The sequence below is a fragment of the Ruditapes philippinarum genome, unplaced genomic scaffold, assembly GCF_026571515.1.
Source record: "Ruditapes philippinarum isolate M1 unplaced genomic scaffold, ASM2657151v2 ctg5327_1_1_1_1, whole genome shotgun sequence".
Lineage (NCBI taxonomy): Eukaryota > Metazoa > Mollusca > Bivalvia > Venerida > Veneridae > Ruditapes > Ruditapes philippinarum.
This window is the reverse complement of record NW_026853808.1, coordinates 1-59528: the sequence shown is the minus strand read 5'-3', so window position 1 is coordinate 59528 and position 59528 is coordinate 1. Positions and strand designations below refer to the sequence as shown.

The window sequence follows — 59528 nt, the reverse complement described above, 5'->3', positions numbered from 1 at the left end:
AAAACCACGAAATTTCATGCCCACGAATAATAAGTGAATTTGCAGTATTGTCATTTTTACCTTGTACTGTGGGGCAAACATGGCAGAGTTGTTAAGGTCATTGACTTCAAATTACTTTCCCTTCATTGCTATGGGATTGAATAGGGTTTGAAATCCCAACAGGGACTTTGGATTCTTTCATGTGAGGAAGCTATCCAGCTGAAACACTGGATGTTGTTGGTTGTATTTAGGTGTGTGCACATTCTTGAAATAATGTACAGAGGGGCACCTGAGGTCTTCTTAAGACTCCACCAGTAAAAGCTGGAAAGTCACCATATGACCTATACTGTTGTTTGTGCAACATAAAACCCAACCAAAAAAAAATTTGTACTGTATAGTGTTGGGGAAATAAGGACAATTTAGAAAATGTTGTTTCATTTATTTAGTTTGGCTTGAAGCAGACAGACAAAGATTCCTTGCTAAATACAAAACATTCTTACATGCATTTGATCTCTGCAGGTTATTGCATGTAGTGTTACATGTGGTCTACTATTTTTTGTCAGGCCAAGCCCAATAAAAAAATCTTTGTTTCTGGTTCAACAGATATTTGGCATGATGCAGAAATATCATTTTAAATCTGTATTCTAATGTTCCGCCTCAGCAATATTTGTGTTGTCAATCCAAAAAGTTTTTTTGACCATGAAAGATTACTTCTGTAAAATGCAGAGAAAAGGGATACCAAAAAAAAAAATTAATTGAATATTTTACTGGCATTATTTCTGAAGCCTGCAAGGAAGAGCAGGAAACTGACTGCGAAAGTGCCATTGAATGAAGTTGTTACTTACTTACAATGCTGTGGGATAAGTAGTCGGTCATTTGGTAGAGAAATTGGTAACTACTAGTTAGTTATCCAGGAAAACCTGGTTGGGTTAGGTAGGTGTAATGACGAAGAAGAAATGATCAAGAAAATGTGTTGAAATTGGCATAAATATACCAGACAAACAAACTTAGCAATACTCACCTACTGACTCCATTTTATTATAAGAAAAAGAAATGACCTGATGCAGAACTTTTTTCATTTTGGAGTTGGGAATGTACACTACTACTACTGACTCCTTTCCTTTATTAATAGCTATCACTAGATACAGAGTACTCTTTTTATGATGATTCATCAAGCTGAAAAGCATGAATTCAGAATTATGAATTTTATTGTTTCTTTTTTCCTCACTTCATTTTTCATTTAAACATATATCGTGCCATGTTACAGTTCTTGTTCCAAGTTGTTATCTAAACACATACAACTTTGGCAGCTTTAATTTATAAAAAGCTTGTTTTCATTTTCAGCAGTCTATAAATAAGTTATAAAAGGATTTTTTTTAATATCTAAAAGATTTTTAGGTCATGCATTTGAGCTGAGAAATTTTCTCTGAAACTTCAGAAATACTTGTTTTAAATATTAAATACATGTATTGTTATAGAATTAAGTGTATGATGAATTGTTATATAATATTAAATGCTGAGTGATTTGCCAAAGTTTTGTCCCTTACCAAACTTGAGACATGGATGAAAGTTTTTAATTTATCTTGTCTTATAGTGATAGTTCTGTCTAGGTATGAACTATTACCAGTAGTAATTGTGGAAAGTAAACACTGTTGGTCCTTTTGTCTCTGACAACTTTGCCAATTTATCTTGACTATGATATAAAAAAAAAGTTAGAACAAACAAGAAATTTGGTTTGTTTTAGGTTAAATGTCTGATTGTAATAGTATTTCATTCATATACCGTGAGTTGTTAAAGGGATTCCTAAATTTTTTCGGAAGGCGGGTAAATTTCCTTTTGTGGGAAACCCAAATAACTTTTTGTGTGCGTAATCTTTTGTACCCTTTTTTTGAATAATCTTTTAATTGTGTAAAAGCCCCCAACAATTCATAAAAAGACAAAAATATGATTTTTTTTGAAAATTTTTAACAAAAATTTGTTATCATTCTGTTTAAAACCCATTATTTAAAAGTCCCTTTAATTTTTATTGTTTTGGGCCATAACCCCTTTAACAAGATTTTTTGTTTTTTTATTTTTTTAAAAAGTAATTACAATTTCTTCTCAAGAACAAAAAATTTTTAAGCAAAATTATTTTTCCTCCAAACTTTTAAATTCTGACAAAAAATGTAACGTAAAAATTTACACACATTTAAATGTGTTGGCCTAACAGAAAACATGTTCCTAAGTTATATGAGAGGTAAATAGACTTCATTTTAAGCCAGACATTGTGAAAAAATTACCCCTGTAAGACTAGAAATACTAGCTTCTTTGAAATCGGTAATATATTTAATGCCGTAATAGATTTACCATTTCCAGCACAATTTTTACGAGCCTCTCCAAGCATCTCTGTGTGGAGATATTATATTTTTGATGTTTATTGCTCATCATTTTATGCTGCATATTTTTATTGCTGCTCTTGATAGATGCAGTCTTTGTATCGTGCCTGTGCAGCGCAACTTTCTGTAGAGGTGAAACTTTCTGTAGAATTAACATGGCGGAGAAAACTTGAGAAATGGGGTTTTATTGGTCGATACTGTTCCTTTTTGGTTTTCTTTTGTAATAATTATGATATAATCACAAGTGAATAGGAATGTTCGTGCATCTGTGCCGCAGTCTAGTCTTTTTTTACATGTTCCGGATAGAAAAACATCTATGATGTATTCGATAGATGTTAGTTTATGTATGGTCAAGCAAGTGCTTTTGGTGTAGTTCTTAAGGAATTTTGAAAGAAAAATTAAATGAAGTTGTAACTTATTAATTGTACTCCATTTCAGCTTGAATGATAATACTATGTCTTTGGGGTTCTTTCTTGGTCAAGTTTGCCTTGAATCACCCTCCTGATCAAAATTTAAAGCTGGGTGTAAACACAATTTGCTCCGAATTATAAAATTTTAATTGATTTTAAGAAATACGCCAGAGTCCCTTGCAAAATTTTTTACCCTCACCGTCAAAAAGTAAAGGGGTAAAGCTTTTGTGATCGTTTTTTCGTCCAGCGTACGGGCCTTTTCCCGTCGCCCAAATTTTTTGGTTTAAAAAGGACACCCCTTCATAAACCAAAAAAACCAATTTCATCCAAACTTCACAGGAATGTTCCTTTGGTGGTCACCTTTAAAAATTGTTCAAAGAATTTAATTCCATGCAGAACTCTGGTTGCACCCTTGCAGAAAGATATACTGGTATTTAAAAAGTCCCAGTATTTCCCAGTTATTATCCGAGAAAATTCCAGAATGTTAAAACCAGTCTTGGCTATTCTAGTAATGCCTAAGAAATACCAGTTACTGAGAACTAGGCATTTCTAATAATTTTTAAACAACTCATCAATTTCAAAGTTATACTAGGAATTGTAATTTATTTTCTGAGATTTCTAAGACTTAAGATTTTGCAAAATTCCTAGTCTTTAGGAATTACTTAGAATTTATCTTGTAGAACAAAATCCTTAACATCTGTGCTAAATTCCTTGAATCTTACATAAATTCCTAAAGACTAGGAATTCTCTTTGTTGAAAGTAAACAAGTAAATAAAGAAGGAAGACAATAAAATTGAAAATAAAAATGTTTTCTTTCTTTTTTTAAATAAAACAACATACTGATCTAGATCTATTTAATAATATTTTTCTAGGATTACTTTTATTATTATTATTTAATTGAAAATTTAATAATCAATTGACCTTAATGGTCAACCTGCATTATGACAATTTTATCATTGGCCATTTAATTAATAGATATTAAATAGGAATATATAACCCAAAAAGAAATAACAAATGTTCAGGCATTCCAAGTAAATCAAAGATGTATTATAAACCTTAAGAAAATAATCAATAATTGACATCTGAAGTATGTAATTTTTATCAGTTGTGTAGAGCTATTTTTAGCGCTGTCAAATTGCATCCACTGATGTCATGCTTCAGTGCACAGGCTGTGTGTATAAACCACTTTATGCACGGCTTATACTGCCTGTTGACATTTTTATTGATTGTGATTTGAACATATGTAGATCTAATTAGGGGTGGATTTAAGGTGATTATTATTGCATAGTTGAAAATCCCATGTGGCAAATAGACTCTTGTGCAGATTTTTTCACGTGTCAAATTTGTGCATTTCCAAATTTTCACGAGTCAAAATGAATTAAAGTAGGCCTATATGTGGCAGGTCATATTTATGCTGACGGAAATTAACGATGATAACTTAGTCTTTACTTAACCAGCGAACCTTTACGATTATACTCGAGCAATTTTCCGTATATTTACGCTAACCGAGACAAGCATAATTTCATGACGTATTTAATACGTATACTGATGACGTAGCAACACAATTGTTTTGGAAACTACTGTAGCTTTGTATGAAATTCAAGCGCTTGTTGGGCTTAAAATAATAGATTTGTGAAATAAAATTCAACGATATAATTGAAATTATTCAGTCATTGTATTGACGGCAAAAACAACGGAACTACACGAAATTTTGCGAATCAAGCACATGTTACTGACGTAGTACACAGGTTTATTACGTAGAACACAGGTTTATTGTGCGCGCAATATTCAAAGACGGCGGACACTTCGTCTCATCGACAGTGAACTGATATCGTCTCCCCAATAAAGACATACAACGAGGAAGGTGAAATAGCCCAAGCAAATTATCAGAAGAATACCTTCAAAGCTGCAATCGGTGAAATTCACTGTGAGTATTATCATAAATGCACTGTTTTTTTCCCAAACAGAGACGGCGTGTTTATGACCTCTAGAAAAAATGAAGAGTCTAGAGATTATTTTAATGACCTTTCTTCACTTCTAAAAGCATTATTTTGTAACAATTTGCCGACTGTAACAATAGAAATAATAATTGTATTTCCAGCTTATTCCTAGTTACAGTTAAGATACTTAAACCTTACTGGAAAAATGCGTAAACGGACATTTGACACATATTTTCGCGACCTGTTTTCATTTATTTCTTTGTTGAACAGGAAAGATATAATAATAATAAATAAAAAACAAAGCATCGTTAAATATGGCTGTGCTTCCCTGCAGGAAATTATTTGCTTATGCCCTTTAAAAATATTGAAATTTAAAATATTGTTTTGAAAAATGCATGGCTAGAAAGTTTTTTTACACCCAGACAGTGCAATACCCTAGTATGCAGACAGTTCACTACCTTAGCAATTTTGAACTTGTATTAGAAAAAAAAGTTTTTCATAAAGAAACCATATTTTTATATGACCATTAATTTATGTAGATCTAGTTATATATTTAGAACAAGGTCAACAAGAAAAGATGATGTTCAATAAGCCTACATCATGTCTGTATTTTAAAATAACACATTACTGACAGACTGTATTTTTTAAATCACAATAAGATACCTCCAAAAATTTATTTGAAACAGAAATCATGTTTTCTGTTTGTTTTTGATTTATGTGTGTGTTTGTGTGTGATTTAATCTCTACATTTCTGTGCATGTATAGGAATTATTGGACCACTAAAAAGTTGTCTAGGCCACCAAAATTTATCGGTCAGTTCAGTGGTCCAGTGACAGCCTAGCTAAAATGGTTTGTCTTTGACACTGTCTAAGCCTATACTAGAGAATCTGAATACTGGTCCATTAAAATAAATCCCACATGATGATTTGCAAAGAACAAAAATAGCACAAACAGTGTCATACTTTAAGCACTAACCTGAATACATTGCCTCTCAGTCATTGAATTTAAGATTTTTGAATATACTCGTCCGAATTCCAGTTTTGAATTTATTCTACTATATATTTAGCTCTTAAAATTTACACTGGTCATGGGCCACCGGGCCAGTGCTAAATTCGATGACTGTAATCTGTTATTGTATTAGGGGGCAGGACATGAAGTGGTTGAACACGCTTGAACAAGATATCTTTGTGGCCCCACTTTAGTGGCGGGCATTTAGATTTACCCTTGTCCGTCCGTTCTCTTTTGTGTCGGATGTAACTCAAAAAGTATTTGACCTAGAGTCATGAAACTTTACAGGAATGTTGATCAGCATGTGTAGTTGTGCACCTTGGTATTTTTGTCTGGATTTATATAGTATTTTTAGAGTTATTGTCCTTGACTTAGTAAAATTTTGCAATTTTCAACTTGTGTCGCATGTAACTCAAAATGGGTTTGACATAGAGTCATGAAACTTTGCAGGAATGTTGATCAGCATGTGAAGTTGTGCATTGGATATTTTCGTGTGGATTTATTTTATTTTTTTAGAGTTATTGACCTTGACTTAGAAAATTTTTGCAATTTTCAACTTGTTGCATGTAAATCAAAAAGGATTTGACATAGAGTCATTAAACCTTAAGGGAAGGTCGGTCAGCATATGTAGTTGTGCAACCTTGGGTTCCGCTTGTGGATTTATCCCGTATTTGTAGAGTTATTTCCCTTGACTTCGTAAAAACCGTTTCATTATGTTATGTTATTTGTTCCTTCAGTGCTTGAGTTAGAATCAACCAACTTTACAGAAATAATGATCAACATCACTAAATTACAGGAATAACAATGATAATAAATAATAATAAAAAAAATGCACAGTATATTTTCATTAGTTTGCTTTTTTTGGTGAACTTCAAAACTTACCTATGTGAATAAATGAGCATAAAAACCGCCCTGGATTTTCACTTATCAAATTTCAAAATATGTACATGACCAGTTTATAACTTCAATAGCTTTATTTAACCAAAAGCTACAAATCTGAGGCCCAGAACAGAGTGTGTCATAAACACGTCCTTCATGAATGGCCATTTAAAAAGAAATCAAATAACATGCAAACCCATGCACTTACCTGAAAAAATATGTGAGTTTTGTAAATATTTAAGACACAGAAACCATTTTGTCAAGTTTGCAATGATTTTACTTGCTTGAACCAAGTGTGCATCCACTTCACGTCCTGCCAAGTGATTTGTATTTATTTCGTTTTCAAATATCTTGGTATATTTCCATATGTAGAGAAATGTATTTGTTTGATTTCAGATAAGAATTGGTACCACAAGGCCACAAAGGGAGGAGTTCAACTAATTTGTGGATGATGTCATACATGTGACAAATGAAATGGGCCAAATCTGGATTTTCAGCTGGATTTTGAGGCTCAAAACTGGATTTTTTATCGACTTGAATTTCAGTGCGTGTTTGGCACATTTGGTTCAAAGAATCTATATTACCCTCAAAATCATTAAATGATAATACTTTTTATGATGTTTTTGTTGATCAATATTAATTTATTTCACAAAAAAAAAAAAAATAAATAGATAAATAAATAAGTGTAGTCATACTGGCTATTTCTAAAACAGTCACACTTTCACATTTCATTATTTTCAGTTTGAAGAATTATAATGTCTTTTCAGTCATTCAATAATTAAACACAAGCTATTTGAAAACGTGCAACAACTATTCATAAACATAAGACTATGACAGTTAAATAACATAACAAAAGTAACAAAAGTAAAAGACTCCAAATAAATGCAAGAATTGTTCTGTTATTAAATCCACATTTTTGCCTCGATGATTGCGTAATTCCTAAACAAAACAAAAAATTACCCACTCACTAAAAATAGATTAATTAGACATCTCAAACAGGTTTTGAATGATTCTGCTCCCCTTTTATCTTTATCAGTGCGGCACTAATCAAAGATCAAAGTGCTGCAGCACTGAATGCGACGGACATGCAACTGGGGAGACATTTTGGGTTTTTTTAGAAAAAAAAATAAAACACAAAATATATAACAGAGAAAATTTGTTCCATACAAGGAGCAATATATTTTGTGTCCCAATCTGATATAATCCAGATTTTCTACTTTCAAGCAGAATGAAATATATGCCTAAAACCCTGGTCAAACTTGTAAATCAGTGTCATTATCGATTTATTCCAAGAAATGATATGTAAATGGAAAAAAAACTTTCAACGACATATTTCTAAAATAAAACCATGCAAATAGACTTCAAGCATAATACATTATACCACGGATAAATCCGTGATTATACATGTGAGAATGTTATTTAGAATTGCTTCGTGTTTTAACATAGTGGGCATATAGACAATAAAATATAAGTCATTTGTATTTTTATTTCTTTTGGATATGTACGTCTCATTAAAAATATTTTTGGTTAAAATCATCAGCAATTAATAGTCACCGTATTTTTTAGATTTTTTTTATTTGCAAGGGCCAGAGCACATCGTTTTTATTTTAATCTAAATGTCACAATTTTTTTAAAAGCACTATAGTGTTTAGTTGTCCTTTTCATTTTCACATTAAATTACATTTTCAACTTGTTTGCTTCTTACAATTGTATAGAATATCTAAAAGTATTGCATGTGAACAAAGTAAGTATCCGCTGGTTTATAACATGTATAATGTGTACTCCCTACTGTCCGAAAATCAGCACAGGTAAAGCAGAATCTATTTTTAGAATAGCGAAGGTTAACTCATATCGTGACCTAGAAAATGTATCTAATTTATTAATAACTGCTGAATATTCAGCTAAACCCGCGGTATGAGTCACGAAAATAGTTCTTCTTTTATTAATGCGCGAGTTATTCTAGAGTCCAAAAAACTTTTGATTTGTTAATAATAATGTTTTGTATAATGTAGAAATATTTATTTCCTACTAATAATTTCTTGGAACTCAGAGCTTACACCTTTATTATAGTATAATTTGCTGTCCTACTTTTTCGACAGCGGTAAATCGTTTCGGCAGTAATTTGCATAATTGCGCAATAATACTACGGGACTACAACGTTTTTATCAATCATATACGTCCATATTTTAACTTGGATAACTTAATTTGAAATTGAAAAGGCTAAATATGGAAGATTTTAAGATATCCCGACATAGTATGGGAGTTTTAAAGGATCAAATTCATGTACTTTTTCTTGGGCTGTTAATCGGTTGAGGACACTTTGCGCGAGTGTAGCAGACGAAATCCCATGTAGATGACTTAGCTCTGAACGCGCCTGAGGGCGCGTCCGTCGCAAAAATCAAAGGTTGAGCCGAATTCATACATGTGAATTTACAGGGTAGTTTTGATGACGTAGCGTGTAATACCTACTGCCAAATTACAAAAGAGGTCAATTGACTGACACACGACACGTGATAAGTTAAACATGTGAGAATAACTTTGGGTATTGGAACTGTTTATTACGTCACCTTGCTGTCAATTCGCGACTCAACATTTAATCCGCTATAATTTAGGATACGGACAGATAACAATCAATGCCCGGAGGCATGGTTTACATTTTAGATACAGGTGCTGTGTTTGATTTTTTTTATGTTGATTTTTTTTTTAAATATCGGGAATTCAAGCTGTAATATCGGGAATCGGGATCAGTGTTGAAATATCGGGATTTTTTAAAATCCCGCCGGGATGTCACATGTATGTGATGTTCAAAGCTGAGGAGAGTGAGAGCTTAAATCTATAAAACAGGTCAAAAACGTTTGATAAAGAAACTGTCATAAATTCTTCAGGTAATTGAAAGAGGGCAAGTTGTACAAAATGCCATGGAGCTAAATAAACATGGAGAAGAAACTGTGATGTCACACAGTTAAATTCAGTATTGGCAGAATTGTGTTCTTATAAGTTATCATATGTTGCGGGATTTTCAGAGATTTGATGCATCCTGGGTAAAAATAGCCAAAACACCGTCATATTGGATTCCCGGAGGAAGATGAAACATTTTTTTGCTTAAATAGAAAGCAATAGTTATTTATTGTAAAAGGTACTATACACACTTTCTATACAAATATTTCTCTGATGAAAATCTATGTCGGGGTATGTAAACAATAATTCATGGATATCGTCCAAGTTTAACGAGAGTGCGAAAATTGGAGACTATCGAGAAAACCCAATTATCACCAAAGCCTGCAAAGGATTGTGGGTCTAAATCTGACTATTATCTATTTTTAGAGCTTCCTATCTGTTGTATATATATATATATCTGTGAAAATGCAAAGAAGTCGTTGGATTACCAAAGATCAACATTTCATTTGATTACCAGAGATCATCAATTCAGTGGATTACTGCGATTCTCAGTATGAAAGATTTGATGACAAGAAAATTATTAAACCGGCAAAAATTGGATCTTACAGCAAGGATTTACTCATTTCAGAAGACAGCAATAGAAAATGTAGGAGTTGCATGTAATACTGGAGGTTTCTTTCGTCATGTTTTGTACTGTTTAAGTGACGTTTCTTAGACTGTTTAAGTGATGTCCCTCATTCAATCAGTTAAGAAAATGATGAAAGCAAATTAAAATCTAGGAGTGACCTAGTCAAGTATTATAATGTTTTAACTTTTAGTGCTAAATTCAAAGAGGTGTCACATGTTACACTGTTTTAAAAAAAGGAATCTTAAGTCAAGTGTTATTGCCAAAGCTCATTGCATTCCAGTAACTACAATGATATATATCTAAAGAAGTGTGTCTTAACAATACAAAAACAATTAAACTGTAAGGAAAATACTTTGTTTCATATGCAATCATGCTTTTTATTAAATTTAATAGTTTGATTATGACTGATGTTGAACTGCTTGTCATTTAACTGGATTTAAAAGTGCACATTTTAGTTCACATCAGTACAATGTGCTTATGTGAAGTAATGTGATTGCCCTGTGTCCAATGGCATCTTGTATTGTCAGCAATTTCTTGTAATGATATCTTCTACAAAACTGATTATTTGATTTTAATCGTAATGATCCTTTGGGGGCCCTAGTAACAGTAATTCAGCTGTGGTCCAGTCATACCCAGTTGCTAGAAATTTCAGTACAATGCAATCCTAGGCTATTCCAGCCATTCCTTAGATCATGGAAATACCAGGAACGTCTGGGATATCCAAGTTCTTTGAAATGCCAAGGAATTACTAGAAAAAATGTTCCAAATACCGTGGGCAGGTCATTCTCAGTCATTCCTAAGATTGTAAAAATACCAGGAGTTACTGGTATTATCATAGGTCTTTGAAGTGCCTTGAAATGCCTGGGATTGACTAGAAAAATGTTCCAAATACCGTGGGCAGGTCATTCTCAGTAATTAGGATTTTCCAGTACAATTCGATCTAAGGCATTCCTGGTTTCAAATTTTTTTTCTAGTAATTACCAGTAGTTTTCAGTCGTTCCAATTACCGCCAGCCAGTAACTGGAAATTCCTCAGATTTCCTTGCATTTCCTAGGAATTATCCCTGTAAATATTCCTGGGATTTCCCACTAAAATCCTAGTAAAATCCTGGTAAATTACCAGTAATTTCTGCAAGGGAGCCATGGCAACCGAAAGACAAAACTTTAAATATCTTCTTTTAAAGAACCCAAAGATCTAGAGCTTAGATATTTGGCATGAAACATCTTCTAATGAGTGTCTACCAAGTTTGTTCAAATAAAAGCCCTGGGTTCAAAATTGGCCCTGCCCCGGGGGTCATTGATTTTCTTTATATGTGTATAGCAAAAACTTAAAAAATCTTCTTTGAAAAAACCCAAATAGCTATAGTTTAGATATTAAGCATGAAACATCTTCTAGTGAGTGTCTACAAAGTTTGTTCAAATAAAAGCCCTGGGGTCAAAATTGGCCCCGCCCCGGGGGTCATTGATTTTCCTTATATATGTATAGCAAAAACTTAAAAAACCTTCTTTGAAAAAATCACAAATAGCTAGAGTTTAGATATTAAGCATGAAACATCTTCTACTGAGTGTCTACAAAGTTTGTTCAAATTAAAATCCTGGGGTCAAAATTGGCCCCGCCCCGGGGGTCATTGATTTCCTTATATGTGTATAGCAAAAACTTAAAAAATCTTCTTTGAAAAAACCCAAATAGCTAGAGTTTAGATATTAAGCATGAAACATCTTCTAATAAGTGTCTACAAAGTTTGTTTAAATAAAAGCCCTGGGGTCAAAACTGGCCCCACCCCAGGGGTGTCATTGTTTTTAACTATATGTGTATAGTAAAAACTTAAAAAAATCTTCTTTTAAAAAACCCAATGAGCTAGAGCTTAGATGTTTAGCATGAAACATCTTTTTATGGGTGTCTACCAAGTTTGTTCAAATAAAAGCCCTTGGGTTAAAATTAACTCTGCCGGGGGGGGGGGGGGGTCATTGTTTTCTCATACATGTGTATAGCAAAAACTTAACATCATGAAACATCTTCTAATGGGTGTCTTAATTCCAAGTTTGTTCAAATAAAAGCCCTGGGGTTTAAACTGGCCCCGCTTCGGGGGGCCTATATACAGGTGAGCGACCTCAGGGCCATCATGGCCCTCTTGTTATTATATTTCATCATTGAAGAAAAACCATAACAGTTTTGGTGTGACTTAAAAAATAAACATAGGAAACAAAGATTAGGTGAGGTTTCTCTTTAGCATGTAAAAATTGACGGCTTTTCTCGCAGAATTTTTTCTAGACATTGAATTATCTGAATTATCTGTTTTATTTATAATGAATATTCTTGGGAAGTAGCATTAGATTAGCAATGAGTGATAAAATTAGTAACATACAACATTGCTGTACATAAAGTTAATTGTTTCTCGCAGGTAGGTAATAAAAAACACCTACAAAATGATGCACTTTCCACCCCTTGTCCCAGTTAGTTTACACTGAAGCTCACAAAAACTGTAGGAAATAGTAACCAAAAATATCTTGGTATAAAACTCTCCTTAATTTAATTGTGCTGCAAGAAATATGTGGAAAAAATCTATTATTTCCACACAAAAAAACAATACGAACAAATAAATATGAAATAAAAGTAGTAGTAACATAATTCTATCAACATGGAAAATGTAACAAGCATTTGCATAATTGAGAAACAAAGAAAAAATAAAAATATAAATATACTTTTTACTATTATTATTTTTTATTAATGTTTGTTTATTGTTAACACAAGTAACCCCAGGATTGCCTTAATTGAAAACAGGAGTAAGAATATTACATAACAATCAAGACTTTTGCCATTTCTGCAAAAATAGAACAATATGTTCTTGATTTTTTTTGTGTGTATATTGTAAGCTGAGTCAAATTCTTTGAACATGCAAATTTGATTACACATAAACTTTGTTGTCATAATAAATGTTTGTTTGATATTATTAACAGTGATATAAACACACTAAGTCATATCTAGACAGTCAGGTTCACCTAACCGGCTTTACTGGGTAACTAACCAGTAATTACAAATTTCTCCACAAGTGACCGACAGACTACATATCCCCAATGATTTGTTTGTTATAATGTAATTTCATTGAACTTCAAGTACAGGTTTCTTATAAATAGATCAAGATTGCAGTCATTATTGTATATTTTTACAGATGTACAAAACAAGACTCGTGTAAGGCAGGAAGTGTAACCCCTTCTTGGTTGCCGTCCAGAAATGGTGTGTGTGCAGGCATGAAGGATGTGTTCCCGAACATGTTGTCTATACCAGCACTGAAACAGGAAGACAAAGTAAGTTTGGTTTCATTTGACCTTTAACCTGCTGGAACACAGCAAGTGGTTAGTGTTTGCCATCAGTATTAGACCCCAGGCCAGCCTATACTTCTGTGTATGTTAGTATTAAAATCCCAGAAGCTTAGAACAGACTGTTTCAGAGTCAGAGCAGGGGAAATTCATTATATAAAGTTAGAAGAATACAAAAACAAAAAAACAAACAGCAACATTAAAATGTTATATCAGTTCTGATAAAACGTAATTTCAACTAAGTAGTGTGAGAAAGTCTTAACCCTTTACCTCATATATACGCGAAACAACGCACTTTCGACCCCCCCCCCCCCTTTTTAGGCCTGAAATAGTGAAAAAATGTCCTATTTGGGCCCCCAACACATGTTTTCGTTTGAGAAATGTTGCTAAAAAAAGTGAGCACATATTATTATGCCCCCACTTCAAAGAAGAGGGGGTATATTGCTTTGCATTTGTCAGTCCGTCTGTCCGTAGACCAAATGGTTTCCGAGTGATAACTAAAGAACCCTTAGGCCTAGGAACTTCAAACTTGGTATGGTGATTGGTCATGACCAGTAAATGACCCCTATTGATTTTGGGGTCAAGGGGTCAAAGGTCAAGGTCACATTGACCTTGTAGGTAAAAACGGTTTCCGATCAATAACTAAAGAACGCTTAGGCCTAGGAACTTCAAACTTGGTATGGTGATTGGTCATGACCAGTAGATGACCCCTATTGATTTTGGGGTCAAGGGGTCAAAGGTCAAGGTCACATTGACCTTGTAGGTAAAAACGGTTTCCGATCAATAACTAAAGAACGCTTAGGCCTAGGAACTTCAAACTTGGTGTGGTGATTGGTCATGACCAGTAGATGACCCCTATTGATTTTGGGGTCAAGGGGTCAAAGGTCAAGGTCACATTGACCTTGTAGGTAAAAACGGTTTCCGATCAATAACTAAAGAACGCTTAGGCCTAGGAACTTCAAACTTGGTGTGGTGATTGGTCATGACCAGTAGATGACCCCTATTGATTTTTGGGTCAAGGGGTCAAAGGTCAAGGTCACATTGACCTTGTAGGTAAAAACGGTTTCCGATCAATAACTTAAGAACGCTTAGGCCTAGGAACTTCAAACTTGGTATGGTGATTGGTCCGGACCAGTAGATGACCCTTAATTGATTTTGGGGTCAAGGGGTCAAAGATGAAGGTCACATTGACCTTGTAGGTAAAAACGGTTTCGGATCAATAACTTAAGAACGCTTAGGCCTAGGAACTTCAAACTTGGTATGGTGATTGGTCATGACCAGGAGATGACCCCTATTGATTTTAGGGTCAAGGGTTCAAGGTCAAGGTCACATTGACCTTGTAGGTAAAAATGGTTTCCGATCAATAACTAGAGAACGCATAGGGCTAGGAACTTTAAACTTGGTATGGTGATTGGTCATGACCAGAAGATGACCCCTATTGATTTTGGGGTCAAAGGTCAAGGTCACATTGACCTTGTAAGTAAAAACGGTTTCCGATCAATAACTAAAGAATGCTTAGGTCTAGGAACTTCAAACTTTATATGATGATTGGTCATGACCAGTAGATGACCCCTATTGATTTCTGGGTCAAAAGTCAAGGTCACATTGACCTTGTAAGTAAAAACGGTTTCGATCAATAACTAAAGAACACTTAGGTCTAGGAACTTCAAACTTTATATGATGATTGGTCATGACCAGTAGATGACCCCTATTGATTTTGGGGTCAAGGGGTCAGTGTCAAATTGATCTTGTACTTTAAGATGGTTTCTGACCAATAACTCAACAACTCAAGTTGCCTTGGTTTATATTTTTATATTAAACTAAAAATGCTTTTGGTATACACATTTGAAGGTCTTATGTAATATAACAACTTGGCTGTCATTAATGAGGCCTACATAGGCATACATGTTTTACAAACATATCTTGTTTTTTGTAGAATTTCATAAAATTTTATAAACTTCTAGTCTGAGGATAATATATTTTGAAAATTTTTTTTTAGAATGTAAGACACTACTCTATAGCCAAACTTCATTTACTTTGTGGCACCTGTAAAACTCATTTATGTAAAATAAAGCCTAGAAGAATTTGATTAGCCAAGTTATTCTTCAAAACTTTTAACTAAAACCATGTGTTAAAATGAAGAGCTTCATGCTAGGATCACATAAAGAATGCTCCGTTACAGTGTAGCTGATACTTCCTTATAGCTTGTAGTCTTTGTCACCAGGAAAATGTTTCGTCTGCTGCACATTTGACCAACATTTCTTCTACTTTTTTGCTGCCATTTTTTTGGTATTTTTATCTTGAAATCACTGAACTCACAAAAAAAACAATCCCTGTTTGAAGTTACAAAAAAGACAATGTCAAATTTATAACAGGGCAAGTTATTTTACACAAAAATCTAAGACAAAATGGGTTAAAACAAGAAAGTTCATTAGCCTGGAACATTCTTTCAGAAAGCACTATGTTGAGTAAACCACAAATAATTTGAATTACATACTTTATATATTAAAATAGAGGAAATCAGAAACTGGCATATAATTAGTGACTTGGCTCACTGGGGTTTTCTTTTAATGTATTGATTGTTCAGTTCTTTGATTTCATAACCGCCTTCGTTGTCGAGGGGTTAGAGTCGATGACTTCTAATCCAGTTACCTCTTTGGCGTGGGTTCGATCCCCGGGAGATGTTTTTGGTCGTTTAGCGCGGAGGAAGGTAGTCTAGTACTGGCGTAACTCTCCAGGAACGATGGTTAGGAAACTACCTGCCTATATGACTGAAATACTATTGGAAAAAGGCGTAAAATGAAACAAACAAAAACTTTGATTTCATGACATTGTAAGAAGTAATCAGTTTTGTATTATTATTTCAGATCAGTTTCAAACTGGACAAGATAACTCTTGCTGATGCCAGTGACCTTGATATTCACTGTAGTTTCGTTGTCATGGATACAAAACATAAAACCATGGCAACAGTTTCTGGCGATAGAATTGTGTGCCCACTACCAAAGAGAACCAATCTTCCATCTTTACCTGTCGGAAGAGGTATGTTATTATTATAATTTTATTCAAATTGAAATTCAGGGCATATTTATTTAGATTTATAAGGCATGAATAATCTGCTTCATTCTGGATTGAAATTATTTCAGGTTGAAGACAAGTTAATTTGTTTTGCACATTGTCATAAATAATCATGTTATTTAGAATATTCAAAACTGCAAATTTTTTTTTGTTTTTTTGTTTTGTTTAGCTCACGTGTCACAAAGTGACAGGGTGAGCTTTTGTGATCGCTTTTCGTCCGGCGTCCGTCCGTCCGTCTGTCGTCCGTTTGTAAACTTTTACTTTAAATGACATCTCCTCATAAACCACTAAGCCAATTTCATCCAAACTTCACAGGAATGTTCCTTTGGTGGTCACCTTTAAAAATTGTGCAAAGAATTTAATTCCATGCAGAACTCTTGTTGCCATGGCAACCGAAAGAAAAAACTTTAAATATCTTCTTTTAAAAAACCATAAGAGCTAGAGCTTAGATATTTGGCATGAGACATCTTCTAGTGAGTGTCTACCAAGGTTGTTCAAATAAAAGCCCTGGGGTCAAAATTGGCCCCGCCCCAGGAGGTCATTGATTTTCCCTATATGCATATAGTAAAAACTTAAAAAATCTTCTTTTAAAGAACCCAAAGAGCTAGAGCTAAGATATTTAGCATGAAACATGTTCTAATGGGTGTCTACCAAGTTTGTTCAAATAAAAGCCCTGGGGTCAAAATTGGCCCCGCCCCGGGGGTCATTGATTTTCCCTATATGCATATAGTAAAAACTTAAAAAATCTTCTTTTAAAGAACTCAAAGAGCTATGGCTAAGATATTGAGCATCAAACATGTTCTAATAGGTGTCTACCAAGTTTGTTCAAATAAAAGCCCTGGGGTCAAATTGGCCCCGCCCCAGGGGGTCATTGATTTTCCCTATATGCATATAGTAAAAACTTAAAAAATCTTCTTTTAAAGAACCCAAAGAGTTAGAGCTAAGATATTTAGCATGAAACATGTTCTAATAAGTGTCTACCAAGATTGTTCAAATAAAAGCCCTGGGGTCAAAATTGGCCCTGCCCCGGGGGGTCATTGATTTTCCCTATATGCATATAGTAAAAACTTAAAAAATCTTCTTTTAAAGAACTCAAAGAGCTATGGCTAAGATATTTAGCATCAAACATGTTCTAATAGGTGTCTACCAAGTTTTTCAAATAAAAGCCCTGGGGTCAAAATTGGCACCGCCCCGGGGGTCATTGATTTTCCTTATATGTGTAAAGCAAAAACTTAAAAAATCTTCTTTGAAAAAAAACCAAATAGCTAGAGTTAAGATATTAAGCATGAAACATCTTTTAGTGAGTGTCTACAAAGTTTGTTTAAATAAAAGCCCTGGGGTCAAAACCGGCCCCAGGGGTGTCATTGTTTTTAACTATATGTGTATAGTAAAAACTTTAAAAAAATCTTCTTTTAAAAAGCCCAATGAGCTAGAGCTTAGATGTTTAGCATGAAACATCTTCTTATGGGTGTCTACCAAGTTTGTGCAAATAAAAGCCCTTGGGTTAAAATTGGCCCTGCAACGTTGGGGGGTGGGGGGCCTATATACAGGTGAGCGACCTCAGGGCCATCATGGCCCTCTTTGTGTATATATATATATATATATATATATATATATATATATATATATATATATATATATATATATATATATAATATATATATATATATATAAATTTGCAAAATGAGTCAGAACATGAAACTCATGTCTGAGAAAGTCACGTAAGTTTGCATATAGCTGGCAGAAGATAAATGATTTTACCAAAATACTAGTTTGTGACTGAAATTATGAGTGGAAAAATGTTTCCTGGTACCAGTAATAGCTGGAAAATGTCCTTAATAGTGTTAGTGTCTACCCCTTTGTTTGACTGGAAATCTGACATGCCAAAAAAATATTTAGAGATTATTTTTGCTCTCATATTAGAGATAATTTTAATTTTTGCCCTCGTATTTTTTGCCCTCATAATTTTTATCAATGATTATTGCCACTTATATTTGCCCTATTTATTTAGAGATAATTTTAAATTTTGCCCTCATAATTTTTATCAATAATTATTGCCCACTCATATATGCCCGCATAATTGGAGATTATTTTTTGCCCTCATATTAAGAGACTATTTTTTTTTTTTTTCCCCCCCCTCATATTTAGAGATTATTTTCTAATTTCAGTGCGTCTTGGAGGAGGTAACTATCCTGATATTGTAGCACAGAGCTTTATTTCTTTACCTCGTTTCATTTCTCTTTCTTCACTAGGTTTATGGGTTCCTCCAGTCTTCTTTTCGATGTTTATTTGCATTTTGTCTCCTCAGCACGAGGCTATTGAATCTGCTTCTTATTGATATATATAATGTAGAAATAGCCTCATGTTGATTGAGCGATTTATGTTAGTTTTAATGCTCATATTTTCAAACATGCAAAAAACATTTTATATCCTTTCTTGCAAAATTAAAAGTGGATTCAGCAATAAATTGATGATATGTACTTTAGACTGATTAAGATCGTTATTGGATAGCATTTTCTCCACATTCATGATTAAAGTAATTACGTTTTTTACGATTTACATGAATTGATCAGGATTTATAGGAACTGATCACGAAAATGGGAAAATTATACAGTCAGAGATGTGAATTGTACTCGTGAAAATATGAAAATTATGCTTGCTTTCTAGTATAATTGTTCCCTATGACAATTTTCCTCTTCTAAATTTTCTAGAACTTTTTTCTCTTTAACTATCTATAAGTTTTTTTTGTTTGTTTATAACTTTGTTTGTTATTTGATTAACACAAGTTCTAAATGTTGTTTATGAAAAGTTTGTCTGTTTCAAAATTATTTTTTTATATTTTTTTTTTTTTGTTGTCATAAGGAGCAGCAATGTTACTTCTTTGTAGAAATATCAACATAAAGCTGACATATATAAAACAGTGACATCTTTATAGACTTCAATTCCTCAAATAAAAAGTTTTGTTGATTTAAAATTACTTACCAATTACAACTTTGTTTTGAACGAGTAAGCTTGCATATTTAATGTTCCTAATTTAACCTCTTCTATTAAAGTACCTGAACTTATGCAGAGCATTTTTTTTTCATTTAAAAACCTTGAAAGGAACCAACAGTTTTGTTTTGCCTTAAATTCCAATTTTAATTAATTCCTTTATGACTTGTTCAGAAGGGGCGAGAGAATACCATTGCTAGTTTGATCAAAGATTTAGCAGTCTTGTGACACCATATGATTTAAAGAATAAAGAGCACAACTGACACCTGTTTTTATGTCAGCTTTATTAGGATATATCTGGTTTAAAATTGTTCATATATACATGGTCTGCTTTTAATTATCAAATATTTTTGGTCACTGCTAAGCTTACAATGTAATTTTATGAAAGGAAAGGTGCAATTGATATTATCCAGAACTCAGCAATTGTGGATTTTTTCCAAACTAATCCCTCACACATACAAACAAACAAACTTTTACTGTTATAGCTACACTTAGCACAAATGTTCACAATAGATTAGTTGACCTGTTGTGCATATAGCTTTGTAACTGTAAAAGTTTGTTTTAACCCCTTTGTCAGATGTAATCATGTGAAAACTTTTTTCTGTTAACATTATACATATAAACACTATTAAATGATTATATTCTGTCAGTAATTGAGATTTCAATAGTGACCTTTTACTTTGAATTTGTTGTTAAAATAATTTAAGACCATGAATATACATGTACATAATTATAGTATTGTTATAAAAAGCTAGTTTGACACATTCATTTCCTAACTAAACCAATAATAACATATCTATTGTTTGGTTTTATTAACCTGTCAATTACATACTGATTACACGGTCGATGCACACAGTATATTAATCTTCGGTAGATATTCGGTAAGTTCCGTGAGATGTACGCTGTACTTAATTTGTATTTTCTGTAAACTAAGTGTACTCAGCGTTATAGCGCAATAGGGTAAATCACGAGTTTATTATCTAAGTGCCACACATGCTTTATGTTCGAGGCCGAGTTGGTCCATGTTTTTTTTCTTATTAATACATTATTGAATCTATATATGATTATTTTATGTTGTTCGTTTTTAGCTCGACTTTTCTATGAAAAGGGGAGCTATCCTACTCGCCCCGGCGTCGGCGTCGGCGTCACACCTTGGTTAAGTTTTTCGTACCACCCCACTTTATTTCAGAAGTATTACAAGTATGGCTTTGAAACTTACCATACTTGTTCACCATCATAACCTCCATCTACAGACAAGAGTACATAACTCTGTCAAGGTTTTTGACAGAATTATGGCCCTTTTTTGACTTAGAAAGTGTATTGAGCTTGGTTAAGTTTTTTGTACCACCTCACTTTATTTCAAAACCATTGGAGGTATTGCTTTGAAACTGACCATACTTGTTTACCATCACGACCTTCATCAACAGACAAGAGGACATAACTCTGTCAAGGTTTTTGACAGAATTATGCCACTTTTTGACTTAGAAAATACATTGAATATGGGTAAAATCCACTTATTGCCTTAACCCTTTGAGATATTGCTTTGAAACTTTTAATGCTATTTCACATCATTACCCCCATCTGTACGCAAGAGAAGGTAACTCTGTCAAGGATTTGTTTTAAAAATTAAGGCCTTTTATCGACTTAGAATCTTGGTTAAGTTTTTAGTACCAGTCCACTTTTTGACTGAACTGTTTGAGATATTAATTTGAAAGTTGGAATACTTGTTTACAATCATGATTCCCAAAACATGTCCAGGAGAAGGTAATTCTGTCAAAGATTTTATTTGAATTATGGCCCTTAACTGTCAATGTTTTGTATTATAGGCAAGCACTAAAAAACTTAAAAAATCTAAAAAAATTCATTCCTATCCACTTGTTCACTTTACCATAAATTATGTCATATAAACATTGCTGTAAGGGTATCACACAATTCAGTAAAATAATTCTTCACTAAATATCTTAATGCTCATGGCCATTGTTCACTTTAAAAATACAGAGATTCTTGTATTGCCTTTTACTGCAAAAACTTTTTTTATTGGCAAGCAATAAAAAAGTCGAGCGCGCTGTCTTACGGACAGCTCTTGTTTATTATGTTTTACTTAATTTTGTTATGTATATACTCTTTTTAAATAACATGTTTTTTTACGAATTCATGTTTAAAATTAAAACGGATTAAAATCAATAAATGTCTTTTCAATGCCGTAAAACACACTACAAATCTCTTTCAATAAGATATACTGCAAAAATAAAGAAAGAATACTAAAACAATGGCAACAGTGAGGATCGAACCACAGACCTCTCAATTATCAGGCATTCTCTTTACCGACTGTCCTATTGTGAATTAACAAAAACCTTCACATTAAGCTGGCGTGACTTTCAATACATGACTAATATACTCCACATTAATTCTCGTAAACTACACGGACCAAACCGAAGTCGGATCGAATATTTAAATGAGTCCTATAATGTATTCATAATTGACAGGTCAATAAAATCAGACTATACATATTAATTGAATATAGAAAACAATAAGTACATATACTTGTCAAGTTTTTAGGTCCTATGTTTTGCATTTACTTTTCAGATACTTGATTAGAATGTTTTGTCGTGGTAATATTCAGGTTAAGCATAGATATTGCTCATCTTTGGTAAAAAAAGTAGGTCAGTAGGTCAAATAAAAGGGAAAAAAGGATAGGGTCAAGGTTAGGGGTTTCGGGTTGCTAGTATATAGGGGTTAGGGGGTTCAGGTTTATAGGGTCAATGTCAGAGTTTTGTTAAGGTCAGGGGTTTCAGGTTAATAAGGTCAAGGTAATAAGTTTTAAATTGATAGAGTCAAGATTAAGGGTTTCAGATTGATAGGGTCAAGGTTAGAGGTTTTAGATTGATAGGGTCAAGGTAAGGGCTTTCAGGTTGATAGGGCCATGGTCAGGGTGTTCAGGTTGATAGGGTAAAGGTAGGGGGTTTCAGCTTGCTATTGACAATGTCAGGGGTTTAGGTTTGACATGGTTAAGGTCAGGGGTTTCAGGTTTATAGGGTCAAGGTCACTGAGGATAAAAAATTATTTTCTTACTTTTTCTTCTGATGAAATCATATTGTTAGCTTTGTGAAAGCAGCAGGTAGGAAAGTTCATTTGTGTTACCAATATTCTGCTAAAGTATGAGCTTTCCCATAATGGTTATATAAACTGTATCTCGTATTTCATAAAATATTCTGTAGCGTGTATACTGTAAATAATTAAAACAAAGTGTAATAGATGGTTGTCTGTGGAATTTATGAGGGAAGCTCATAATTGGTTATTGATGTAGATTTTATCATCTGTATTTTATATTTTATTATCAATGATCAAGTATTGTTATGTAAGTTGCCTAGCTTCTCTGTTTATAGTATATGGTTAGTCGGTATTCTTGATTTTTGTTGGGAGTCTTAATTGTCATTTATGATTTTCTGCTCTCTTTTTTTCCTATTTTATTTTTTTGTTGCCGTTTTTTTTTTGTTGCCATTTTTTTGTGTGTTTTTTTCCGGTCATTTTAAGGCTCAAATTGTGAGGATTATTTTGATGAAAAGTTTTGTAAAGTCAATACAAGATTCATATTAAATTGATCTGCTGTAAACTGTTTTAGAATTTGTTAAGAACAGCTCTGACTGACAAGTCTAAGTTTATTTCTGCATTGTCTTGAAATTCTTTTAAGTGATGCATATAGCAGTAATTAATTGCTTACCTCCCTTTAAATTCTGAAAAGCCTGTACCCTCAGTATAGAGTCAAGCAAGCCTGTGAATCAGGCATTCTACTTCTGGGTACACAGTCATAGTATTTAGATATTGAAATGCATTGAACTTATTCCATATATAAAGCAGCTCAAGGGGTGTCATGGATATAAAAAATATGTTAACGGTTTAAACTGTGACATAATAACTTTGTTAAATGTTATACCGACCATAGTAATAAAATCCTTAGATTTTCAACATTAACTTTGTTATTTATTACAAGATATGACATTTTTTTTGTATTATGCTAAAATGATAACAATACATATATCTAAATAAGGAGTAACTATTTCCTGTTAGGGCCATACCATGCCAAAAAAGTACATTGTTGAGTACAACTAAAAACAAATAAATTGTCTCATCTTGTTATATTAAAATTAAGGTTATATTTAGAATCATTTGCCTCTTTGTCATATGCTTACCTTTGTTAGCGGTTATTGAATATTCTAACTTTTTTTTGTTTTGTTTTATTTCCATACCCATTTTAATTGATAAACGTGAAACCCCTTAGATCAAGTCAGTTAAGCAAGGTTAGGGTTAGAAAACATTTTTAATTATCACTAGTAGACTAAAGTTACTTAATGATTCTATTTGCATGAAAATATATTGTGTATTTAATTTCATTGTGTACATATAATTTGAAAAAAAAAATACACCATAAAACATGTTTATCATTATTGTTTAAACATTTCATTTTTATAAGTGACTATGTTTAATATTTCTATAGATCATGGGGTATTGGAGGTGGAGTTTCAAGTGGAGGGAAAGACGGTCGTGAAACGAGATCTATCCTTGTATAACTGTCAATTAAATCAGAAGTAAGAGTTACTATTTGTCACAATAATTAGATTATATTATCAAAATATGTCTTATAGATCAAGTCCAGAATTTTAATTTTCGAAAAAAGAAAACGGTTCTTTTTTATTCCAACTATTATAGCACATTAAGATGTGAGAAATACAGGCTGACATTACATATAATAATTGCTTATTCTAGGTGAAGTGCTTTGACGCTAACCACATTAAATATCAAAAATGAACTTTTATCCATGTTTCAATGTAGTCATAACTATTCATTATTTTAAAGGAGGTTTTATAATATGTATTGACTGAAAAGTGAGACAATGCAGACCATGATTAGATAGCAAAGATTGATCTTTGTCTGCACTGGTCTAAAAGGTAGATTCAGCTACGGTCAGCAATCTAAGATGTGAACATAACAATTATTAATAGAATAATTAACCATATTTTGGTTACAGTTGTACCGGCTGTACAGATAGTTCATTTGGATGTAAATGGTGTCATTTTCGGGGAATGTGTGTCGATGCTGCCGCTGGTGACTGTATAAATCAGGTAAGAGAAACAACAAATTAACTGAGGTAGAAGTAGGATGCCATAACAAAAATGACATTGATTTTGTTTTATCAATTAAGGAATTTGTACAATATTTAATTTTTATGCCCCCACAATGTGGAAGCATATAGCGTTGCACTTGTCTGTCTGTACGTCCCGAAATCTTGTGAACGCAACTCCTCTTAAACCAGATGGCAGATTTTGCTTAAACTTACAGGGATGAACAACCTTAATGTGAAGATGGGAGTAAAGGAAGGAATTTTCGCTGCAACCAAATTTAACAGAATTATGGCCCTTTGTTGATTTTTTCACTATATACTTTGTAGAAATTTTGTGAACGCAACTCCTCTGAAACCGGATGGCAGATTTTGCTTAAACTTACAGGGATGAACAACCTTAATGTGTAGATGGTAGTAAAGGAAGGAATTTTCGCTGCGACCAAATTTAACAGAATTATTGCCCTTTATTGATTTTTTCACTATATACTATGTAGAAATTTTGTGAACGCAACTCCTCTTAAACCAGATGGCAGATTTTGCTTAAACGTCAGCAGGCGGGTGGGAGGGCAATCGTCAACTTTTGGTTTCCGCTCAATAACTTGAGTTTGCTTTGGCCTATTGACACCAAACTTGGTGTGTAGGTAGCTTATATCAAGAGGCAGCTTGGGATTGCTACCTAGGTGTCTGGGATCAAGGTCAAGGTCACTTACTAAAAATAGAAATTCAGTTTCCGCTCAATAACTTGAGTTTGCTGTGGCCTATTGACACCAAACTTGATGTATGGGTAGGTTATATCAAGAGGCAGCTTGGGATTGCTACCCAGGTGTCTGTGATCAAGGTCACTGTTACTAAAAATTGAAATTCAGTTTCTGCTCAATAACTTTAGTTTGCTTTGGCCTATTGACACCAAACTTGGTGTATGGGTAGGTTATATCAAGAGACAGTTTGGGATTGCTACCCAGGTGTCTGTGATCAAGGTCACTGTTACTAAAAGAGAAATTCAGTTTCTGCTCAATAACTTTAGTTTGCTTTGGCTTATTGACACCAAACTTTGTAAGTAACTTATATTAAGAGGTAGCTTGGGATTGCTACCAAGGTATCTGTGATCAAGGTCACTGTTACTAAAAATAGAAATTCAGTTTCTGCTCAATAACTTGAGTTTTGCTTTGGCCTATTGACACCAAACTTGATGTGTAGGTAGCTTATATCAAGAGGCAGTTTGGGATTGCTACCTAGGTGTCTGTGATCAAGGTCAAGGTCACTGTTACTAAAAATAGAAATTCAGTTTTCGTTCAATAACTTGAGTTTGCTTTGGCCTATTGACACCAAACTTGGTATGTAGGCAGCTTATATCAGGAGGCAGTGTGGTATTGCTACCTAGGTGTCTGTGATCAAGGTCACTGTTACTAAAAGAGAAATTCAGTTTCAGCTCAATAACTTTAGTTTGCTTTAGCCTATTGACACCAAACTTGGTGTATGGGTAGGTTATATCAAGAGGCAGCTTGGGATTGCTACCCAGGTGTCAGTGGTCAAAGTCAAGGTCATTGATACTAAAAATAGATATTCAGTTTCTGCTCAATAATTTGAGTTTGCTTTGGCCTATTGACACCAAACTTGATGAATGGGTAGCTTATATCAAGAGGCAGCTTTGGATTGCTACCCAGGTGTTTGTGATCAAGGTTATGTATTCAGTTTTCACGTAATAACTAGAGTTTGCTTTGACCTTTTGATACCAAACTTGTTGTGTGGCAGCTTTGGATTGCCACTTAGATATCTGGGAGCAAGGTCAAGGTCATTTGCTTACAATAGAATTTTCAGCTTCTACTCAATAACTTCAGTGCACTTTGACCTATCCATTGCTGTCACATCAAAACTTGGTTGTTGAAAACCTGGTTTTCGTGGCATTGCGGCGCTTCTTGTTTAAATGTATATCACAATGAAACTTTAAAAGTTTGTCAGTCAGCAGTTTAGTGGTTGGTTAGGTAACAGAGGTATCTGACAAAGTTCTTCTGACAATTGGCAAAGAAACGCAGTTTTGGTTTAAGCAGTGTATCAGTACTTCAGGCAACTGGCATTTGGTTAAAGCATTGTAATGGTTCTTTTCCAGTTCAGTTATTTTTCAGGCTCAAGTGTGATTGAATGTAGTAAATTATTTTTAAAGAGGACAAAGTTGTTTAGATTGGTTGTTGACATAGAATATTTGCCACTTACCACTGTTTGTTGAATAAACTAATGTACCTTTACCAATGGGTAGTTTGACAAATTGTCATATGACCATCAGTATCTTGGTGTGCCTCATCACAATGTTATATTTCACATTACAGACAGTTCCAGCTATAACGTCATCCAGTAAATGTCCTAGATTAGAGACGACAGCTGGCGATACAGATGTTGTGGTGCATTCTGGGCAATATAAGAAAATTGCTGTACGAGTCACAGATTTATTGGTAAGATTGGAAAATTAACATCAGTCACTTATTTAGTTTAGTCTCTAATTACTTTATCTTACATTTTTATAACCCGCTAAAAATCTATATCATAACAAGTGACCATTTTCCAAATACCAGAACTTCATGATAAGAACATTTTAATGTAGTTGTATCAAATAAAACAGAGGGCATGGGGATTAATGTTTGTAACAAGCTTTTTAACAAATTCAAACTGACAAATGAAGAGATTTTGTTTATTTAATTGTGTGAGAGAATTTCAACCATTTTTTTATCTTTGAAATTTTTATTTTATCTTAAAAATTTACACTATTAGCAGGTTGGCTAATTAATTTCATAAACATCAGCAGGGGGAATAATTACATAAGTCCAGCAAGGGAGATAATTAATTTGATATAAGTGGTAGCGGAGATAAATGATTACATAAAGTCATTACAGGGAGATAATTACATATAATCTGCAGGGGAGATAAATCATTACATCAATTTAAGTGTGGAGATAATTGCTCTCTCGATTTTTACTTTCAGCCAGACCAGCTAACAAACATTTTGTGCTTGTTCTCATATGAAGGAGACGTTAAGTTTACACCAGGCAGTATAACAGCATCCAAGTTGATCTGTGAACCACTCATGTTTGAATATAAGGATGCAAATTTACCGTTAGTAACTGCAGTGTTTACTGTAACCGCTGGCAACAATAGTCTTCCATTAGATAATCCACAGAATATCAAACGTAGGTTTTTACTAAATTTTTCTGGTTTTTATTTAAGACACTTCAAAAAAGTCTCTTATGATACATAAGAATTTTTTCCACCTTTATAAAGAAATTTTGTAAGGTTCATTGTTTGAAAGACTTCTATGTCCTAGGTGGGATTTTAAAACAAATATGCTTAAGCATAAGCTCAGAATGATTCTGAGACAGCAATTGAACTGCTGTACCAATTAAGGTCCATTTTAGTTATTATAATGTAAATTTTTCATTTTACAATTCAACAAGCATGCATAAATTATTATAATTACTTTATATTAGTGAGAATATATAAATGTGGTCCCATGGTAACCAACTGTGGACAGTGTTTGACAATGGACCCGGAGTACGAGTGTGGATGGTGTACAGCTGGAATAGCACAGTGTTCCCTCAAGTCTGACTGTCCGTCTACAGACTGGTTAGGTAGAAGTGCAACCTGTCCAAATCCACAGATTCTCAGGGTTAGTTTATATTAAGGATATGTCACAAAATACACAAAATATTGTTGAAACTTCTGCTATTCTACTCGGGTGCCTGTTTGTGCCTGAAATAATGCATAATGCACAGAAGAGCACCTTCAGTAAAGGTGGAAAGTCGCCATATGACCTATACTGTGTTGGTGCGACATAAAACCAAATAAAAAAAAATGAATAAATAAAACATGACTTTACACAAACAAGTGTTGCAGAAGTTACTAGATTAGAATATGGTTAGTTATGCATAGTCTAGTTATGTATTATATTTCTTGCCAAAGTATGTGAATTTATGCATTATGTCAAAATTTTTATTGTACTTTTTATCGAAGCTCATTTTGAATTATGGTGAAAAAGTTGTACTATTTGTTGAGCTTTTTCATCACATTCTGAATAATGATGACAGTGAACAATGGGCTTTTTTGTCTTTCCTGTTTTGGTGCCATATGACTTATACTGTGTAGGTGTGCTGTAAAAACCAAACAAACAAATAAATGTTTATTGAATGTTATCAAAACAAAATATAATTGATGATAAACCTTATTTTTGATACAATATCGGTCAAAAACTTCTGACTTCAGTCAGAAAAAAACCCTGACTTGCCATGAATGGTGATGCTGTTAAGTATATCATATGAAGTTTCAACACTGACCTAAAAAATTTATTCAACATATTTTAGATTTTGAAGGGTTAAAATGTCACAAAATGTTTGAGACAGTATACAGAATTTTTGGCATTTTGTTTTTCAGTTTAGTCCAATGGCGGGGCCTATTCAAGGACGAACCAATATCTCTGTCACTGGGCTGAACCTGGGAAAGAAATACATGGACCTTGAAGTAACTGTAGCTGGTGTTGAATGTGTGGTACAACCTTATGAATATGAGTCATCTCAGGGGTATATATAATACAAATGAGCCGCATCACGACAAAACCAACATAATGGGTTTGCGACCAGCATGGATCCAGACCAGCCTGCGCATCCGCGCAGTCTGATCAGGACCCATGCTGTTCGCTTACCAATCCTATAACAAGTAGAGAAACTGATAGCGAACAGCATGGATCCTGATCAGACTGCGCTGATGCGCAGGCTGGTCTGGATCCATGCTGGTCGCAAACCCATTATGTTGGTTTTGTCATGACTAGGCTCAAATTGTTTTTAGCATTCTCCCTGTAATACCCATTTACATATAAGAACTAATGTTAAAGTATATTCCATAGTTGGCTGGTTCAAGACATTGTTTTTAAATTGCTTGCCAGTCTTTTCTTGTCAAATAATGATGTTTTATAATAAATTAGCTGTTAAAAAATGTTGCAGAAAAGATTTGGTATGCTCAAAATGTGAAAAGAGCACTCTTAGGTAAAAAATTCTGAGACTTCATAATGCTTCCTGTGATGCCACAAGTAGAGTATGCTGGGCTTATTAAAGGAACTCCACTGAGGTCTATAAGCCTAAAACATAATATTTAAAAATCTAGATCAGGTTGGGCACTTATAATGGAAATTTTTTTAAAAGAATTAAATGTTAAATGTCTAGCACAATTTTGTGCACAATTTGAGTTAAAAGCATGAAATGCTTATCAGTTTTAGGTCATTTTACACAGTTGAATTGTGACAAATCTTGAAAAGCGGAGTGAGTAAATGATTTGCAATTTTGCTAAAAACCCATATCAAATAATATATATAAAAAAAAGTATTGCCAGTCTTGTCTTGTCAAAAAAAATCTTAGTGCAGTCCCTTTAAGACATAGCACCAGTAAAGCTGGGAAATGATTGTATGACCTGAATGATGCAAGTATAATTTTCAACTGTTTAAAATCTGTTCATCATAATAAAGAATTGTCAATCTATATTCAGGTTCTTATGCCAGACTGTTGGACCTGATACTCCTAAAACAGGAATCATAAAAGTTAAAGTAGCAGGGAAACACACTGCCAGATCTGACAGTAAATTCTTGTTTGTGGTGAGTTGTATTTATAAAGTTAAGGTTTATCTCTAGGCTAAGCAGAGAAGTAATGAAATCAGATTTAAGTCTTATGATTTAAAATGTTGAAATTTTTAAACACACAGAAATTTATAATGGTGACAAATTTACAAATGTCATTGAGCATCTCTTGTTTTAGTTACTGTTAAACTAGACGATCTATTGCAATGCTGATGCTGAAACTTGGTGATAAAATTAGCCTTGTTAGAGAAGTAAAGGCAGATAATTTGTGCCATAAGTGAGAAAGATCCATATAAAAATCTTACCATGCTAAATATCTGGACTTGGCCTTCTTTCAATCTGGACAAAACCATTCATAATTTAATGAAAAAATTATACATAAGTACTGATTGAATAGAGACCATTGCAGACCATGATTAGATGGCATGTCAGTACTGGCTGTTCTTTGTCTGAACTAGTCACATTGGTAAAGTCAGTTGGCATCAGTAAGCTATGGGTTAAATAATGGCAGTTTATTTTTGTAATGGATAAGACCTTTGCATTTCAAAGACTATTTTGACTATTAATGGTCTAAATAATGAGGTTTTACCATATTTGGAACACTATCTTTGCATATTATATGCTTAATGAATTACAACAATGAGTCCTATCAGGTATTTCTGAAGTAACCATTACAATATGAGTCGCTTCACGACAAAACCAACATAGTGCGTTTGCGACCAACGTGGATCCAGACCAGCCTGCGCATCCGCGCAGTCTGATCAGGATCCATGCTGTTCGCTATCAGTTTCTCTACTTATAATAGGGTTGGTAAGCAAACAGCATGGATCCTGATCAGACTGCGCGGATGCGCAGGCTGGTCTGGATCCATGCTGGTGGCAAACACACTGTTGGTTTTATTGTGATGCGGCTCATATATATTTTGTGTTGATGTATAGGATCCGGAGGTAACAGATATAACCCCTAAGAAAGGTCCAGTGTCAGGGGGAACATATATTACAATCGGTGGAGAACACATGGATGCGGGTACCATGACAACCGTTAGTGTTGGAGGAAGTCCATGCAACGTCATAAGGTATGTTACACATATGTTTTTATGCTCCAAATTAAACAGCCTACTCACCAGGGCGTTAGTGTTGGAGGACTGGAAGTCCATGCAAGGTCATAAGGTATATTGTATGTTTTTGTATTTTTGCTCCAAATTACAAAATAACTACTCACAGCTTCAAATTTAAGGTTCCCATGCAAAATCTTGATCATATTTCAACTACTACTGATAATATTTGCTTATGACTACACACACTATTTTTAAAAAATAATAGAGCTCACTATTCAAGGCATGTAACTATGGCATTGATTTTGACAGAATCGTTGCTGTTTGTGAACTTGGAAAATACTTGAAGTATAATGTGCAACATTAATTTCAAAACAACTGAAGGCATTCACTTGAAACTTAAAGTATGTCTTCAGGATCATAATTGAAGGTCACTGTCTAAGGCCCATAACTTTTGGGTGGATTTTTTACTTAATTTTGTAATTATTTCTTTGTTAAAATTTTGCTAACAATCAAAGGTATCCACTTAAAACTCGATACATATTTTCGGGATAAGAATTTGAGTTTACTGTAAAAGGCTTACCATAATTGGTTTGAATTTGGAATTACATATTGACCTTTGTGAACATTGAATTTTTTTGTGGGAAATATTCAAGACTTATAACAATGTCACATGTTTTTTAATGAAATCTTCTTTTATCATTACCCAGACTGTTCTCTAGTTTTGTCTTCAATTACATAACCATTGTAGATATAATTCTAGATTGAGAAAATGTTTCTTCTGTTTTAACCTTTTCCCTTATATAAGCGTGTTTCGACGGCTTTTTGCCCCCCGCCTTTTTTGAGGCCTCAAACAGTGAAAAAATGCCCTATTTAGGCCCCAAACACTGTCTTTTGTTTGAGAAATGTTGTTAAAAAAAGTGACCATTTTTTCGGCGCCGTCCCCCATCCAAATATTACATCAGGGGGTTGCCAGAAGGGGGATGTGCCCCCTTCTGTTTGGGGGGTTTGAAGGGGGGCGGAGTCCCCCTCATCGCCAAGAAAATTTTGGACTTGTGAGAGGCTTAAAATGACCCAGGTTGATCATAAGGTAACGTGTAACCAACGCTGAAAAGCCTTTGACTCTATCTCAATCCCTTGAGAAGTTGCAGCACTTTGAAATAAATTTTGATGGAAAAAATGGAGGCAAAAAAGTGATTTTTGGCAATTTTGAGATGTCCCCTCGTTGCCATGGTAACAGGAAATTTAAGACTGAGCATGTCGTTACAAAGGCAATGGTCCAGTCAACATTTGTGCCAAGTTTGATTAGTATTGAAGCATTTTTCATAGTTTCATAGCAGTTTGAACTTGTAACAGGAGGCTTTTCAGTGAAAATGGCCATTTTTCACAATATGCTCATGGGGGAAAGGGTTAAGCATAATTTTATGGTTCACATATTTTGTCCATACATATATGAGCCGCGTCATGACAAAACCAACATAGTGCTTTTGCGCCCAGCATGGATCCAGACCAGCCTGCGCATCGGCACATTCTGATCAGGATCCATGCTGTTCATTATCAGTTTCTCTACTTGTAATAGAGTTGGTAAGCGAACAGCATGGATCCTGATCAGACTGCGCGGATGCGCAGGCTGGTCTGGATCCATGCTGGCCGCAAATGCACTATGTTGGTTTTGTCCTGACGTGGCTCATATAATTATGAAGTCTGTATTTTTGTTTTAGTTCAAATATTAGTACCCTGGAATGTATGACATCACAGCAATCAGCCAATGAGAACGAAGTAGATGTAGAGATTAATTTTGGCGGGTTGAACAAGCTAGCGATCGAGAAATTTACATATGTGAAAGACCCAGAAATCACAATGATGGAGCCGAAGAAAACTATACTAAGGTAAGTGATATAAATCAAAATTTAAACTGCATAACTGGACTTGAAGAGCAAACATTTTTTGAACTGTCCTGTATGACTACTTAGAACAAGATGAAAAGTTTGCTAGACAACAATATACTGCAAAATCATTATTATAATATTTGTGGGGCACTTGATCTTGTTTTTATTGGATAGGTCAATCCATGAATTTAAGGACCAATGAAATTTCATTTCTTCTGCTGTAAGATTATTTGGCATCACATTATTTACATTTTAACTTTTGGAAAAATATACAGTCCACGATTTTAAGAGCTTAGAAAAATTTTCTTTGTGGCAGCCACGAAATTAAGTTAATTAACTGTAAAACATGGTCACTGAGACTGCATGGATGGGCAGCATCAGAATATTATAAAAAAACACTGGTTAACTGGATTTTCATTAAATAAAAAATAAAAAAATTCTAACAATTTTAATAATATGATATCAATATTATTGACAATTCTTGATAATATATGTTATATAATCAAGAAGAAGAAAAAAATGCCAAGGTAAGTGTGAAATTGAAAAAAAAAATGGAAATTTATATTATTGAATATAGTTGAATACCTGTATTGATTGTGTTATATTATACAAGTTGTATTAATTCTGTTACAGTGGAGGAACTACAATCACAGCCATGGGAAGTCAGATGCAGTTTATACAGAGACCACAGTTCTTCGTGGAACATGGAAATAAACAAATCACTACTGTAAGGTTCTATAGTCATTATCATGATAAATATATTAACACAGCAGATTCTGACCAATGTCGGCTATAATTACGGTCTGCACTGTTTGCTAGTCAGTACATACATGTACCACCCTTGTGGCTGAGGGGTTGCTTTTAAAAGTTGATGTATCAGAATTGCAACCATTGTTTATCCCTGCGTGATCGTAAGAGGCGACTTAACTAGAGCCTATGCATCTCTTAGCTCCAGCTGGTGAGGTGGTTTTGACCCCTGGTGCTTTAAGTTTGTAACACCAGAGGTTAGCCAAATTCATCTTTCTTGTTTTGGGGCCATATGACCTAAATTATGTTTGTGTGCCATAAAACCAAACCAAACAGATCCAAACATACATGAACATCTTCTAGCACCAATATTTGTACAATTTTAAAGTAAAATAATTTTATTTATAATCTGAAGATTTCAATCTGAAATGAGAATTGTTGGATAAATTTATGATATAAACTGAGTTATTTTGAAGGTTTTTGTAGTTGCCAGACTTTTGTTGACATATAATAATGATAATGTAAAGTGCACTTTCTAAAAACAGCTTTTTCTTCTTCTTTTTTTTTTAAGGATTGCCAGCTTATTCCATTAACTGCATGGCTACAGTGTTGGACTCCCAAACTGAACTTTCCCGGAGAAAACATTACCGAGACCAGTCCAAAGGAAGTGCATTATGGGTTTAATCTTGACGGTGTTACGACATATAGGAATCTATCGGCCAATCCACAGTTTGGTCCCCTGCTGTACTATCCAGACCCGATTATTGAGAACTTGCCCGTACCTGCAAATGGCGGGAAAAAATACTCCAAAGATGATCCCCTTGTGATAAAGGTTGGTGGGAATATAATTCATATCAGTATTAATGGTGATTGATTATTGATTTTATTGATCAATGTTAGATATACTTATAATGAAATTTCTATGTCTCACCAGTAGAAATTCTATTTATTATTTGATATAAAGCTATCCGTCTAGCTCTAGGTTGCTTGGCAATTTTACTTGAGCCAGAAATAATATTTTGAGGTGAAGCTAGGGTCTCGCTCATTAATAAATCAGGAATGTGATCATCTTAAAATTTTGTGTGAGTTAAAACCTTCCCATATGACATTGCTGACTTATATTTGTTGTGTTTCCAGGGTAACTTCAGACGTATTAACCCGGTCATATCTGATGTCAGTGTAACAGTTGGTGATGCCCCCTGTTTGAAGCCAACTGCTACAGATGAGGCTATATCATGTTCATCACCTGATCAACCTAATGTTGATAACAATGGAAATGCTTTAGTTGTGGTAAATATTTTTTTCTCTGCAGAAAAATAAAAATGATAAAATTCAAATTTTTACTCAAAAAAAAAAATTTGGTGAATAATCTAGTGTCAGATGTCTTACAATCGACCTTGACCTATATTCAACACCATTTCTGTTTATGTCCCAAAATTGACATAAATGAATATTATGTATCAAACTTGCACTCTAAGAAATGTTAAGGGTTATAACTCATGACCACCAATGAATATTATAATGTGCATTCTTTTTTGTCTTCCCTTTATATTCAGAACAACTGTAAAAGCATTAAACTTCCTGCATTTAAGTTGTGTTGTGTTGAGTTTCAGAAAACTGAAATACATTAATGTATATTTAAAAAGATGTTGTTTTTAAATCTTTTATCATCACTGTGATCTGTATTTATTTAAAGTTACAAATCGGGAATGTCGAGAAGGAAGTTGGATATGTCAAATACTACGATACTGATGACAAGGAAAAACCAATAGCGATCGGAATTATCCTCGGTGTTGTCTTACCAATTATTGCCATTATAACGCTACTCGCCATCTGTGTGATACGTCGCCACCGGAAACACAAACCAAGTGAGAATTATATTCCGGATGTTTGGAAGGAGGAAAAGAAAGAGGGAGAAGAAACCGAGTTAAATCATGTGTCTGTAAAAGCTGATATGAACGGATCTATCCCTGACGACAAAGGTGAGATTGTTAGATAAACTGTTTTAATGGACTAGTCCATATTTATGAGATAGAAATAATACTAACACTGTTACAGGTTTACTTCATTGTGAGAGCTTTAAGTCTGCTGATTTCTGATTAGTTGGAAGTCCTAGGCTAGCTTACGGAACATGGGTGGTTTCACTTAGGTGCCTGTTTGTGCTGGAAGTGATGTACATATTGCCACCCGAGGTATTCCTCCGCCAGTAAAGCTGGAAAGTAGCCATATGACCTAATCTGTGTTGATGTGACCTAAAACCCAACCAAAAAAAGGAAGTCCTAGGTTTTAAAACTTTCTTGTTTTTTGAAAATATGTTAATACCCAGTTGTGAAAGTTGCATTTTGTTTATGGACTTGAAAATGGTATACTCTGTATTTACTATTTCAATTTAACAAATGATTTTTGTTTTCAGACACAGCTCCCTATATAGAAGAATTATTAAGTAAAGTAGAAGATGAACATATTAAACAGGGTATTCAACAGCTTCTAATAGCACGTAGCAAGCTTGATATAGGAGATATACTAGGAAAAGGTTTGTCTATCAATCTATTATTATATTTTTGATGACATTATTTATTATTCATATTCTCAAACAGGTGCCTTCTTTTAAAAAGTATAAAAGGTATTTTTTTGTTGTCAAAATATTTAGCATTATTGTCACACTCCTTTTTCGAAAATCTATTTTACCCCACAAATCTATGCCTGCTTAGCACTGCTTTCATGAAATAGACATGTATTGCATCAAATTCACAGCTGTTCTTGTTGAGTTTATGGACTGAATGGATATGTTCCATTATTTTTCAGGAAATTTTGGAGTTACCTACAAGGCCACCTATAGTGAAACGGATGAAGAGATCCCAAAAGATGTGGTGGTCAAAACATTACAAGGTAATATGTATAGATTTATTTATTATAAGCAGAAGGAGAACTTATTTATTTTTTGGTGTAATTGTCTAATGACTTAATTTACATTTTAACAAACTCTGTTAAATATATATTTTATTTAAGAAATATTAGGTATGGAATAAAATAGGAAAAAAAACAACAGGTTCACAAGTGTCTCCCAGGTTTCTAAACACAATCACAACTAAAAGAATTACACAATCTGACTAAAGTTCTGATCTGTTTAAGTTATTTCTTGCATGTAGATACTCAGTATTGGTTTTCCAGTGGTTAGAATTAGAAACGGCAATGTTTCCTAAATTGCAGAAGCTTGTCAATGATTTCTGTCTGAAAGGTCTTCAGAAGGTGACCTACTATTGGTGCCAGTCAGATCCTGATGCATTAATTAGGAGTTGATTTTAATCAGGTTGAAGAAATACAATACAATTAATATGATACATTACAGGTTCACAATCAGACAGTGAAAGTGTCTCCCAGTTCCTCAACACTGTATCTCAGCTACAAAGATTACAACATCCTGGCATTATGCCAATAACTGGAGCATGTATTACGGTTTCTAGTGATCCAATGGTTATCTTCCCTTTCTCTCAGCATGGTGATCTCAAGTCATATGTACGGGACTCTAATAAGGTAATGTTTTGAACTGTATTTGTGCTGTTAAGTTTTTGAGACACATTTTGTACAGTTAGTTTGAATCAACTTTGCTTGCAATATTTTGTTCCATAAAGAAACAGTTGAGTGGTTTTAAAGTCCATTAAATCTGTTCATGAAGGTATAAGAAGATGTGTACTAAAGGGGTTGTTGGGTTAAGGGTCATATGAGACAATGTACATGTATTTCTTATAATCTTTTGATAGAAGATAAGTGGTGTAAATGCAAATTATGACAATGTTTTTTGTACTGTACCCTTGTATTAAGTGATGATTACTTTAAGGTGTTGGGGATAATTTCAATATTGATTAGAAATAGACCTTATTTTGAGAGTATTGCACAAAACATTGGGTAAGTTGTATATGAACAAAAGAGATACATATGTTTTGTATAACAATGAAAGAATTTATCGTCTTTTTATACCTCTGTAATTAACAGATTTCTGGACATTTCACTTTACTATTACTAATCTACAGTTTATGGGACTAGGGCATTTGTGTTTTAGACAACTGTTTAAACACACCATGGACATGTGTCTTCTATTAAATATTATTGTTAGGTTGGAATAACTGCTTGTTTTTAAGACTTATAACTTTGTACATGTTGTATATTCATATTTGGTATTCATTTCTTCATTCAGGAACTTAAAGTGGCAGACCTACTGGATTTTGGTCACCAGATTGCAGAAGCTATGAATTACCTTAGCAACAAGGCTGTTGTCCATGGCAACCTAGCTTTAAGAAATTGTTTGTAAGTATTTTAATTTTTGTACATGTAGCTTATCACGCCTAAAATATTAGGGGGGTACTTTAGAATTTTCCCTAAACAAGCTTGGAAAAGTTACAATTCGACCTATACAGTGTTGATGCACAGATGTTAGTTAAAATCCAAACAACATAAAAAGGGAAGTTTTTGTTAGAAATTGTTGAACATTTCTCTAAGGGAAAAAATTTAGTTTTATAAATCCTTTTTAAAATGATACCTATTTTATTGTTGTGTAAATATTTCATTTTGGTTACACTGTTTATGTAGTGAAATTTAAATCATCACATAAACCTTTTTATTTTTCTACCCTGTGAAAATGGTAAGCAATGAACTTGAATATATTTTGACATAATTTGCATTCTACAAACATAGCTTAAAAGTGCATTATACTAAAGGTGCGTTTATGAAAAATGTTTATTTCAATGAAAAAATTTATTTAAACGAAAGTGATAAAAATTTTAATCATGTAAGTTCATTACTAGAGTAAACAATGTCTTGTTGAATAAAATAATATCATACTCGCCCGAGGCTCTCAAAATATGATTTTATTCAGCTTGTTCGATAAATTCAGTAATCGTATATCCTATATATATATTCTATATTATTTCAGTCTGAATGAGCAGAAGAAAGTTTTGGTAGGAGAATATGGCCTCTATACCAATCTTTTTACGAAAGATCAATACACGAGGGAAACGGACAAAAACAAGTCTCTAGTCAAATGGGCCGCCCCAGAAGTGTTAGACGGCGAAGATTTTAGTGTCCTAACTTCAAATTCAGACGTGGTAAGTTGTTGTGAAATGAAATAAATCTTTCGTCTATAACTTTATTATTTAGAAGGTCCATTACAATTAATATGCCCAGCATATGAATGTGTCCCCTTAGACTGTTTCTGATTGTACAAATTTATGCCTTTAACTTCTTAAACCTGTTTATAAAATTAGTGAATAGTCATCCTGGCATGTGTTCTCATACATTCTTTTATTTTGAAAGAAATGTTTACCAGTTATATTAGGACATTGAGTCTAATGGTCAATTGTCTCTCACCTCTGATTCAGAAAAGTAGTTTGTGTCACTTGCGGAGATATTGATTATGACTGGTTAGTTATCCAGAAAAGTCGCTTAGGTTGCATGGCGAATTATAACCAAAAAATGTACTTAAATCCAAGATTAAACTTGAAAACCAAACAGTTTGCCATTAATTTATCATTTTCACTTTTATTTTGTAATTTTTAGTGGTCATATGGTGTTGTATTATGGGAACTTTTGACAAGGGGAGTAACTCCGTACCCTGATGTAGATAACTCTGATGTGGCTGCTCATGTTAAGGAAGGAAAGAGATTGAAGAAGCCAAAGGAATGTCCAGAAGATGTGTAAGTATTTCATAAAGTTTCATGAATTTATTTAGCAATCTCTCCATTTACCTTCGAGAAGGTTTGTGACTTTCTGCAGAACTTTTCAGAAATAGGTTAATAAGAAATAGATTAATAAGAACTGTTACTTTTAAATGTTCTTCTTTTACATGATATTCTGGTACGATCTCTAAAATCTTTCATAATACACCATTAATTAACTTGAATCATTTTAGAGCTTTTTATTGTATCGTATGCAAAATCTTACACCTTGTATTGATATTGTAGGTACGGATTAATGCAACGCTGTTGGACGTTGGACGGTAACTCACGGCCGACATTCCAACAGATTTCCGATGAGATTCAGATATTTATGTCGGGTGAAACTGAGGAGCAAAATGTTGGTGAATCAACTCCTTTACAGGACAATAATGTTGTAACTGCTGGTGAAATGGTGTGAAACTATATCTCATCTGAATATAAAGGCGAAAGGAAAAGTTATATGAGCACTAATGGGGATCAAATCCAAGACTTGACCATGTGTGAAAACGTTTAGTGTTATATGTGACCAGACTCATGAAAATTCTGTGTTGAAAATATGAAATTTTGCTCTCTTTACTTTTAACCTCTTTTAGGGGAAAATTCTCATGCTGCAAGCTGCATATATAAACATTGTGACACAGTAATTCTTCTGGTTGGATGATGCTGGATATTTAACAAAAGTATGTAAAGATATCAAAGAAATCAAGGTAGACCATCTATACCATCCTGGCTATTTCAGTCGAGGACCTATAATCTTTCAAGATTTTACCGTATGTGGTGTCAAGATATATTTGAATCTAAGATTCATAATCTTTTACTGTATGAATTCTGTTTTTAAGACTTTATGGCGACATAGTCTCACTTTGTTGATGAGGTAATGAATGTTGCCTTTATATCGCCGTCTGTGTTTAACTGATATGTCTATGTGTGTGTATATATATATAGGTGATATTTATGTAAGGCAGAGGTATTACAATTTCTCAGTAATAAAATTAATTCACAATATATTCCGTTAAAAAATTATCTTTCAAGGTATTTTTAGCCAAAATCATCTTTCCTGTTTCAGCTCCATATGGCCTAAATTGTGTTTGTGCATTGTAAAATGAAACGAAACAAAAAGGTATATTTGTTAATACAATTACTTTTGTAATATTTAGATAAGCTTTTGTTTTAAATTTAAATAATGTTTTGTGTGGTATCTGTGAATTTGAAACAAAATTATATTTCATAGAAAAATGCAATTTGAAAATCAAAAAGGAAAGATATTTGAAGGAAATTTTATGAAGAAACTTCGTTCATATTAAATGATTGTGAATATTGAGAAATTGTAATATCTAAGGCTGTCTAATATGTGTTGTAAAGTTTAGCTTTTGTATGATAATAAGTGCCAAATGAACAAACTGTATAGATTGACTTTGTCTGAGACAAGAGACACACAAGAATGACAAGTGTTTTTTACTGTTTTTGAGACTTAAGTAGATTTTTAATAAACCTTTAGCCTGCTGGCAGCAATTTATCAATCCATGTGACCAGTACGGACCAGAATCAGCTGGCATATCCTTGCCATGTGATAATGGTCTGCACTGTTTACTTTTTAAGTCAGTACATAGTTTGAAATTTTCCATAAAAATGATGAATGGTTTTGTCCAGTTTGAAATTTCAGATATTTAGTATGATAATGGTTAAATCCATTTCGTGCTCTCTAAAAGATCCAATAAACAAGGGGAAAAAACTATGACCTGTAGACCCTTAATGAAGTTTTAACAAGGTTTAGATCATGAGAATGTCCTCGTGGGGATTTTCGATTTGGCATCAGCCATGATAAAATTTCTTTGAAAAAAAATTTTTATAGGGCAAAATTTCAGCACAAGGTCCATAAAAAGTCCGCAATGACAAGAGGCCCATCAAGGAGCCTTTCATAAGAGGACACAATTCAGATAATTTTGATTATGCTATAATCAGATAAAATAGTGGACCTTGAAAAAGTTAAAATAGGACATAACCAATATAGGGAACATGAATAGACCAGTGCATTGAGATTTTCAAAAAGCTCTGAAAAGCAGAAAATTATGCCTAAAATACTAAACTGCGATATGTTTTACCAAACGATAACTTGACTGCTGAATTTTCATGTTTGTGCCTTTAATGTTTAAAAAGGCCTTTTTTTAACATTTTGTAATATTCTTTTATGTATTTTTTTACTGGCTAATTTTACTTGTATTTTTTTATTCTGCTTTATTTTTTTTTGTATTGCCAAATGGTATCAAATTGTTTTTTTGTTGTTTTTTTTTAATTGCATCAACGTTGCAATATATGTCCGTGTTTTAAGTAAAACAACATACTTATGATGCATGTAACTGGTGGGCTGTTACATTAACTTAAAAAATGTATGTTACCTACAGTTTGTCCAAATGATATTATTTTTTGGTGCTATGTTTTTATTTCTCGATATATTGCATTTCTCATTATTATTTTGTTGCATTTTTTGTAAGACAAATGTTGTCCTTTATTATTAAAGCAATTTTGGAGAATTTAGTGACTTGAATTGTTTACAATGCAGGACAAAATTAATTACTTTCATGCTGATTTAAAACTGAAAAATCGTATTATTCATAAGGGTTCTAATTTTTGTGGTTTTCATTTAAAGGTCAATCCAAGCATGTGTTTTTGGGCTAAGATTTAATTGACTTGTACCAAAGGTTTTAAGGCCTACTTATTGTGTTTGGGGGCCGTATGACCAGTAAATTGTCAATGTCGCTGTTAAACTCATTGTGGTTTGGTTTGGGATTGTTACAGTCTATGTCATTCAGGGGTAAATTCAATTTTATCTACCTTTTCTCTTAGTAAAATAATGTTTGTTACGTTTGGCAAAGTGGTGACAGGGATTATCCATGGGAATGAAAATCACAATGACGAATATTTTTTTTATTTTCTTGATTTCAGAAAATTTCATATTTACTTTGTTTCCTTATTGTTTACACTTTATTCATTAAGCAAAGATAATTATTATTTTCAGAATTTCCATCTGCATCCGCTATTCTGTCCTGCCGTTTAAAATATTTTAAGAAAATAAGTCACTTAATTCTCTCTTTTAATTAGGTCAGTGCCGTGTTTCGTAGCAGAAGGCAGCAATTGTTTTTGTTATTTCCACTGTGCTTGTTACATTAAAAATATCTACAGTTTGAAAGTTATGAAGTACAGAGAGAAAGAAAGGTGTGTTTTATAATTGGTGTATAATTTTTTCTTATGTTTAGAAAATAAAGTTAACTGAACCAGTATTTTAAGAAAATGCTGTCAAGCAAAAACATAAATATTTGAAATTAATTACGGTTTTTAAAACTGCTGTTCTTGTAGTCAAACGTTTTAAATTAAATTAATAAATGCAAGTTAAAGAGTGACATCTTTTCTCTTTATTTATATTGAAAATATTGTTAAAAATTTGTTTATACAATTTTAATTTGATATTAACAGTTTTTATAAATGAGCTGCGTCACGACAAAACCAACATAGTGCGTTTGCGACCAGCATGGATCCGCGCAGTCTGATCAGGATCCATGCTGTTCGCTAAGCAACCCTATTACAAGTAGAGAAACTGATAGCGAACAGCATGGATCCTGATCAGGCTGGTCTTGATTCATGCTGGTCGCAAACACACTATGTTGGTTTTGTCGTTACGCGGCTCAAATGATGCATAATACATGTACTGATACAGTTTTAGCATAAAATGCATGTAGTGTTGTGAATTCATTTAACATAATATTTTGTATTATATAACTTATAAATTTATAAAATTTTGTATACAATGTTTTTACACTTTCTTTTATCAGACTGTTTTTTTATGGTGATCTTTTCTCTCATTTTTTTTTTTTTTTTTTTTTTTATAATTTTTCATGATTATTTTCTAATGTACATTTATTTGGTGCATTAATTAATAACTGAATGTTGGTGAGAGAAAATGAAAAACTTTGACAAAATATGCTTCATCAGAGAGTAAATCTAATCTCAACATAATGTTATGAAATATGACATTTAATATCAAGGTGACATTCATGTTACTAAAGTCGCTTTTCATTGGATAATCATGACATTTATACAGTTTTATATACATGGCTGCTGTTGATTTATGAAGAAATATCACTTTATTCATCTAAAAATGATGCTTGCTGTATTATAAATTCATTATAAATATTTTTGACAGGTTATATAGCCGTATATAAACGGTTGTTTGCAGTACAACCCTCACCTAGCGGCTTGGGTTATATTTACAAACAACCATTTATATAGGGCCATATAATCTGTCAAAAATATTTATAACTAATATTATAATTATACTGAAAAGGATAAATTTTGTCAACACACCTTATCTTAATTTGAAGGTCATACAAATTTTGTTAACACACCTTGAGCAACAATCATGTTAAAGCATATAATGTATAGGGAAGAGAAGAGAATATATGACATTTTGTTTATCAAGATATAATGAATGGATTTCTGTAAATTATAACCCATCAAGTGCTAATTTATCTGCCTTTCATTGTCATTTATCTATTCTATGTGCAGTTTAAACTGACTGTTTTTTACATAATAACTTGCAACTTTTTTTTACATTGTACATGTTGTATTTATATGTGTAATTGAATAAAAGTCTGAGCTTTTTTAAACAAACAATTTCTTTTCATTTATCCAAGGCCTCCTTGTCCCTGTTAGTGCGAAAGATATGTAATTAAAACAAGAGCCAGTTTAAACTGGGTGATGCTCCCAAAATAGGTTTTAGACACATAAAAAAACACCTTGCAGTTATGTCACGAACAAAGTTCAAAGTGCAATAATTCCAATATTAGGCAAGGCAGAGTAACAGTTCTTTTGCACTGCACTTCTACCCAATGAGATCTATCTACCTACACATGTACAAAGTTTTATGTTAATATCTCTTATAGTATTAGAGTTATGTCCCGGACAAAGTTCAAAGTGTGAAAATGAACAAAGGGCAGTAAATCCAAGATTAGGCAAGGCAGAGTTATGGTCCTTTTGCACTGTACTTTTGCCCTCTATCACTGTGTGTAGCTGAAAAAAATTATGTCCAAGGGCTTTCAAGCTCCGGACAAAACAGACGGACCAGGCGGCGACTCTATGCTCTCCTTTTGGGGAGAAAAAAATATCAAAGTAACAACTGTATTCAAGATATAATTTTTAGCCCCTGGGAACATTCTTTGATGAGCCTGGTCAGTACACACACACAGGTTCTTGTGTGACTAGAACAATGCGTAATGGTAGATTTCATTCTGTATCGACTTGTGACTATTTTGGGTAATTATAAAGAACAATGTGGAGAACAAAAGAAGTCACAAGTTTTGTGGCCAGTTGCTCAAAGCTCTGCTAAATTAAAACGTCTGTTAATTCACTTACCCACAGTTAAATTTAAACATTGCATTAAATTCTGTTGATCAAAGTTAACAAACATTTAAATGGCTATAACCGTCTGTTAATTTAATCAAATATTGAACCTCGATTAAGATTTAACAAAGACAGCTGACATTATGTTAGTTCCTGTCAGAAGAGATCATTGGCTTACACTTGTATAAAAAGACTGAAATAATATGCCGGTACAGGTTCAGTGACCAAGTAGTTAATTTCATTTTAAATATACTTGAAAATGACCTTATGTATGTTATGCTTTCCTTGTCAAATGTAATATCTTTAAGAATAAGAAAATTGTGGTTTATGTAATGTAGTAGGCATATGGCCAGTAGATGACCCTCTATTTTTGAGGTCAAAGGTCACAGTAAAATCCTCATCAAATGAAAAACTATGGATTGAATAAGCTATGTATGTTAAGGTAACTTCATAAACATTGCCAACTATTATTTTTTTGGTCAATGGAAAAGGTTGCAGTGACTTTGTCTTCAATCCTTGTCAAGGAAAAATAAACCTGAGATTGTTAAACTTGGTAGGGACATTGCCAATAGCCAGAAAATAACCCTATTGATTTTTAGGTCAAGGTCACAGTGAAACTTGGTGTGAATTAACTAGGTTGGAATCAGCTTTAATACTATTGTTATTTTACATTTGATTTTTATGACACGGGTATAAATAAGTAAATCCAGTGTTTTAAATGGCAATGAAGAGGGCACAGAAGTGCCTAATGGACAGGTTTCTAGCTGATATTAAAGATATTAATGAAGGGGACTGTTGTTGCCATATTTCAAACAGGAGTTACTTCCCCTTCACCAATCTAGCTGTTTTTTCCAGGTTAAAGTGATTTAAGGAAGTTACTGTTTCATAACAGTTGTAGTGTATATCTAAACTGTACAGCATTTTTTTAGTATTCATGTACAACTTCAAGCTTGAACTCTGAAAATAGTGTTATATTTTTAGTACACTCAGTTCCTATATCATGGGTTCTATGATACTACGGTATTTACATTTTCTGCGACTGCTAGTAAAAGCAACAGACGACTATGCTTATTATTTTTTAAACTGTCACACTAGATCGCATAGCAACTGCCAGTTAATTCGATTTTGTGAATAATGAATATATTTGTGGTATAAAAACTATTTTATAAAATCTTCATATTTGACTACTATTTCCCTTAAATAAATTTACATAGTTAATCGAAATATGTTATAATCCCATATACTGACATATCGTCTGTTCATATTTTTTGCATTTTACAGCAAGTTAGCTTTTGGAAGATTTTCACAACTTACTTTGGAGACTATGATGCATCTATCCTTCCATAGTTGCATTTTCAGGGAATACCATGATACCTAAGTAACCACCCTAGAAATGACAAAAAATGGCAGACAATGGAAATAGTTTTAAAAATGCCATATTTATTGGATCTTTTGAAATAAATCTTTGACAAACAGTTTTGGAAAAAGTTCACTTATTAAACAGAAGAAAAATCTCAATCATATACAATATTTACATTTTTTAAATATTTTGTGATAAAAGTTTAGTATTGTGATATCATAAGACCCCAGGCTACTTAAATAAATGTTCCAACATATTCTATGGACTTGCATTGATTGAAACTAAACTTGCCCGAAACTTATCTCACAAGCAGATCTCGATTCTAATTTAAATTGGCCTTATGCACAACAGAATCATAGTTGCTTAAAGAGACAAAATAGGTCTGGATCATAGCAGTTTTTATTTTTGAAAAAAAAAAATGTTAAAAGGACATAGGTTAAGGTCACAGTGACACTGTACCAAACATGTACACAACTTGTACTACCAGAAGAACTAAGTATTTTTTTAACTTGATTGATCATGTCAAGCATTAGAGTTGTTGCCACTAAAATGACCCAAATAGTGACTTGGTAAGCCAGTGACCTACTTTAATGTATAAGGCAATGATTCAGAAGTGAACCAGCTATGGTTATTGTGGCCCTCTTGTTTTAAATAGGCAGATTCATCATGCATTACAGTTTTGCAACCTGTGAACTACACGGCAGAAGGCTTTCCCATTTGGCATGTTGGTCCACGCCTAAGAGATCAAATTATTGTCATGGGTCAAACTTGGCCTATCCCTTGGTGTCAATTATTTTTCCTTTTATAGAACATTTTTCTCTGTGAGTAATGACCAACAAGGAAGTCCTGATTAAATGTGGTTTCACTTGACATTACGTTCTTTTAAAAATTAACTTCCTTTTAAAAATTAACTTCCTTTTAAAAATTAATTTTCGTTTAAAAATTAATTTCCTTTTAAAAAACACAAAGATAAGAGGAAGATAAATTTTTATTTTACAAAAATAATTTTTTATATGAAAGATGATTGTTTAAAAAATCATTTATCACAAGAACAAACATCAGTACAACTTATAAACAAACTGACAGTTTTAAGTAATCAAATATAGATAGCACTTTTTAAGCATATAAAATTGATCAACCTTTAAGAAAAATAAACAACACAAAATATTATTTATGTCTGACAATGGCACTTAAACACATGATAAATACAGTGTAAAAATATGAAAATGTAAAGATTTGCTCAATTTAAGCCAATGGGATCTATATGCATATTTTTTGGCTTCAGCCGGTTTTCATCTGGATGGATTTATCAAATATCCTGTTACAGAATTATATATCTGGAATGTCCGACACTTCAACACAGACAAACTTTCATCAAAATTGCTGATCCAAAAATAGTTTTGAAATTTCACTAAACGTTTTTGTAAAAATAATAGATTTCCGAAAAAGAATTACATAATCAAAGCTATTTGAAATTATGTACGAGTATTTTTTGTATAAGATATTTCTTTTCAGACAATTGGGAATGATTGCACAGCAATGCTCTCAATACTACACTCGTCCACACCTCGTCGAATACGGAAATACCCGTCCTCGCCCCATCCCTCGCCCCAGCTGTTCTTCACGATCCAATAATCCTGTGGGGTTTCTGGATTGGTCATGTCTGTACCATAACCGACCAATAGCACGGCATGATTTGTGATTTCAAATGGGTTAAATCGGTCAGTCAAGCCTGTGTGATGGTAAACTCCTGATTTATAATGCATGAAATCATTGTAAACTTCAAAAGCAACGGCCATTGGTCCATTCTTCACAAGTTCTATTCTCATCAAAGCTTCATTACACCTGAAAATATAGAGGTATAAATTCTCACATTCATTTTGAAATAAGAGAAAATACAATTAAAAAAAAATAAAATGTTGACTGAGCAGAAAACTTAAAGCCACTTACAGCCAAAACTGTTGTGGAAAATATCAAATATAAATTTGTACAATGTGATACAAGACAAATATGACTTAAAGGTTTGAAAGATTTCATTCCACTCTCTAAGGAATAGTACATTTGTAGTTATAATTAATCTTGCCTGAAATCATTTAGTTTTGGTCTTTTACTACAAGATTTCACTATGTTGTCATATATACCTAAATAAAGGCTTGAATAAATATCTATTACAATACATAGCAATAACTGAATGGATCAAATGACTGCCTCTAACTTACAAAATTGTAGATTTAAATCTTAAATTGGTCAAAGGTATGTTCTTTCATATAACTCCAAAACTGGTTTCTTCAGGTACTCAAAAGAATACATAAAGTCCAGCCACTAAGCTCAATATGGAGAGCATGGGATAAGATATCCAGGGATTGCTGGTTTGATTCTTGGGCTAGGCATAATTTCTCTGTGAAAATTGATCTCCGACATTAAGTCATATTGTCATTTGTCTCTCATTGCTGATTCAGTAATTATATGCTATAAGTAGTCAGTCAATAGCAGAGAAATTGATAATAACTGGTTTGTTTTCCATGAGAGTCAGTTACGTGAATGGACCAACCAAATATGACCAAAACATGAGTTCAAATCCATGCAGAAACCCTAAAATCGATCAGTCATCTAAAAGCATAACTGACTTACTTCATTAAAGAATTTAGAAGAATATACCTTAACTTCGACATTTTATCAATGAAACTGGGCAAGATTAAATAGAGGAAAAGTGTTACATACGCTCCGTAATATCCACCGATGTACTCGTATTTTGTAGAATACATCCTTGGGCAATCTTTCTTGGTAGAGCAAGCGCCATCGCTACCTGTGTATGGGTTACATTCTTCCAATACTAAACCAAAATCTTCAGCATATTTACCACCAATTAAATATGGAAAGCCTCCCTCACAGCCTAAAGTATCAAAAAAAAAAATATTTTTCAATATACCTTTCATACCCTGTAAAACAAAATACAACATATTTATCCCATACTGTGAACACAGTTAATTTGATGGGCATGAAATTTCGAGGTGTTTTTTTTTTTGTTATCAAAAATGACATTTCAAAGGGTATTGAAATTTGTAGATTGCATGCTTTTGCAAAAAATTAAAATGCAAGTTATTTAATAGAAATCATTGTACAGCAGAAAATTTCATTGGATCTAAAATTCCTGGAAAGAAAACCAAGAAAATAAGTGCCCCACAAAATAATGATGACTCTGAAAAAATATTCCATTTTTCTTGCTCAGTATAATTCCTCTTTTACAGAGATACTTTAGTTTTACTAAAGGGTAGAATCTTCCAGTCTTGTACAAAAATTTAATTCCTTATTGTCTGTTATGAAATAACAGATAATATACATGTACTTAAACATTTCACATATTAAATAATGTTGTTTTTTTTTGTTACATATGATTTACTTACCCTGTGAGTATTCACTGCATTCTACAATATCTTGAGGTGAGAACACTGGCTGGGCAGTGTTATTTGACATGACCCTCCATCTGGCCTCATTCATTCCCATTGCACTAAATGCAAAGCAACTTCCACATGATGCTAAAACATAAGATCAAAGATATGATAAAATGTTTTTTTTATAGTTCCTTACATAACAACTTATATGTAACTTCATGCATATTCATTAACTCTTACATAACAACTAAACTTAATTGATTATACAATACAATACAATATCTTTATTGCTTCATAGGCCACCAGCCCAAAACAAAACACAGTTTACAAGTAATTTGTTTACATATGTACAAAACAGTGTAAAAGTATTATGGTAATAGTACTATTATATAAGTATCTTGATAATTATCTTCTTCACAAACTACTTTCAAATGGGTCCTCGATGGCCGAGTGGTTAGATCGTCAACTTCAAACCATTTGCCCCTCATTTAAGCAAACAACTTTCAACAAATCTTTACAGAAAATTATGAGTTCTAAATCAGAGCCAGCAAGACCTTACATTATTGAGAAAAAAACTGTAAAAGTTCAGTATTATGATAAATGAACAAAATCTTATATAGCTTCAGACATCATGAAGAAGCCATTGGATATTTTTTCATTTCCTATATTGGACAAGAGATGGTATACCATTAAGGAAATAAACCAAATCACTAATGTGCTATGAATTCCTATTCCAATGTATTAGTTAATTCTCAGTTAGTATACTTCAAGTTCTTTATATAGATCAGTTATGGATAAGAAGTGGCCATGGACCTGTTTACCGATACCACTTTTAGCTAGAGCTGTCATCAATAGAGTTGAATATTATTTTTTCTGTCAATCAATAATCGATACACATTTGAAAATAATTTTGATTAATTATTAAAATGTCTACAAATTAAGAAAATTCATCCAAAACATATACAAAAGCAGATGGCCACGTCAAACACCAAACTGTTGTTACCTAATGGACATATTTAATAACAGGGATGACGAAAAAGTGGTCAGAAAAAAACATGCACAGGACATTTATAAACAGGACACAACATATTTGTATAAACAGAACATGTATTTTACTAAAATTATAAACAGTTATTAAAGTGAATTATATACAAGAGATAAGGAGTATTTACCGAACAGAAGTATTCCTTACACTAAACTGCCAACATTCCTTTATAAAACCTTGTTGAAAGTGGTGAAATACCTACCTTGGTTTCTGATTGGTGATACAAAGTTTACACCATTCACATTTCTCCAGTCAAATGATTTCGGGAGACCAACTGCAATTCTAGCATGTTCTGGTGATACTGGGGCTGGTTTTGGTATACTAGAAATTAGTAAAAGCAAACAGAAATCTATTATGATATCTTTTGAAATCTAAGAACAAATCATCTGTCCTAAAAATGATAATTCCATGTGGAATTCTCCCAGATATTTTTTTTTTTCAGAAACAAAATTTTTTTTTTTTTTTTTTCTTCTGAAAATTACACAAAAAAGGCTATATGATGGTAAAACTTTTACTTTTTGTTATTTTCATTCCTTCCGTGGGCTCTCCCATTTTTCAGATTTTCATTTCAGTGCAAGAAAACGACTGTATTTAGAAATATAGACTTCAGAAATTCCTTAAATACATTTCAAGTAATTCTCTAGACAAACAGACAGACAAGTGGAAGGATGGACAAGAAGGTGACTATATGCTCTCCGTTTAGGCAGCATAAAAAATTCTGATATTTTAAAGGTTTTTAAACATTTTATAGACAAACAGTATTTACTTACTCAGTAATTCTAGATTTCCTGCCCCCAGCTCTTCTGATCATATCCTCAATTTCCATATTCTCATACTCTGGGTATTTAACTGCAGTCCATGATCTCTGATGACGATTTATATCAGTCACAAAAGTTGTATTTGATCTGTATCTTATACCAGCATATCTAAACAAATAAAATCATAGATTATATGAAAATGACTATATTCAAGTAAGTCACTTGGTTAAAGAAACACTGTTAGGAAAAGGCCTTTAATATTTATCAGTTAGTTTGTTTGTTTAATTGGGTTTTACTTCACACCAACACATTATAGGTCATATGGCAACGTTCCAGCTTAACTGGCGGAGGAAGACCTCAGGTGCCCTTCCGTGCATTATTTCAGACAAGAATGGGCACCTGAATAGAACCACCAACATTCTGTAAGCTAGCTGGATATCTTCCTCACATGAAAGAATCCAGAGTCCCTGTCAGGATTCGAATCCACAGCGGTGAGGGGGCAAGTGCCAGGTTTGAAGTCAACAACCTTAAACAGCCAGTGATGCCCCCTACTATTTCTCACTGTTTCATTTTAAGACAAGAGCATGGATAATAAAACTTTATTCCTAATAATCAAAATTAAAGTTGAATAATTACATAAAAATTAATGCTAGATTTATGACTCTTTGTAAAAAATTTACAAATATGAGTTATGGTTCTTTTACTCTGACCTGCAAATGCAAAATTTTAAACAAGTGTTATGCCCATGACACAAAAGTTTTAACACAAAGTCTGGAAAAATGGAAGCTTAGCAGAGTAGGACAAGAAGCTAAAAGGTTTTAGATTTCTCAGGTAATAGATTTAAACATATTTTGTAAATAAATATTGAGCTAAAATGAGAATGACACAACAAATTGATTAAACTGATTTAATACATAATTAAAATAACAGGTTTTTTCTTCAGTTTGAAAAAAAGAAAAACTTACGAAGTTGTCAATCCAGTTTTTCTCACTTTAACACTTCTTTTCTCCTCCTGTTTCATACCAGCATAGCATGCCCAGTTTCTACCAAGGACGTCATGTGACCATCCTGGTAAGGTTTGATCACACATGTCCTTTACTGTAGACCCAGATTGCTTGTACTTAGAGAATGCAAAGTATTTCCTACCAGCTATAACAACTTCAAATCCCTGGAAACAATATAACATATATTGGATTACCAGTAAAAAAATACAATGTTATGATGTTGTTGTTTTTTGAGTCAAATATATAAAATAACAATAGACTTTTTCTGGTGTCAAGAACATTTTGGGTTTTCCCAGTTAATTAAATTCAGGGGGTACAGACAAACTTTTACAGTTAAAGCTTCGAAAATATGCACAACAGATCGACTTATTTATTGTGAACAATAGTGCACTGTGAAGCTATAGTTTGATTAACTTGTATAAAAAAGCAAAAAACACATTTGCAGGGTTCTGGATTAAAACTCTTTCACATGATCAACATTTAAATCATAACAAATTTAATGATAATGAGATATTTCATCAAATGATGCTGTAATATGGCCCTATAGTAAGTTATTTCATCAAAGCAAAAAACTCATGCCATTGTTTTCAATGAAAAATATCACTTACTTTTGTAAGATTTGTTTGTAATATGGCTGTAAGGTAAGTTATTTCATATCACCTGAACAGCAGAAGTGATGCAATTTACTGTTTTTATCTTGAATGTTAAATATCATAATAACTATCTTTCTTTTTTAAGATAAAACTGGTCAGGAACTAAATGAAAACTAACCACTAACCTGATTATAAATCAATGTCCAGAAACCTTTATTCCCAAATTGGTCAACAGCAAGATCTGGGAAGAATAAAGACACCTCTATCTTGCTTTCAGCTGGATCTGTCAATATTAAAACTTTTTTTACTTTGTAACTCAAAATTATTTTTTTCAACAAACAAGAACATTTAAAAAATGATGATAGTTCAGACATATGCACACACTTCAACAGACTATTGTGGTTCTTTTGCAGAAATTGGTAAAATGTAAAATGTTGTTATGTTTTACGAAAAAATCTACAGATTTAAACTATCTAACACAAAAACTTTAATTGTTGGTTAGGCGTATGACTAAAATATATCAATTCTGACCAATTTTTACACTGGGTGACATGGAAATATGCCATAACCGTGATGTTGAGTAAATGAGTACACATATATACCCTTCACGGTAACCAAAATTTGTAATAAAAATTCATTCCTAAGAATTGGAAGCCTTAAGGATCCTTTCAAAACATAACATATTAATAAATGAAAACTTACTAAAAACAGATGGAAATCCAGTACAGTTAATTGTGTTATCATGGCCCATCTTCCCTATCTGGAACACCCATTTTCCTTTGACGTCCTCATATGTACAGTTTGCTGGGGTATCAGCTAGCACACATACCAGACCACACAGAAATACCAGTAACTGCTTCATCTTTACCTGTCACATGATAAAACCAGTTGACTTTATACATGTACACACTATGTTACCTGTCATTATAAAAACAAGTTTACTTTATACACTATGACTATGTTAACAAAGCTAGCAAAAAAGGTTGATAAGCATAGCATAAGCATTTAAATCTTATATTTATGTTGTTATTGCACAAAAAAAATAGACACATTTTCTAAAAATCATTCAAATACCAAATTTTAAAACAGTAAATGGTGTTAATTAAAATCCAACACCAGTTGTCTTATATTTCTTTTACTTACACTGATTACAGACAAAATCAAAGCACTGAATGTACTGATGGGGAGGCTATGAGAGAATGTTTCAGACTTATAGTTTCTTTTCTTTTTGCTTAAAATATGCTACCAAAATAAAAAGATATGCACATTGCGCTATTTATCCTTACTGTTGTGTTCAACCATTCATATATATGGTTAATGAGGTTGACTATTCATTTTGTTAATATTCCAGAACATTTAATTAAGGTCTACATTCGGACTGTTAATCATGCAAATTTTGAAAAACCTAAACTGTCAATAATAAATGCCATACCAGCAAGTATGACGACTGTTCATTATCAGATAACAATAACATTTTACAACTGACGGTTCCTTATCAAAATATTCTAGGACTGTTCATCATAAATATTTTATGTCATTTTAATATTATTGAATGATAATAACAACTGCAGTGATGCAACATTTTTATTGAACATAAAAATTATACACGTTTAGATGTACCATAATTGAGATCAATAAGATACTGTCTTGTGATGAGTATTAACATTCATGCTCTACGGACAGAAGGTTGTCTTCTTCAGAAGCAAATCTCGAATAAAATCACGTTTCAGAAAATTAATCCCATTTCATTACTGACGGCGTCGGATAATATTAAAGCTAAATATTTCTTGAAAAAATACATCTCTGCAAAGCTTATTCAAAACTGAATCAACCTAAGTGAAAATTGATCAGGAAGTTATATCTTCTTTTTTTACCGCCAACACTCAACACTCAACCAACTTATGGTAGTTAATCGATAGATTCTACGTGTATTTTTAAACCTGACTAGCTTGAAATATATACTGCGGAAAATCTGTTGTTAACAGGGTGTGCGGTTATTACGTAGGGTTTTCCCTGTCGACCATTTCCCGCAAATAGATGAGAACATCGAAGCCGTCAGTGCTATGAATGGTGTTATAAATGGCGTGTTTTGGAAGTTTTTGTTGAAACTTCTCCAAATACCTCCAGAGGCGTGCACGTCGCGGAGAAGGCACACGGAAGGTCATAGTCAAGTCATCATAAGTACCAGAGGTGATTGGTTGACCTGTCGTGACTTACTCTGGAGGTTTGGCGCTAATAGATGCCGTTTTTGTTGTCGTCAGTCAGAAAGTTGATGCCTTGACGGTATTGTCGTCTCCTTTACCACCAAAGAACGAAGAATGGGCTTCCAGGAAGAATCTGCTTGAAAAAGACGTCCCAGATGCTATAATCTCGGACATATGGTTATTCCGGCGCCGAGTATAAATAAACTTAAAACACACACACTTTTGTTGAAAACAAAACAACATCACATTTTCTGTAGTAATTTTTCAAGTGTTGTAAAATGAATAAGAAATTCCTCTTATGCCGCCCATTATTTTTAGAACACAACCATAAAAGTTCTTTTTTTTTATTTTTCAAATAAACATTTATCACTTCAGCGCGAGCAAATATCGGTTTCAAATTAAAGTTTCGTAAGATATGTTAATGACTTCCCGATGCTCGACTGTAAGTAATTTGTATATGTATGCGGTTTTTTTTGTTTTTGTTTTTTTTTGTTTTTGTTTTTTAATTAAAGCTTCTTATTCTTTAATATTTTTTATGTATCTCATAATCTGTATTGAAAATTTGAATTTTATTACAAATGGACTATCAAATTATGATGTATGCCCTAGAATTGAATAAACTTTCTAATTACACAATACGGGGTCATACTGATCTTTGCGTCTTTCTCTGAAATACTTATTTCCTTGTTAAAACATATTTGACCACATATTTCTGTCAATTAACTGTTCACTTTACTTCCGATTTTGTTGTAAGGAAACACATGTTTCTATTTGTGTTTTCTAATCAATTCGAATCTATAATCAGTTTAATGGGATCACCACCGGGTAAACGACTACTAGGTACTTTGGTCATGTTTTTTACCACAAATATTTGAATGTTTCTATTGTGATTAAAATGAGCATAGTTAACTAAACAACTGTTTGTATAAATTCCTGACCTGTCTAATTCTAATTATGAGATTAGTGAATATATAAGACTTTCACTACAAAATATTCCTAAACAAAAGAGCACATGTTTAAATTTATTCCTATACAAATAAAAGATCAGAGTAGGGATCTGTCAATTACCAAAGATACTTTTATGTTAAAAGTTTGATTAATGAATTATGTAAGATGAAAATATAAGTATTGCTTTTTTTATTTTGCTAATGTAAAATGTAATATTGTGCTGGGATTTTGTCGGAGGTCCTTAGGGGTTTTGTAGTTAAATAGTTTTTTTTTCGGCGATAATGGTTAAAGAATAAAATGTTTTTAAACTATATGTTCATCACCATCAGTGAATTTTTAGTTAAATGTATGCAAAATATTTACTAAACAGCTATATGATTTAGCGGTTTATGAGCGTTTTCCGCGTACAGCCTCCTGGGGTGTACAAATAAGTTAGTTTTCCTTAGTTATCACGCAAGCATGATCCATGTCTCTGATGTAAGCGACAGTTTACAATTATTTGTCTTTAAAAAATATTAAGGACTATTAATAGTTTATAACAACAAAAGCACATGCATGATATTGAGAATACGTAGTTGCAACGTTCTAGTTAATGACCCGTCATAAACAGTTTGTCGCTGCGTAGTAATTGGAAAATTGTTATCAAAAATAATAAAGAATATTTGCCACTGAATTAAAGCATTTACTTATAAATTTTCATTTATGCTTTTTGTTAAATTATGGATAAAGATATTATTTTGAAGGGTTTTCATACCAGAACTATTTAATACAGACGTACGTAATATGCCTAAACCTGATTACCGCGGCAGTATGACGTCACGGAGTAGTGATTTAAACAAAAATCAAGAATTTTTCAGAGAATTATTATCTTTACAAATTGCAGATATGAAATTAAAGAATGAAAATATTTTCATATTGTAAATGTCTGTGATGAGTGATGAGTCAGCTTAGAAAAAATCAAAGTACTATTTTTTGACCTGATTACCGTGGCAGTATGACGTCACGGAGTAGTGATTTAAACAAAAATCAAGAATTTTTCAGAGAATTATTATCTTTACAAATTGCAGATATGAAATTAAAGAATGAAAATATTTTCATATTGTAAATGTCTGTGATGAGTGATGAGTCAGCTTAGAAAAAATCAAGGTACTATTTTTTGACCTGATTACCGCGGCAGTAAGATTTGACAGACAGTTATTAACATTGGGTCGGCATAGCCTCCCCAAAAACCCTTTGCCTTTGCAATGATCGGTAAGACAAAATGTTGTGCTTGCAACTGAAAATTGACTTTGATTTAAAGATAATACGGTGCTCATTTCCAATTCCTTGTCCCATTATATTATGTCCCAGACGTATACTGATAATAAAATACCAAATAAACAGACCTTGTTACTTCCTGCACAAGTACAGAAGGAAATTAATGCTTTGTCTATTTTTAAAGTCGAAAATATTAACGATACAGCAGATTTAGAACTTTATACTAGCAGTATTAATCAGTTAATTGGCTCTGCAACCCTTTAATGAGAGCACAACATGACCATCACGTGATACGTATAATCGAGGACATCACAAATCAGCTGACTATGACAGCCACTTTCTGTACAAATTTTTATGTAGTGATGCGTTCATCAGTGTTTACTTCCTCGTCAGAAAAAGAATCTTGCATTTAATGTCATAGCTGGTTGGAAGAATAAGAAAACATGTTTTTTAACAAGCACTAATAGTTAATAACGTGTTCTGTTTAAATTACTGTACTTACATAAAATAAAATTTGTTTACCTACAACATCTGAATAACCTCACTAAATTCCGTACATCGTTATATTCCGGACAAAACTCTATATCCCGTTCTAATTGTACCGGTTTGATGGGTTGTTCAGTTGACCATACGTAGATGTTTGCTTAACCTGAGCTTAATCACATGCTATACGCGAAAAAGATGTTCACCATAACTGGCATTATAAACAAGTTCTCAAGCACAGTGCCAGATAAACTAATAACTGGATCTTAAACATAAAAAGCTGTCAAGAACAACCCATCAAACCTGTACAATTAGAACGCCACCTTGGCATCAACAACGGATATCCAATATGTTAAAATTCTTGGTCACCATACAATACGAGTAGCTTTGCAATTATCCTTAAAACTATACTGGCACCATACTGTTGCCTATCCTTGAGTTCCCTTTTCAAGCAAAACATTTTACCTTTTAATGTTGCTAAAAAAGGGTGATAAACAAAACCTAACTAAATACACGAAAATTCTCTGTCATACACATGTCTACTTTGTAAAACTCTAGCAGCAATGTCACAATGACACCTGACACACTAAAAAAATACCAATGCAAAAAAAAACAATCAAGCAAATCCATCTCCAACGTGAAAAAGATAATAATTTTGTGACCCAACATAATCATAATGCTAGTAAAATGCTAGTAAAATGATCTTCTTATACCAATCAAGAGACAAACAGATCTAATCTGCTTAAATTTAGTAAAGCAATGACATCTTCTGTTAAGACACTGACATATTTTGTTAAGACACATAGCTGAGGCTTAAAAAGCCTAGAAAATGGTCAAAATCCACACTGGCAATTTATGGATTTTAACAAAAAAGATGTGACCATCGCAATAACGATGAATCATAAGTCTCAGAAGCACTAGATAAATATGGCAACAAATTCATCATTCACAGTAATGAAAGAATCACCCTATTCCAAAGGATTATACAGCGTCCAACGTCTCGTAAGACGAGCACAAAAGGTTTACAACAAAGGTATCTTCTCCGCCGAAATATAAAGGTCAACTCGGAACCTCTTAAATCTGCGTATAGGGTCAAATAAAACTTTGGACACAAATCTAAAGAGCGCGCATTTGACTTCTTAACTTCTTTTAAATTAACAATTTACACTTTTAGCTCCAATTAGTTTATAAATGTAATAGTATTTTAACTTTCAAAATAGGAAGAGCAAATATAGTTTTTTATCGATTAATGCATGTACGTATTTCTGTAATTTAAGAACAAATGCAACTGTTATATACATGCGTATGCTGTACATGTAGTATAAGCGTCTTTAAGGTGACAACGGAGTCAATTATCACTGAAAATACCTAAAATGAGATTTTTTGCTAAGAAGATTTATCAACCTTTTCTGAACACATTCGTGATTTAATTTTGGAAGCAGTTAGTCCAAAAAATGTGTTT

At 33.0% G+C, this 59528-nt stretch overlaps 2 protein-coding genes across 5 annotated transcripts; one reads left to right on the top strand and one right to left on the bottom strand.

The window, feature by feature from the left end:
* Positions 1 to 18308: 18308 nt before the first annotated feature.
* Positions 18309 to 44296, top strand: LOC132737974 (hepatocyte growth factor receptor-like). The gene is made up of 22 exons (XM_060725373.1): positions 18309 to 18324; positions 18678 to 18692; positions 23996 to 24086; positions 24527 to 24620; positions 26944 to 27066; positions 27594 to 27798; positions 28096 to 28274; positions 29036 to 29181; positions 30140 to 30245; positions 31166 to 31302; positions 33003 to 33170; positions 33804 to 33897; positions 34489 to 34749; positions 35055 to 35207; positions 35614 to 35899; positions 36331 to 36450; positions 36723 to 36806; positions 37267 to 37451; positions 38113 to 38222; positions 38848 to 39019; positions 39471 to 39607; positions 39875 to 44296. Exons 1-22 carry the CDS (start codon positions 18309 to 18311, stop codon positions 40044 to 40046), a joined length of 3054 nt encoding a protein of 1017 aa, XP_060581356.1. The 3' UTR covers positions 40047 to 44296.
* A 3056-nt stretch (positions 44297 to 47352) lies between these two features.
* LOC132737973 (dipeptidyl peptidase 1-like) lies at positions 47353 to 58207 on the bottom strand. Of its 4 annotated transcripts, XM_060725369.1 has the most exons (10): positions 57553 to 57676; positions 54318 to 54334; positions 53877 to 54042; positions 53360 to 53457; positions 52543 to 52745; positions 51590 to 51745; positions 51022 to 51140; positions 49787 to 49918; positions 49104 to 49275; positions 47353 to 48227 (listed from the first exon to the last, which is right to left on the bottom strand). In XM_060725369.1, the coding sequence occupies exons 1-10, from the start codon at positions 57659 to 57661 to the stop codon at positions 47894 to 47896; spliced, it is 1506 nt and encodes a 501-aa protein (XP_060581352.1). In that variant the 5' UTR covers positions 57662 to 57676; the 3' UTR covers positions 47353 to 47893. The 4 variants fall into 4 exon arrangements, with proteins under 4 accessions (XP_060581352.1, XP_060581355.1, XP_060581354.1 ...); XM_060725372.1 differs by lacking the exons at positions 54318 to 54334; positions 57553 to 57676 and adding an exon at positions 58106 to 58207; XM_060725371.1 differs by lacking the exons at positions 54318 to 54334; positions 57553 to 57676 and adding an exon at positions 58086 to 58145.
* Between the last annotated feature and the right edge of the window lie 1321 nt (positions 58208 to 59528).

Excerpts from the sequence above, each read along its gene's own strand:
- LOC132737974 (XM_060725373.1), top strand. Across the intron at positions 36,451-36,722 it reads AGGAGATATACTAGGAAAAG|GAAATTTTGGAGTTACCTAC; the intron begins GTTTGTCTATCA and ends ATTATTTTTCAG. Across the intron at positions 36,807-37,266 it reads GGTGGTCAAAACATTACAAG|GTTCACAATCAGACAGTGAA; the intron begins GTAATATGTATA and ends GATACATTACAG.
- LOC132737973 (XM_060725369.1), bottom strand. The coding sequence starts at position 57,661 with ATGGGACAAGGAATTGGAAATGAGCACCGTATTATCTTTAAATCAAAG. Across the intron at positions 51,141-51,589 it reads AGGAAATCTAGAATTACTGA|TATACCAAAACCAGCCCCAG; the intron begins GTAAGTAAATAC and ends ACTAATTTCTAG. Across the intron at positions 48,228-49,103 it reads ATCGGTGGATATTACGGAGC|GTGTAATGAAGCTTTGATGA; the intron begins GTATGTAACACT and ends CTATATTTTCAG.